Source organism: Prionailurus viverrinus, chromosome B3 (assembly GCF_022837055.1).
Source record: "Prionailurus viverrinus isolate Anna chromosome B3, UM_Priviv_1.0, whole genome shotgun sequence".
NCBI classification, from domain to species: Eukaryota; Metazoa; Chordata; class Mammalia; order Carnivora; family Felidae; genus Prionailurus; species Prionailurus viverrinus.
The window spans coordinates 9,919,156-9,991,244 of record NC_062566.1 but is presented as its reverse complement, the minus strand read 5'-3'; the positions used below and the strand labels follow the sequence as shown (position 1 = coordinate 9,991,244).

The 72,089-nt window shown below is 43.7% G+C and overlaps 1 long non-coding RNA gene across 1 annotated transcript; it reads left to right on the top strand.

The window, feature by feature from the left end:
* The first annotated feature begins 31,979 nt into the window (after positions 1-31,979).
* Positions 31,980-42,542, top strand: LOC125168558 (uncharacterized). Its single transcript, XR_007153200.1, has 4 exons — positions 31,980-32,127; positions 38,289-38,387; positions 39,213-39,353; positions 41,317-42,542. It is a non-coding gene; the product is annotated as an uncharacterized LOC125168558 (long non-coding RNA).
* The last annotated feature ends 29,547 nt before the right edge of the window (positions 42,543-72,089 follow it).

The following is a 72,089-nucleotide window of genomic DNA, read 5'->3' as shown; positions in this document are numbered from 1 at the left end:
CTCTCTCCCTCTAAAGAAAAATGATGGTAATTCTCCACGGATCTATTAGTTGTTGACTCTCAGAATTATTAATGAATGAATGAATGCATTAGTTTCTAATTGGAAACAATTTTCCTCACCCTGGAGGGAGAATCTTACAAGAGCTGCCACTTACCATTTTGCACTGGCCTATCTCCAATGTCACGGCCTGTGTTAGCTGCTTCAGTGAATGCCGAGCTGGAAATAACCAGCTTTCTTCTAATAATGTAGAAAGTCTCCCATGAGTCCAGGTGTCACTCCCCAGACTGAAATTAAGGATCAAGTGACTAATTACGGTGGGTCCTGGTGAGCCAGTGAAAGCCTGGACATGTCAGGCTACGGTGACTCACAGGACTTTACCAGAAAAGACCCCAGATTGTCACCAACAAGACCCAGACTCTTACAAACTAGTGGGAATACCGTATTCCAGACTAATGAATTTCCCGTTTCCCTAATACAGCTATACTCGGTATATCGTGTGCTCTTTGTAATCTAATTTCAGTTGAATTACTTTTGACAATCTGCTCAAAATGTGTTTATTACAGAGAATCATTATAGGAATAATTTCTTTTCCTCTTCAGCGTGCCTTCCCCCTCACCCTCCTTCTTTTTCTCTGTCCCTCCTTTGAAACGTGCTTCCCTCTGTTAAACATATCAAATGAGTTGAGCAGTCCAAACTTCTTCCCTGTTCCTTTTCTCATCTCCTTAATCTCTTTCTTTGCCCATCCTTTATCAAAGAAAGCAACGTCTTTTTCTTCAAGAGTTTTCCAAGAGGTTGACACACACGAGTTCAAGTTTTATGGACTTCGCCTTACATTACCCAGCCCCAAACTATTTCCTGAGGCTTTTCTATACCGGGTGCCTTCCTAGGCACGTGGCATGGAGAAATACAACTTGTGAGGGTCGCTACTCACAAGGAAATAAAATACGCAGTGCTAAAAATTTTAAGCTTATTTATTTATTTGGAGAAAGAGAGAGAGAGAGAGAGAGCATGAGTGGAGGAGGGGCAGAGAGAGGGAGCGAGAGAATCCCTCTGTGCTGTCAGCCTGATGCGGGGCTCCAACTCCTGAACCTTGAGATCATGACCTGAGCCGAAACCAAGAGTTGGACGCTTAACCAACTGAACCACCCAGGCGCCCCCACGGTGCTACAAATTTTAATAGGTCCGCATTTCAGTACGAATTCATTCATTCAATACTCGCTCAACTGTTTCTTTAATTTTTAATCGTGTTTAAAGAATAAGGCATTAAAGACACATGGGAAATTCCACAAAACAGCATCGGTAGTTCCCAGGTACCCACTTCCCCCCACAAAACATCGTGCGTAGTCATGACAGGTGTTCAAAACCAGGAAGTTGATGTCGGTACAAAACTGTTTACAGGCACTGTTTTGCGTGACACATTTGAAGTGCTTTGGACCTCAACAAAAGAGTGTTTCAAGGACTAGCTGCTCGACGGGGGCTGCTTTTGTCACCCAGGGGACATTTGGGCAATGTCCAGAGATGTTTTTGGTTATCACGAATGCAACTATTTCTAGGGCATCCAAGTAATGATGAAGAAGAGGACGGCAGACCAGGCGAGACTGTGGAGTCCTAGGGAGTGCATGCCTGTCCAAAAGAAACAGCACGTGGGAGTTTGCCTTGTGAACATAGAGGCCAACTTTGGGTGGTCATCAGATTTGTCCTTAGAAAGCAGCCATTTGGGTTTTGAAATGGAGGCTCCTCATTTGAAATTTCAAAAGCCAAATCCAGAGGCCCGCAGTGTTTGTGAGGATTGCTCGGGGCGATATTACTGCGAGAGCATTGTAAGGTTAAGGTTAAAGCTAAGGTTAAGGTTAAGGTTAAGCTCGGTTAAGACTCGAGGTCACTGGCTAACTGTGGAATTTCTCAAAGCCCTTTGAGTGCTTGTCTCTGAGCCTCAGTTTCTCCGAGGGTAAAATGGAAATGATTTAAACCTCAGAGGATTATTTTGAGAATTACCTAAGACAAAGTGTGTGTGACTAGCTTAGCATTCTGCTTTGGATCAGATAGATATCTAATAGTTGCGCCCTAATAGGACAAGGATGTTGGATATTTTTCTTTTTTCTCCGGCACCTTCTTCCCTGCTCATTGCTGACGAGCCACTGACACCTTCTCAGAGCCCTTCTCAGAGCCCTTCTCAGAGAGGAGAAGCTGATGGCTTATAATTACAAAAAACCAAACCAAATCAAACCAAACAAAACAGCAAGAAACTACCGTTTCCGTAGTAGTTTATTGACTGTACGTAAGTATGGCTTCCTTCCTTCGCAACAGAATCTCCCGATGCTCATTTAGACAAACACCCCATACTTCTTAGACTTTGTTGAAAGGTACATTTGACTCCGTGCAGGCATCACTAATTTAACCATTTTGATTGAATTGGACAGAAGTGTACGTGACTAGACTATGTCAAAACTGCTGAATTCATAGGTGTATTCACTTAAAATGGATGTGCAGGCCTATTTCACTAGTGGATCCCTTGGGTCACTTGTTAAATCTCTAAGTATTACATCTATTTTTGCTTTCCTCCAGAGGGGAACTGTCTGTGCTCCCCAGGTATTCCAGCTTAACTCAATATTCCCTGGGCTTATAATTTGTTGACTCAAGTGTGGCATAGCTTCTATCATTAGCCACATCCACTCTGCTCTATTTTCCACAAGTAAGACCGAGAAACATAGGATTGTTGCCTATCACCCAGACCCAGAGGGAATTTCTGACCCACATTGTCTTGGAATAACCAGGCTCTGGGAATTGGGGGCAATTTTAGAGCCAAAGTGTATAATCTGTGCCAAATGCTGCCAGCGAGCTTGGGCAATTCGTGTATATTCTTTATTTTAAAATCTTCAAATGTCCGATTGGACTTACGCTTTGGTACGTATTAGACACCTCTAATAAGGGAAGTTGTCGACAAGTGCCTGGGTGGGGAGAGTGGTGTTTGTTGCTAGATTATCTGCTCACAAGCAGTAAGCATGAGTTATTCACAATGGGCACAGAGTTTAAGGCACTTGGTTGAAGAACAAGTACCTCCCCGTGTCTCTTAATCCTTCATTGTAGTATCCTTCTCACTTCCGATGAACTTGGAGGTTGTGCCGGTAAGGATAAGCTAAGTAAGTCACACTATGCAACAGTCCCAGCGACTTAAAAACAATGAGCATTATTTCTCTCTCAAGCTTCCTGCTCAAGGAACATTGTTAGGGAGGGGAGGTTGCTTTTCTTATACCCTTGGGGGCCCGGTACATTGAGCCTCCTTCACCTGAGGACGGTATCATCTTAATTCCAGGCTTCAGGGGTCATGGTGGCAGGGGAAGAACATTTGGAGCATCAAACACTGCCTTTAAAAGCCTTCCCACTTAGAAGTGACGCACTTCAGCTCCCCTTTTGTTGACCAAAGCAATCGCATGGGGCATGTGCCATCCAGAAGAAGAGGAGAGCCAGAAACCTTGGTGAGTTCTAGTACTTTCTATAGAAAGTATCTCGGGGATCTCAATAACGGAAAGAGTGTACATATCATGGATGGACATAAAATAAGAAGCAAAGAGAAAACTCTTCAAAAACTGTATATATACATATACATATATAAAAGCTTATATGTATATATGTGTATATATATAAAAAACTATATATATATATACATGTACTATATAAAAACTATACATATATAAAAGCTTATATGTATATATAATTTATATTTCATATAGGAAAATATTACATATTATTACATATAATATATGTAAATAGAATATATATGTCCTATATAAATACATATATATGTTAAATCTGATACATTTTTATACATAGTGTTGCATGATTAAGTTAGCTTAGGAAATGGTCTGTAATCTATCACTTAAAGATTTATAGCGCACAGTGCTTATTTGCTCTGAAAAATAAGGCAGCAAACAAATTTAACCTCTATAATGCGATTTTTAAAATTTTTTTAATGTTTATTTATTTTTGATAGAGAGACAGACAGAGTTTGAACTGGTGAGGGGCAGAGAGAGAGAGGGAGACACAGAATCCGAAGCAGGCTCCAGGCTCCGAGCTGTCAGCACAGATTCTGACGCCGGGCTCGAACTCACGGACCGGAAGATCATGACCTGAGCCGAAGTTGGACGCTTAACCGACTGAGCCACCCCAATATAATGCCGTTTTTTTCTGGCAGCTTTATTAAGGCGTGGTTTATGTAATATAACATTCCCTAATTTTAAACAAAAAAATTCAGCGATTTTTAGTAGATTCACAAAGTTGTGCAGTGACCACCACAACCTACTATTAGAATGTTTCCATCACCCCAAAATGCCCCATATGCAATTAGTCAATCCCTGTTCCAACTCATAGAGCAGACAGCCAATAATCTGCTCTCTGTCTCGTCTCCATCGATGTGCCTTTCCTTGTCATTTAACATAAATCTTACTGTACAAAGTCTTTTGTGTATGTTTGGTTTCTTTTTACCCTGCAAAATGAGAATCAGAAACATTGCTGCAGGTATCAGTGGTTCCTTCCTTTTATTTCTGCATCGTATTCAGTTGTATAAATATTTTCTGCATCCATGCATCAACTGGTGAGGTTTCTAGTTTCTCTAAATCCTCACCCCAAATCGACATTGTCTGTCTTTCAATTATCACCATCCTGATGGGTGTGAGGTAGCATCTCATTGTAATTTTAATTTACTTTTTCCAGACAACTAATAATGTCGATCAATTTTCATACGCCTGTTAGCAATTCAGAGAGTTCTTTAGTGAAATGTTGTTTATAAGGATTGGTATTATTTCTTTCATTTTTTTAATGCTTATAGACAGAGTGTGAGCAGGGGAGGAGCAAAGAGAGAGACACAGAATCCGAAGCAGGCTCCAGGCTCTGAGCTGTCAGCACAGAGTCCGACACGGGGCTCGAACCCATGAACCCCTAGATGGTGACCTGAGCCGAAGTCAGACACTTAACCAACTGAGCCACCCTGGCGCCCTGTATTTCCTTAAATATTTAATAGGATTTGTTAGCCAAGCTCTCTGTACCTGAAATGTCTTTGTGTAAAAAATTTTAATTGCTTAATTTGTGTCTGTCTAGGAATTTATTTCATATCCATTTCACTTAAGTTGTCTAATTTTTTAGCAGAAGTTTTATGGGCATGCCCTTTAATCTTTTTAACTTTGATAGGGTTGTTAGTGATATCTCCTCTTTTATTCCTGATTTTTGATCATTTGTATTTTTGTTTTCCTTGTTTAGTCTAAATAAAAATTTGTCAGTTTTGTTGATCTTTTCAAATAAGAACTTTCTTTTTTTTTTCCTAATTTTGTTTTTGTTTTCTATAATTTAAACTTTATTATCTCCTTCCTTCTTTCGATTTGACTTCAGGATGATAGTATTTTTCCAGTTTTTTATAAAGTAAGCTTTGGTTTTGATTGGTAATCTTTCTTCTTTTCTAATATAGACATATATGTATACATAATTTTTTGATATAGTGTGTTTTCATTTTAATTCACTCAAAATATTTTCTAATTTTCTCTGTGTTTATTCTTTAAGACATACTTTTTTTTTTTTTTTAGAAAGTGTATGTTTAATTTCCAAATATTTGGGGATTCCTCAAATTTCTTTCTATTGTTAACTTTTATTTGAATTCCATTGTGGTCGGAGAATATGTTTTGTGTGATTTCAGTTCGTTTACATTTCTTGAGACTCGTTCCGTGCTTAGAGTGTAGTCTACTTTGGTGAATATTCCAAGGTAGAACTTAAAGACAGTGTACATTCTACTATAAGTGGGTATGGTGTTCAATAGGTATCAATTAGTTCAAGTTAGTTGAGAGTGTTGCTCAATTCTTGTATGTCCTTAATGATTTTTGGTCTAAGTGTTCCAGACCAACTCAGAGTATACTGTTACTGGGAGCATAGCAATGAAATCTCCAACTCTTATTATTGACATTGCCTATCTCCTTTCAGTTATGTTTGGTTTCGCTTCATATATCTTGGGACTCTTTAGTTGGATGTATAAGTGTTTATAATTTTTATATTTTCTTGATGAATTGGCCATACTGATCATTAGGAAATGTCCCTCTTTCATACTAATTTTTTTTTACAGTGTGTTTGGTCTGACACTTTTGTGTATTTTGTGTAACTCTCTTATGGGTAAAATTTGCATATTTTTTCCAAACTCTTACTTTCAATCTGTTTGTGTCTTTGAACTTCAAGTGTGTGTCTTTAAGACATGGAGTTTGAACTTGTTGCTAATCCAGTGTGGCAATCTCTGACTTTTTAATGGACTGTTTAAGTCACTTTTTTTTTAAGTCACACTGTTTTAAGTAACTTTTTTTCAGTTAATATAATCATTTATGTGGTTGAATTTGCTTGAAATTCAACCACATCAATTAAAAATAAATATGGGGCGCCTGGGTGGCTCAGTCGGTTAAGCGTCTGACTTCAGCTCAGGTCACGATCTCGCGGTCCGGGAGTTCGAGCCCCGCGTCAGGCTCTGGGCTGATGGCTCAGAGCCTGGAGCCTGCTTCCGATTCTGTGTCTCCCTCTCTCTCTGCCCCTCCCCCGTTCATGCTCTGTCTCTCTCTGTCCCAAAAATAAATAAACGTTAAAAAAAATTAAAAAAAAAATAAATGACAAATTTGTTTTCTGTGTCTTATATGTGACAAGTCATTTTTTTTTTCCTCTTGCGACTTTTAAGATTCTCTTTGCCTTTAAATTGACTATGGTATGTTTTCACTCTTATGTGGATCCTGAGAAACTTAACAGAAACCCATGGGGGAGGGGAAGGAAAAAAAAGAAGAAAGAGAGGTTAGAGTGGGAGAGAGCCAAAGCATAAGAGACTCTTAAAAACTGAGAACAAACTGAGCGTTGATGGGGGGTAGGAGGGAGGGGAGGGTAGGTGATGGGCATTGAAGAGGGCATCTTTTGGGATGAGCACCGGGTGTTGTGTGGAAACGAATTTGACAATAAATTTCATATAATAAAAAATATAAATTGACTATGGTATTTCTGTATATGGATCTGTATGCTTATCCTATGCTTTATAGTTTGTTGAGCTTCTCGGGTAGCTACCTCAATGTTATTCATTAAGTTGGGGAAGCTTTTCTTTTTAATGGAGTTGATTTTTAGGACAGTTTTAGGTTCACAGAAAAATTGAACAGAAAGTATGGAGTCCCTTCCCATGTACCCTCTCCCCTTATACCCTGTCAACATCCCACCCCGTAGTGCTACATTTGCTGCAATTGATGGACCTATGTTGCCACATTGTTATCACCTAAAGGCCATAGTTGACGTTAGAGTTTACTGGTGATCTAAGTGGCTCTGTCGCACAAAGGATAGCGCGTTGGACTTCAATTCGTGATGTCACACATTTTAAGGCTTTTGACAAGTATCTAATGGCAAGTATTCACTCTTACAGTATCATATAGGATAGTTTCTCTGCCTTAAAAATCCTCTTTTCACCAAATTTGGGAGGTTTTTACCCATAATTTCTTGACCTGTTTTTTTCTGCTGGTTCTCACTAATTTCTCATTCTGAGCTTTCCATTAAATGTATGTTGATGTGGTTCGTGATGGCCCATACTTCTCTGAGGCTTTGTTCATTTATCTTCATTCCGTGTTCTTTGGATGAAATAATTTCTATTGATCTATCTTTCATTTCACCGATTCTTTTATTTTCCAGACAAAGCTGCTCTTGAACTCCTCTGGTAAATTTCTTATTTCGGTTATTGCAACGTTTCAGCTACGGAATTTGCATTTCTGTTGTCCCTCCACCCAATATATATTCATACGCCTCCAAATAGATATTATGCATGTATTAATGTATGTGTTTACTACGTATAATATATAGATGTATCTTTTAGGAGTAATTTTTTCTGCTTATCGATACTTTCTCTTTGGTAAGTCCTTGTTGCCATGCTTTCTTTTAATTCTTTAAGCGTGATTGTCCTTAATTTTTTTGAGCATATTTTAAGTAATCACTTTGAAGTCTTTGTGTGTGAAGGTTAACATCTGGGTCTCCTCAGAGAATCTTTAGTGACTGCTTTCCTGTTGAATTGAGTCACGGTTTAACGTTTTCTCGCCTGTCTTATAAATTTTTGTAGAAAACCGGACTTGCTGGATAATGTATTTTAGCAATTCTGGATTCTGAAACCTCCCCCTACCCGCTCTTCTGCTGTTTGTTTGTTTAGTGTTTTGTGAGGCAGAATTACAGGGATTCCGTTTTCCAAACAGTCAAACAGTGCGTGGCAGCCGGGGACTCTAAATTTCCTGCTTTCAGGGCACCTGGGTCACTTGGTTCAGCATCGGACTCTTGATTTCAGCTTAGGTCATGATCTCACGGGTTCGTGAGTTCAAGCCCCGCGCCTGCCCCCATGCTGGCGGTGTGGAGCCTGCTTAGGATTCTCTCTCTCTCCCTTTCTCTTTGTCCCTCCCCGCACTGTCTCTCTCTCTCTCTGTCTCTCTCTCTCTCAGAATAAACTTAAATAAATAAATAAATAAATAGATAAATAAATTTCCTTCTTTCCTGTTTAAATTTTGTTTTTATTTTTAATCCAGGATTTCTAGAGGTTGTCCTGAATCCATAAATCTTTCTTGAGTTTGTGATTACCAGCCCGGCTGACGATTGGTCACGGGTTGCTCTCAAGCATTTCACAAGCCGGTAAGGCTTCCGTCCTTTGCCAATGGACCTGAATGTGAAGTTAGAAGTTTCATTCAGAGGTCAGTTCATTTCAAAGCCTTCTTCGGCTTTTATTTTCCCTGTTTTTGTTATGTGTGTACAAGACTTAACATTCAGCCAAAGATACAGTGGCAGTTGGGGCCCCCTCTGGTTTTCCTTGAGAGTGTGTGCGGCCTTGAACAGGTGTATAGGTTTCCAGACTGCCAGGGTTACGTGAGATCCAGACTGCCAGGGTTACGTGAGAACTTCTCAAGGCTTGCTGTGCCTGTCTTATTTTCCACGTCTGACGGGTAAATCCCTGGTTCCTAGCTTTTGGCTTTCCCCAACCAGAATGCGATCTCAATCTATGTGCAACACCGGTCGGTGAAATGTCTTTGTTCATTAGTCGAATCTCTACGCGTGAGATTTTTTTCATGTTTCACTCCAAGTCAGCCCTCTGTGTCGGTGAAGCTGTTGGTTTGCGTGGCCTACCCCACACCGATAGGGCTACGGAGCCCTCAGACTTGATGTGGAGGGGGTCCAAGCAGCCTCAGCTGGGAACACAGCTCTTCACTTGAGTTCCCGCCATTTTGCTTTAATAAATCCTCCTTGGCGTGTTAGGTGCCTTGGGTTGATTTTCCGAAATAAGTTGCGCTCGACAATTTTGTCCAGTTTCACAATTTTTCGCAGGAGGGTTTGCCGGGCTTCTCATGCTGTCCCTCCAAACTCCTATGTCCTTATTGCCATTTTCAGCAATGTTTCCAAGACTTATTTGACATTAGAAATTTTTTTTAAGCCACACCTGTTAGCCATTGGCGAACGTGGTCGTTCCTCCAGACACTTTGGGAAACACTGACGTAGATGAAATGGGCAAAGATTATTTCAGTCGAAATTACTTTTCATAGAGTCCACCATTCACACCTGAATCCATGCCGGTCAAAACGCTTTGAGCGATGGGGAGGGAGAGGGAACACAGAGCTCTAAATCAGATGGCAAACTGTAGACTAGAGCCGGTCTGAGTATATGGGTTGTGTAAGCTGTACCAAATCTCCGATATTTAGTCGGGAGATGATGCATAGAAATCCAGATTCAGATTTTTCCTTTCAGAAAAAAAATCTTACAGTACTATACCGTTCCTACACAGCAAAAATAAGTTACTGGTTAAACAATGAAACACACACCGTTCCTCCCTTCCGACCCAGAAATCATTTGAGTGTTTAGCATCAGCTCTCCATGAAGTATTCAGATTAATGAAGCCTATTTGCTCCTATGCTGTTATCTGTGGTCATGCCTCAGGCTCACCAGTCGCAGGATACTAGCTCGTAGCTTCTTGTTCAAAACCAGAACCATAGGGCCACATTCTCAAGCTTGATTTTCATCCAGACCGATGGCAGGAGTGTGCAAGATGGCTGGTCACTGTTAAGGGTGTCATCAGTAAAACTAGGTAGAGCTTTCTGGCTCTCTCGGCGATGGACCCCTCATTTTTTTTTTAATCTCTGGGCTCTGACATGGATATGTACATATATTTGGGTGGCTTTAAGTTACAATCAAGCAACTTTATAGATGAATACCATGGGTTGGAGAAGGAGCCAGGAGTTTAGGTAGGAAGCACTATCTCTGACCAGCAGTCAGGAAGCCCTTCTAAAGAGATGAGATTTCAAGAATCATTTCTAGAGTTAGGAAGGAAAGCTTGGAAGAATCAAGGAGTGGAGGGCAAAGAGGCACATAAGTGGCAGATGAAAAAGAAGGCTTAAGGGCGGTAAGTAAGCGAGAGACCCAAAAAGTTACTGAGAGAAGAGTCATAACAAAAGTAAATGGAGGGGCACCCAGGTGGCTCAGTCGAGTAAGCGTCTGACTCCTGATTTTGGCTCCGGTCATGATCTCACAGTTCGTGGGTTCGAGCCCTGCACCGGGCCCTGCGCTGACAGTGCGGGGCCTGCTCGGGATTTTCTCTCTCTCCTTCTCTCTCTGCCCCCCCCTGCTCACCCTCTCTCTCAAAAATGAATCCATATATATTTTTTTAGAAGTGAATGGCATAGGCATTAAGAAAAAAAAAATGCTAGTTTTTAAAAATTGTCCTGAATTCTTTATGATGAATGTTTGCAGCCTACTAGTCTCCAGGCACTTTTATCGGGACTCCTTCCTTCTTACGGTCCCCACGCTTCTGCACCCCAGGGTCCTCCAAAAAGCCTCCTCCCCTAATGCCGCCTAATTCAGGCGAATCCTCTCCTAATTCAGAAGAATCCCAAAGCCTTATGACTATTAGAAAAGGTGGCTGGCTCTCAGTAGGTCCATTGATTCCTCCCCCCACCATTTTTTTTCGTGAGTCGCCCGCTTGCTCACCTTTTAGTGACTTAGCGGAAATAGAAGTCATTTCTTTCCCCAGGTTCACTGTGGAGTTGAATGTTAGACTTTTGTGCCTTACAAAGTCACCGTCACCGAGCCGAAATCAATATTAATCATATACAGCTTGATACTGTAATTGAATAGTTTTTACACAGATGATATTAACTGATAAAATATGGCATCCTCATGAGAAAACATTACCTTGAAATATTAGCGTTATGATATGTTAATTTCTTTGGAGGATATGACTACAGATATATGAGCAGAGGTAAATTTTCCAGCACTTCGGCTGACAAATTCCATGTCAACATAACTCTCAAGAATTTGTATTACTACTCGGCGATGACTTATATGATGATGTATAACAACTTAAGGGGTTTTAAAATGCAGTATTTTGACTAATGTGGTTTGGTAAATAGCATTTGTGATTAGCTCCTTTTCTTTTTCTCCCCCCAATTTCTGCAATACTGACAAAAGCCTGTAATAATAATAAAAATCACCTCTCCAAATGGAAAATGCCCTACTCCATCACCAACCGTTCCTGGGAACGCTCCAAGTTCCGTGCAGAATGGAGATCTGGGAGCCCTGCAAAGTCAGTTACACGCTGTACTCATTGTCATATTAGTGCCTCTCATTTCTATCTGGGCGTTTGGCCTCAAACGATAGTTTCTATGAACTTTTGCCAGGGTGATTCATTCTACATAAACCATATGACACTGAGAGAGGCTTTGAGCCCCCTGTGCTGTCTCGGAGGAAAAGCTTAGGGTGAATCTGTCATTCTGATGCCCTTAAATACAGGGAGCGTGAACCGGTCCCCGGAGAGCTTGGTTCAGGAATGGGGCCTTCACTTCTTAACATTTGGCCTAGTTGCAGAGATTCTGTCTCTTTGAGAGACAACCGATGCAGACGTGGTGGTCATTTGTAGCCATTTTATTTGCCCCAGTGATAAATAGTCCCAGAATCCCCTTCTCCTGGAAAGTGAGAACAGGAGTGGCCTCTTGGGGTTTTCCTGGATACCTACCGTCTCTTGTCAAATGAGGCCAGTGTCCATCTCATGCTCATCTCCTGGCCCATGTCATTTGGAAGCTATTAACTCTCTACTAAGAACTGTCTCATAGAAATCTCTCCCCTTTTGCTGTTTCTCTGCCTCGGCCCAGCACTCTGATATTCTCCTCGGAGAACGATAAAAAGCCTTTATGCAGCAAAGGAAACAATCAACAAAACTAAAAGGCAACCAGCAGAATGGGGGAAGATATTTGCAAATGATGTATCGGATGAAGGGTTAGTATCCAAAATCTACACAGAACTTACCAAACTCAACACCTGAGAAACAAATAATCCAGGGAAGAGACGGGCAGAAGACATGAATACATACTTTGCCGAAGAAGACGTCCGGATGGCCAACAGAAGCGTGAAAAGATGCTCAACATCACTCCTCATCAGGGAAATACAAATCAAAACCACACTGAGATACCACCTCATGCCGGTCAGAGTGCCTAAAATGAGCAACTCAGGAAACAATGGATGTGGGCAAGGATGCGGAGAAAGGGGAACCCTCTTGCACTGCTGGTGGGAATGCAAACTGGTGCAGCCGCTCTGGAAAACAGTGTGGAGGTTCCTCAAAAAATTAAAAATAGAACCACCCCACAACCCAGCAACCCTTTGGAATTTACCCAAAGGAGACAGGAGTGCCGACTCACAGGGGCATGTGAACCTCACCAACGTTTATAGCAGCACTATCAACAACAGCCCAATTATGGAAAGAGCCCAAATGTCCATTGATTGATGAATGGATAAAGAAGAAGTGGCATATATATACACAATGGAATACTACTCGGCGGTGAAAAAGAATGAACTCTTGCCGTTTGTAACAACATGGATGGGACCCGAGGGTATTACGCTAAGTGAAATAAGTCAGGCAGAGAAAGATAGATATCATAGGTTTTCAATTATATGTGGAATTTAAGAAACTTAACGGAAGACCATGGGGGAAAGGAAGGAAAAAAAATAGAAACAGAGAGGGAGGTAAACCATAAGAGACTCTTAAATACAAATAACAACTGAGGGTTGATGGGGGGAGGGGGAGGGGTGTATCCGCGATGGCCGTTGAGGACGACACTTGTTGGGATGGACACTTGGTGTTGTATGTAAGCCATGAATCATGGGAATCCACTCCCGAAGCCAAGAGCTCACGGTATACACTGTATGTTGGCTCACTTGACGATAAATTATATATAGCACAACCCAAGTAGCATAGGGCCACCTTTTGTAGTCAATACAAAGTTGCCTGTAGACAATAAATGCATGTTTACTATGTTGGGGAAACAGAGCCTCCCAGCCCCTCCTGTCTGCTCTGGCGTGTTGAAGGTGATCCACACGAAGTACCACAGAGCTCACTCATAAATTATTTGCGAAGGAGATTTCCTACCGGGGCTCTTGAACACTTCACACGTGTTTGGCTGTAGCACTGCTGTTCCCACTCCCTAATCTCAAGTGGAACAACGAACCTGATATTAATCTGTCTTAAGGAGAAGCATCTGGAGGCTAGCTAATAAAATTTCAATTCAATGGAGGAAAAATGCTCTCAATCAAGCCCTGCTGACGTAGGCCCTTTAGAGCTGCTCACTGCCGTTTGCCGTGGTCCCAGGGTCTCCAGACCCCTGTCTGTTTGATGAGGGTGGTGAGCGGATCTCCTTCCGGGGGGCTCAAGTTTGGGACACAGTTCTTTTGACTACTGACAGTAAATACAACCCCAAATCTCTGCAAAACCTTCCCCTCTTTCCCAGGGTCTCCCCTCCTCCTGGACCCTTCCCTGTTCACTTTCCAGCTCCCTTTCCTTTCCCTTACCATCCTCTATTGGGCTCTGGCCAGATGTTTGGCCCCTTGGTGTGATGCTAAGTAGCCACCGCCCTTGATCTGGGCAGCCAGATGCTCCCCGTCACTACGCCTTTGACCTAGACCAGCTGAAGAGGCATGGAAATGCCAGAAAGCATAACAGCTCGCCCGCCTGACAGACCGACAGCACATATACCAGCTTCGGGGACTACGTTTCGGAACTTAGGAGACATTTCCTCTCCAGGAATGAGGCTACGAAGGAGAGTGGGCATTAGGCAACAGGAGATTTTCCCCATCCCCCAAATTGTCCCTGCGCTTTAAAACCAGTTTCTTCACTTTCGTTTTTAATATCGTTGGCTCGTTATTGAAATGAGGAAACAAAAACATGCATTCGTTTAATTAATGAACGTTATTTTTTAACGTCGAGGGATTTATTTTTGAGAAAGTGAGAGCACGAGCAGGGAGAGGGGCAGAGAGAGGGAGGCAGAGAATCCCAAGGAGGCTCCACACTGTCCGTGCAGGGGGTTGGATCCCAGAAACCATGAGACCATGACCTGAGCCGAAATCAAGAGCCAGACACTTAACCGACCGAGCCGCCCATGCGCCCCAATAATCTTTATTTTTAGGGTAGTTTTAGCTTCACAGCAAAATTGGGAGGAAAGCACAGAGATTCCCCACTTGGGCTCGGACAGGTGCAACCTTCCCCATTACCAACATCCCCCACTCTGGGGGGTTGATAATGAACCGATGAACCCACACTGACCCGTCATTATTACCATGTCCAAAGTTGACATTATGGTGCTCTTAGTATACATTCTATGGATTTGGAAAAATGTACAATGACATACATCCATCATTAAAATATCATACAGAATAATTTCACAGCCTTAAAATTCCCCTGTGCCTCTGCCCATTCATCCCTCCCCTCCTCATCCCTCGGTGATCGTTGATCTTTTTACTCTCTCCGTAGTTTTGCCTTTCCCAGAATGTCATATCTCTGGAATCATATGGGACATATCCTTTACAGACTGGTTCTTTCCCTTCATAATATGCATTTAAATTTCCTCCATGTCTTCTTATGACTCAGCGGCTCATTTCTTTTCAGCGCTGAATAATATTCCATTGTCTGGATGGGCCACAGTTTATTTATCCCCCCATTTACTGAAGGACATCTTGGTTGCTTCCAAATTTGGGCCCTTATGAGCTAAGTTGCTATAAATGTTGTTTGCAGACTTTTGGGTCGATAGAAGTTTTCGACTCATTTGGGTGGATACCGAGGATTGTTATTGCCGGTTCGTATGGTTCATATTCTCAACCATCCTGTGGCCTCTTCATGTCACGCTTTTATAGTCTGGTTGATTTTTCACAATATTGTTGGGCCAGGGGCACAGCCGGCTAAGCGTCAGACTCTTGGTTTCAGCTCAGGTCGTGATCTCACGGTTCATGAGTTCAAGCCCCGCATCGGACTCTATGCTGACAGTGCGGAGCCTGCTTGGGATTCTCTCTCCCCCCACCCCCTCTCGGGCTCTACCCCAATTTCTATCTCTCTCTCTTGACATGAATAAACTTAACAAAAAACAATATTGTTGGGCCATATTAATGAAGCATTTCTGAATTAAAAGCTACCTCTTTCCAGCACAAAATATGGCAGTCTTTTATTATTTTCTTAAGTGATAGGTATGCAAAATGAGAAAAATGAAGCCATTATGAGTATTTTAACTCAAATAAATTCTTTTTAGCATTCTTGTGAAATGGATGTGATACGTGGTCTCCAGTAGGCCTTTTGTATAGTTCAGGCTGCTTTTCCCTGAGTCAGGAATTATGTCAGTGAAAGTCCCTCCTACTAAAGGGGGCAGGTGAGCTCACCACCTACACAGCATATTGATGCATCATTTCAAAAGTGTGTCTATTGCTGGAATGAAAGACTGAGGCAAACCAACAATTTCTCTTGGGGATACGCCATTGATACGGTTGAACTTTTCTCGCTTTCTTCCTCAAGAGGGGCAATGATCGGCAGACAGGGACATATCTACTCCTAGCTCAGTAGATGGTTGGGAGCAGCGAGATTTCAGGATGGAAAGATCGCAGGTCTTAAAACCAGTGGGATACAGAGTTTGAATTTCAGCTTTGCTGCGGTCCAATTGTGCAACCTTGGAAAAATTATTTCTTGGAGTTGAATAACTTCTTAGTGTTTAAGATTTCCCTTCGGCAAATGGGTTTGATAATACCTATGCTACAGGTTTATTGGGGGAACTTATCTGAGATCATTAATGTAGAATGCTTGACCCATAAGTGTTTGGTGTTCGTGAACTTGGATGAGGCTTTGAAATTCACCGAGACCTTCGTGAAGGAAACGGGTCATTCTAAGATAAAGCAGGCATACAATAGCATATTTTAGGTTCTGACTTTTGATCGCCTCTTCGGTTTTGGGTTTAAACACTCTATTTTTATCCTAACTTTTCCTAAATTAAGTATGATTAATAAATGATCAGTGAAATGGAACTGCCATCCAGAACCAAACATTGGCCGACAGATTATTTTTTTTTCTTTATCCTAAATGTGTAAAATAAGACGAGAGGCAAAAGGAGGTAAAAATGTTACAGTCTGAAGGGACTGCTGGATCTGCATCGTTGCAGTCTGAAACCCATGAATGTCAATAAATGGGCAAAAGAGAATGTACCCACACACGCACGCGTGCGCACACACACTCACACCCAGACCTGAGAGTGAACGGTCACCTTGAGGTTTCCGTTACCGAAAAATTTTTGTGCTTCACACAAAACTAGGCGTTGGAACCACAATATTTTAGTTTTAGCGCAAATGCTCCATACGATGTCATTGTCCCATATCATCATCCCTTCCCAGAGTAACCCATGTAGAAGCGTTTTTGTCTTCTCTCTCTAAATCTGTTAGCATCCACATAAATGTCGCAACTCCAGATGTAGTCCCAGAATTAGAGTATCAGGATTGCATTCCAGCTGCCCCTCTAGAAGGCTATGAAGGCTCTTGCTCTCAGGGCCTCACGAGAGATGTGGCTTTTGGAAGGCAAGGCAGGAAGCTTGAAAAAGGCGTCATGCTCACTCTGGAGAAAAGTGATGATTACCACACAGGTCAGGATTGCTGAAAAGTTGCTAACTATGTCTGAACCCCACCTCAGCAACACACGTACGTGTGCTCATGTGCACACACACACGTGCGCCCAAAGTCATGGTTGGTTTTCAACTACTCTAGTTATGAAATGTTTGACATTTCTTCTCTTAACTCCGCATTCTTAAATTTTATAATATTTTTAGCCTCTTAAATCATAGTGTATCTCAACATTGAAACTATCTTAGATGTAACAAATATAATAATTCAGATATTTTATTATTTGGATATCGGTGATTCAGACACTAACGAAAATGATCCCATGTTGTTTCTTCTCGACGTTTCTCAAGATCCGGTGTCTCAACGGGGGACCCAGGACTTCAGGGTTTAACACTGTAGTTGGTTTCTTTAGAAAACATTATGATTTCACCAGATAAAAAAATCTTTATGACTTCCTAGGAGGGATTTATGAAAGACTTTGATTTATCAAGCACCTATTCAATTGTCCTTCATGACTGCAGGTGGCATTTTGTCTGTCTCTGTTACGCGGATTTCGATTGGCTGTGTCGTACTTGCCTGCATAAATTATCCAAGCTTCCCTTAAAAACAGTAATAATATGAAAGCCCTTCTTCCTGTCAAGCTCATTACTTACCTACCTTATCTCATTCTTTCCTTTACAGCCTTGGAAAATACATCTTACTGTTACGAGTTTACGGAGACCTCCCCCGTCCCTGGAGTATGAGGGAGGTTAAACGCACAGATACATGTAATGTGCTAGAGTAATGAGGTTGGATTGGAATCATGTCTGTCTGCACCCAAAATTCTCACTTGCTTTGCCTCACTGGTCTGTTTTTGTTTTCTTTTGCTTCTCCCATCTTTTTTTTTTTAATCTCAAATTTATTGTCAAATTGGTTTCCATACAACACCCAGTGCTCCTCCCACTCTTTTGAGGTCTGCATCCTTGGGCTCTGGATATAAATGCCTTTAGTCCACTGAGTCACCGATGGTGGGGTAACCAGTTTATTGCAGACATCTTCTCCCTGCCATATATCCCAGATGCCAACCATTCCTCAAAAGGTGTTACACAGCATTCCACTGACCCCGCCTCAGTGCATTTCATTCTGTCTGTCCTTTTTATCATCCCAGGAGCCTAACGGGGTATTTGTTGCGCTCCTGTGATCCGCGTTGAGCTACGTGCACAACCCAAGCATTCAACTTTGGAAGCTCACATCCCAAGGATGAGAAATGGGTAAGCCCTCTGTTTTTTTTTTTTTCCTACCTCTGAGTTCAGGAATATTCATTCACCTAAAAATATATATATATTCGACATTTACTTGATGCCTGCTAAGGTTCAGACCCTGTGGGAGGCAGTAACAAATCGGCTGTAGCTGTGGGCTCAGGTCTTTTCAGAGCTCTGAGTCTGGTGCAGAAGAGAAGTAAGCAGGCAATGAGATTTCCTGCGTGATCATAGTGGCAGGTGCACAGGTGGCCGAGAGGAGGTGCACATTGACGAGATTGGGAAATCGTAGAGGAAAGACTGGAGATGATGACGGTCAATCTCACTGCTGTGAGTTAGCAGTGAGAGTCATTCATGAGCTCTGATCCAGAAAGTTCTTCCCGCTGGAAAACCTGCATTACGATTCCGGTGTAGAGTCGCCAAGCTCTTTGCATTATCTGTGGTGGCCCCAAATCCGAAGCCCTGGTAGGATTGACATGGCTGCTTTGACTCCTATTTGGCTTGATTTAGATTGTGTTACTATTTTGACTTCACACTGGGTTATCCAGCCTCTCCAGGGAAGTGAGCTCTTTCCTTAAATAGCTTCATCCTTCAGAATACTCTTGCCAATGAATTGGAATATAAGCAGTCAGTTAACAAGTGTAGAGTTATAGCCCAAAAGGGATCTATACTTTCACAGACTCTCTGCCTGGATCAGTCAACACAACGTACAATTATCTCCATACATGAAGAGCACATCATGATTTCTAGGCTGAAAAACAAGTCAAACGTTTAGGCAAGGTTTCAGCAAAACTTTTGTTTCCTGTTTCCAAAGTCTGTGTTTGACTTTGGAGAAACTGGGGTCATTTGTTATGGATGTCTTTCACTTTTTCAAAAGCTTATCTAAAAATTCCTACTTTATGTGTAAAAAAATTGGAGGTCAGACAGTCGTTTTAAGCCAGCAGATGTATGTGCCAGAGTATGTAAGTAGGGGCCACAGTGTATGGTTGGTTCAGATTCGGAAATGATAAGGACACGGGCTTATCACTGTGTAATGTGGCCAGTGGCCAGTTGACTCTGGCCAAGACAACTGATGACCAAGGGAGAGCATTGGATTGCCTGTCCTTTTGACTGCCTTAAGTTGCAGCTGGGCCATGGTCCTCCTGGACAGAATAAGCTACCCGACCTTAATGTATTTTTAGGCTGCATGAATGAAAAATCCTCTTAAATATCCTTTTTCTCTGTGGTAGTTAACCCCCATCTGAAAAAAATTACGTCTACCTCCTTGAGAAGGATATTAGAAAATTGGGAGAACCACCCAGAGGAGAAGTGGAGTTTTGAAGGACTACTAGATATAGTCAAAGCCACCGGGGGTGTTAACCTGGTAAAATAGCCCATGCCTACCAATAGTTTGTTGGGTGTCACTTGAAAAAGAGAAGAGTAGAATCACACATTAGTATAGTGTGTGTGTGTGTGTGTGTGTGTGTGTGTGTGTGTAAGAGAGAGAGAGAGAGATCGATCAGGGGGATATATGCTGCCATATGCCCATTATGTATGTCACCATCCATAACTTATGCTATTCCACTTAATCCTTATCGACAACCTTGCAAGGTATGTTCTACTGTCCACATTTTATAGATGAAGAAACTGATGGCCAGAGAGCTTAAGTCATCTGTTCAGCTTTGCGCAGGTAAGTTTTATACCTGGAAATATTTTCATTGAAATTTCATGCTCTTTTTATAATACCACATGGCCAGTTTGAAGTCCCACAGAGATGTGTTTGGACAGTATAATACAGATTTTTTGAAAACGCGAGCTAGGAAAACGAAAAAAGAAGGAAGCAAAAATATGTCTTTAAGGGTAAAAACAGTGAACAAAATTTAGTGGTTTCCTAGAAGAACACCTTAAGTCCCTTTCCAGTGGAATTGTCCATGATAAGCTTGAATGGAGAAGATTCAGTGGGTAAATATGGATGATATTTAAGGACTACCGAATTCCGCTCTTCCATTCTTTTGTGGGTGTACTCCCACATAGGATGCCCCTTTTGATCCATGACTTTCCATTATCATGCATGGCCCTTTAATTTCAGTGAGACCACAGTGTTCCTTTGAAAGACGACCTTCCTAAGTAATTTCAGGGCTGATTTACATAAGGCTAAGACCTTTAGTCAATGAAAAAAATGATGCTGGAATCTTTTTTTCTGGCATTCATGGTTTATACCTGAAATCCCAGCAGTCTAGATCCTTAATTCACACTTAGGGAATGTTGACTCGATTCAGGGGACCCGTTTTCCCAGGCGTGAGTCCAATTTTCTTTTTTCTTTAGTTAGTCAAACCTTGTAGCAATGGAAATATCAACTTCAAGTATATTCTTTCTGCCTGAAATTTAGCTGATTCCAGGTTAGTTAAGTGTGGAATGGGAAGTGATCAAACGTGATGACCCACGCACCGCTCACTGGCAGGAAAGTTCTTGCACAGAAAGGTTGGCAGTTAACAGAGTCCCATTTAAAAGCACTTAACACAGGGGCGCCTGGGTGGCGCAGTCGGTTAAGCGTCCGACTTCAGCCAGGTCACGATCTCGCGGTCCGGGAGTTCGAGCCCCGCGTCAGGCTCTGGGCTGATGGCTCAGAGCCTGGAGCCTGTTTCCGATTCTGTGTCTCCCTCTCTCTCTGACCCTCCCCCGTTCATGCTCTCTCTCTCTCTGTCCCAAAAATAAATAAACGTTGAAAAAAAATAAAAAAAAATAATAAAAAAAAATAAAAGCACTTAACACAGTGGCAGTTCAGAGAGAAAGTTGGATCCGTGGTCACTCAGCCCTTCCACTAACCTGATTTTATGGCTTTGGACAATGCGTCCCTCACTCAGGACCGGCTTCCACAGTTTTCGTTTAGTCCTACAAAATGACAGATGTCAAGACCAGGGAACATCCCGTCTCCTTCCTGGAGGTTTACGAAACACGATCGAATGTTTAGATAAATGTATCTTCAGATTTCGTATTAAGGTTTCCCCTCTTTGTAAATTCCTTGGATTTTCTAGAGACAAAATAATAGAGAAAAAGGCAGGGACAAACCAAAGAAAGGGGAATACCAATTTGAAAAGAGGGAACAAAAGGGGCAGAAGACAGGCAGCACGGGGGTGGAAAGCGTTCAATATGCTGGGATGAGGGGTCACTGTCCTGGGGGTGGGGACGCCATCATATTCCAACAAGAGCAAAGGATTCAAAGTTCTTATGTAAATCCTTCCCTCCCCTGATACTGGGACACTTCTCAAGGTGACTCTTGTGTGTGGGCTCGCCACCTTTCCCCCGAAGACGGAACACTTGGAAAACTGGAACTGGGTCTTATTCAGGTCTGCCCCCCTTGTCGCGGGGAGCGCAAAGAAATGACACACGAAATCAGCGTGCAGCATGAAATCGAACTTCTCTGGCGAATGAAAATAAACGAGTCTCCTGTTGTTTCCTTCTGGGGCGGTTTGCTTTTTCCTCCACTCCAGAGGCCAGGGAAGTGGATGGCAGGAAGAGGTCCCACGGGTCACAGTTTTTTCTTCCATCTCTCTGTGCTTGGCAACAGGTCACCTGCGACTCGTGCAGGTGCACGAGTTCTGGAGCACTCAGGGGAGCACTCCGGGGACAAGCCTATCAGGCCGAGTGGCTTTTCTAACGCCATGCTTCCAGATCTCCCCGCCACACAGAGAATCAGACGGGAGGCTCCCTCAGTGGACTCCAAGGACAAAGGCTCTGACTGCCAGAATTCAAGTCAGCGTGGTCTCAGGATTTTGCACCATTGTCCCCACTTTGGGTCGAGAGGCTCGGTGACTGGAGGGAAGGCGGCCAAATCGAGGGCAAGTCTGTCTCCGTGCTTTGGAAGCAAGGACAGTTTGTTTCTTTCCGATGTTCTGGGACCTGGAATCATGCCTTCTCTCTGGTGATTCCAAACATCATCGGGTTGATACCTGTTGTATTACTCTAGAACATTCTGTCACTCGGCTGGTTAAAAAGGTAGGAGAGAAGGGTGGCAGGAGGGAGGAAGCTGTGCTTGATCCTTATGGAAGCCAGTTAAAATTAATTGGAAAAAGCTTTTAAAGACCCAAGATGCAGACCAAATGTATCTCCAACCCGCGGCCTCATCCCGCACGGAACACGAAGGTCACAGCGAAACTGCAGATTTATGCACAAGGGTTGGGTGATGGAAAATGAGACAAAAGCATTTGGATTTTATTATTCCATTTACTCTGACCCTGGGCCATAAAGGGTTTGGAGAGCCTGTTTTATGTGTTCAGCTGGTTGCCACACTGACAGGCATTTGGAGCCACTTAAATAAACCACTCCGGTCCCACAGCTGCAACAACACCATATCAAATATAGGTTAGGGTCGAAGTGGGGAGGCTGCAACACAGCATCTCCAGCAGGTGCACGGGGAAGATTCTTTGTTTGCTTTTCTGCGGTCCCTTATTTTTGGACTAGCTTCCTTATCTGTCAATTGATTTTGATTTCGAGCTAACTTGGACGCTGAAGTTTGCTTGGTTTCTGCACAAAGGGCGTGCACCTTTGGGGCTGATCCCTGTTTTCCAGGAATGCTCCGTGTTTTCACCGAGTTTGAGCTGGATTTCAGAGAAGCTGGCGAGCTTAGGTTTGGTTTTGAGATTTGTGCTGACCCGTGTACTTCTTTCATTTTTGTAAAGTTGTCTTCTCTTTGTTCACTGAATTCTTTGGAACTGGTTCGGCCGTCGAAGCTCCCGGTACGACTGAAAAGCAGACAAGGGGAAGAATTCAACATGGACGACTGTGGAACTGAATCCACAAGTGTGCCTTTGTGATGGACAAAACATATGTCCTGAGTTTTTTGTCGAGGTGTGGACACATGTGAACTAAACAGAGCAGAGAGAGAAACCTAGAATAGTAACACTTCGGTCCATACAGACAGACCCTCACAGGTTTCACTACGTTTCATAAGCAAACCTCAGCCTCGAACGAGATATTGTTTCCATGTTACAGATGTCAAAACGGAGGCTGGGAAAGGTCAGAAGAGTTGCCCAAGGGTCACATGACTTTCAGCGAGGTGGCATTGCCCACACACGTCCTTCTTTTTGTAACAAAGCCTTTGCTTGCTGGTTAGAGAGTTGCAATTGCCCAACAGAATCCAGGCGTCGGGATTCTGGAAACCAGAGACACCCAAATGTGTGGGGGTGCGCTGAGAGCTTGGGGCTTGAAACAGCCTTTGACCTTGAGACCGTACTCCTTCAGAACCCCAAAGAGAGTGTGGACAAGCTAATTGAGGAGATCTGTTTTGTTTCATACTGTACCTCCTGGGTCTGTTCTTCATAGAAAAGCCATCAGGACTTTGAACTATTAATCATTTGTCACAAAGACTGATTTTACCATTCTTCCCCTAACCTTCCCCATTCCAGACACTCACCCCAAAACAGCCTAAGAGTTCTACACTTCTGTTTTCATTATTTGATTTTTCTTCCCGTATCCGAGGATCAGAGAGGTACCAAAGAAAAGTCATCATCATTGAAATCACATGATTTATTGATTTTTATCCCAGATTTTGTGAACGAATGTTCATGAGTAGATCTCAATTAGGCTTCTGAACACAGCTTTCCATAAAAGGACTCAGATATCTGCACAAGAATAAGAGAGTCACATAATGCGTTTCGTGTTTTTAATTAATTTCTAAGTTTTGGGCTCCGAAAGACATACCTACGTTTATTTTCTGCTTTAATATGAAAACAAGCCTACTACATTGTTTTAAGTTTTAAAAAACGAAAACATGCCTCTGAAGAAAATATAAATAACATCGTGCTTTTTAGGGTCTGATATTAAACCAAGAACATTTTCAGCTCTATTTTTTTCATTGATACTTTTTTTTTTTCTGTTACTCTTGTAAAGGTGAGAATGGGTCTCATCTTTCCAGATGCAGAGGGTAAGAGCCGGGCACTTGACTTCCTCAGAGTTTCCCCAGATTCAACACAAATTTGCCACATCGGTCGGGGCGCCTGGGTGGCGCAGTCCGTTAAGCGTCCGACTTCAGCCAGGTCACGATCTCGCGGTCCGGGAGTTCGAGCCCCGCGTCAGGCTCTGGGCTGATGGCTCAGAGCCTGGAGCCTGTTTCCGATTCTGTGTCTCCCTCTCTCTCTGCCCCTCCCCCGTTCATGCTCTGTCTCTCTCTGTCCCAAAAATAAATAAACGTTGAAATCGATTACCCTGAATTTATAAAAAAAAAAAAAAAAGAAACAACAAATTTGCCACATCGGTGACAAGAGTGCTAAAGGCTACACGTGACCTGAGTGTTTCAGGGGAATCTTTTGGGGGTGTACCTACCTTTTCTCCATTTTATTTAATTTCTTTTTTAACGTTTATTTATTACTGAGAGACAGACACAGAGCGTGAGCAGGGGAGGGGTAGAGAGGGAGGGAGACACAGAATGCGAAGCAGGCTCCAGGCCCTGAGGCATCAGCACAGAGCCCGATGCAGGGCTTGAACTCACGAACTGTGAGATCATGACCTGAGCCGAAGTCGGTCACTCAACCAACTGAGCCACCCAGGCGCCCCACCTTTCCTCCTTTTCAGAGGAGTTACATGCATGTAACTCCCAGCCGAGTTACGTGCAGCCTACCCCATGCCCAATACTAGAAGAATCAGAGACAAACATCTTCACGTGCCAGGGTCGGACATTTGTCAAGCGCCGTGACAGGTTAGTGGCCCGGAGTGGGGTTGAACTTATGACTCTATGTGCTAAATTCCATGCGAACATTTGAAAATTAAAATGTTAATATGCCGGGACGCCTGGGTGCCTCAGTTGGTTGGGGTCTGACTCTTGATTTTGGCTCAGGTCATGGGCTCACCGTTCGTGAGTTGGAGCCCCGCCTCAAGCTCTGTGCTGACGACTCGGAGCCTGCTTGGGAAACTTGCTCCTCCCCCCTCCCCCGCCCCTCTCCCGTTGTGCTCCCTCGCTCTCTCTCTCTCTCCACATAAATAAATAAACTTACAAAACTGTTAACATGTTGATCACGTTTTTAATATTTGTTGCAAACTCCTTAATTACAAGAACGGATGCCTTAATCAGCAGAACAGTAGATGAGTTTCGATGGAACCAAATCCTGGGCAGAATTTCAGTGTAGAGAGAGGTAGCCCGAGGCATTTTTCCTACCTCCCCGGCTGCCCACCGTTGTCCCCTTGAGACACTTGAGGCATGCAAACCTTGTGTCGTTGCTCAGCCCCCACGCCTCCTGTTTCCTGAAGCAGTGTTCCCTCAAGTGAACATCCCCCCACCTCTGACCCCTGAGCTAAACTTCCTTGTCTCCAATGCTGTCCATCCCAATGGGTTGTTCTGCAAGCTAATTGTCTGGAAGTTACTCATGCCAAAATGTGAAGCAATGATCACATCAGAGCAAAACGGGCAGCCTTTTGGAGCGCCTGGGTGCCCCAGTCGGATAGGCATCCGACTCTTTGATTTCCGCCCGTGTCGTGAACTCACGGTCCGTGAGTTCGAGCCCCGCATCGGGCTCTGCCCTGACGGTGCTGAACCTGCTTGGGATTCTCTCCCTCCCTCTCTCTGTCTCTCTGCCCCTCCCCAATTTGTGCTCTCTGAGTCTCTCAAAATAAATAAACTTAAAGACATTTAATACAATAAAGGGCAGCCTTTTGGATTAAAAGGAGCACCAGTGACCATGGCCATCCACCTTGAACTCTAACTAGAAGTAACAGTTTCGACAGGGGGAAGACGTCTACAAGCTTCTTCCTGAAGGGCAGTCACTCCCTCTTTTCCTTCCTCCCAATTCCCGCGCTTTAGATGAATGTGGGTCAGATGCTTGGCCTTCCTCTTTTGCACGGTCTCTGATCTTTGCTCTCACTCACGCCAAAATAGGTTTAACGCATCTGTTTCACTGGATCGACCAGGTGTCTTGTTAGAACTGGCTGGTTCTCTGGGTATTTCATAGCGATGTCCAAGAGCATCGTGCGTAGCCTTTTTGACGGTGTGTTGTGTTTCTCTGTCTTCTGTTTGGCATAATCACTCCAAAGAGAGTTATGCCGTGGTCGTGGGTTCCATAGGACTCTGCCGCGTGCAAGGGTGCGTCAGCTCAAGATGACCTGAGATCTGCAACGAGGGTCTCAAAAAGCAGGGTGGAAAAAGTCACCTCTTCTTCCAATTTCTGAAAATTCTGTGACCCTTTCGCTACATCCTTGGCCGTGCTGCTGGGCGGATTAAAAAACCGCGTAAGCCTGTGCATTTTTTTTTTTTAATGCACATATAGTATAATAAAAGCTAATGGCGATCCTTGATGACTTTTGTTGAAACTGGGGCACCTGCAATTTAATTGGCATTTCCCTCCCCAAAGCGCAGCTTTGGAGCACCTATCCCAGCTTGCCTGCACGGGCTGGAAAACTCGCTGGATTCGTATTTAACTTCCCCAGCCGTCAGATAGCATTCATTTGCGGTGGCACAAGGGTGGCTTGTGAAACTCTGAGGGAAAAGAAATCTGCCAAACTAGGTGGGGATTTTATACTGTCTAAAGTTAGAAATGCTCTGAACTCGATACGCAGCCTCCCTCACCCTGTATTTTGGCATTTCTAGGAAATGTTACATAAAGAGGGCCCCCCAAAAAAAAAAGTTAGACTCGACATCACAACTCGGGCACATATATCTTTTATTGTGGTAAAACTACATGGAAACCATAAGCAGCCCAAATTACTACCATGTGAACGGAATTCTTGGTGGGTTAGCACCCTTTGTGCGGACAAAGAGAGACCAAAAAGTATGCAAATTTCAAGCAAAACAAATGCGCACTTTTCTTAAAGCCAAAAGCCTTCATGTAATTTGGAACAACCAGTCTGCCTGAGTACGTTCTTATATGTAAGTGGAAATCCTTTTTGATATTTACACTACTGATTTCTTTAATCTCCACTTTGGAATTAATAGGACAATAACATCGGATTTCTTCTTCGGCTGCCCCTGCACTTAAGCATATTTACCCAAGTGTCTAGAGTAGGGATTGTACACATATCTCTAATCCACCTGCCTGTGTTAGTTAAAAGCCCAGATAAAATCAGCAGCCCTTAGATCTTAACCTTTTAAGTCTGAAATGTTTTTAAAGTCTGGCCAAGGCAACTGAAGCTGGGCTGTGCACGGGGAGGGGAAGAGGAAATCGAGGAGGGGAAAACAGCGGGGGAATTGGTCCATAAAAATTTTCTCGGCTTGAACCACTGTCTCATTCAAATGCGCCAAACATATGATAATAATAGTGACAATATCCATAAGAACTGGGGAGGGTGAATCTCGGGAAACAGAAGTAGTCTACGTTAGGATGCGGTGGCGTGGTCCCGTGGCTGGCTGGCTAGCTGTTTATCCAAACAAGTTGAACTCACTTTCCACTTTCCCTATGTGTGCATGTTGGGGAATGGATGGTGGGAACAGGGTCCACAGTATTTTGTAGATACAGATATCCTAATGATAAATGTGGAACACACTAAAAATACTAAAAACACAGCACCCTTGTTCCAGTATTTAAGTCCCCAGAGCAATTGCTGACAACAATTTGCATGCCACGTTTTCCCAGAATTTAACTTGGAGATCTAAAAGAAAAGACCAAAACCAGATCAGAGATACTCTAAACTTTTATTGAACACAGCTCATATGCTCATAGATCGACTCTTTTTACCTTGGCATTTTCTTATAGTCCTTGGACCAACCTATCCCTCCAAATAAATTAAATGGTGGTTGATGTTATTTCCAAATTGGGAGGTTACATGTTTTTCTTTATCATTTATTTTATAGTCTTTAAGTCAAGAAAATAGAAGGATCAAATCCAAAAACCAAAGAGCAATCATAGTACCTTTAAAAATTTTTTTTTAATGTTTATTTACTTTATATAGAGAGAGACAGAAAGAGCATGAGCAGGGGAGGGGCAGAGAGAGAGGGAGACACAGAATCGTGAAGCAGGCTCCAGACTCGGAGCTGTCAGTACAGAGCCTGACGCAAGGATCGAACCCACGAACCGAGCGATCGTGACCTGAGCCCAAGTCGGACGCTTAACCCACTGAGCCACCCGGGCGTCCCCAGGAATAATGCCTTGATACTTCTTTTACGATACACAGAGTTAAAACACCGTATGTTTTCTAAGCCACAGATCCAAAGCAAAACTGGCAATTGCTCATGAAGACGATGATCAAAAGATTGTTTTCTGCAGCTGTTTGTTTCACATATGTAGATATGGGTTGACATCACCAATCTAGCATTTCTTTACTGAAAGATTTCTTCATGAAATGACCATTAAAAGTCAGCCTATTGCTGGACCTACGCCTCACAGGCAGCGATACACACGCTCATCTTTGCATTTTTTACCTCGTCTCCATTTCTCCTCCAGGGTATATTTTCTTTATCTCTATGCCACTAGCGTAGTGTGGATGCTCAGGACCTATTTATCACGTGACCCACTTGAATTACGGAATAGCAACAGCCAACAACTTCGGGTTAAAACGCTCCCCCCCCCCCCCGCCAAAAATCCCACCCCAAGTTTAGTGTTTGTTTGTTTGTTTGTTTTTGAGTGAGTTCATGCTTGCTGCTGCTTCCTGGTAACATAGGGCGGTGGGGTGAATCCTCCACTGGGTAGCTGGGCACAAGCAGTCATTCTATCCAGAATGCGTTGGTCTTAGTCTCGGGGTTGCCGTGCGCTTAGCCCGGAATTCTCCAGTTCCTTTTCTTTCCATGATGCCAGCTGTAATGACAGGTTGAATATGCAAGCCAGACGTCAACGTGCACTTGACTGTTCTATACCAGCCACGGTACCATTAGCTGTATGAACATTATCTCGCTTAATGCGCATATTGGTCATATTGTAAGACTTAGGGATGATAAGAAACGAACTAAGGCTCATCTAGCCTCTGAAGGACAGAGCAAGGACTCCATCCAGGTTAGTGTGTCATGACTCACAATGAAAACAGTCTCATTCGTGCTCCTGGCTACTTCTGTCCTACAGTGTTGGTCTTCTGGAGTGTTTATCACTGTTCCGTCAAAATGCATTAACTCAGCAATAAAAAGACAACTCAATCTTTAAAATGAGCGGATGACTCGAAAAGACATTTCTCCAAAAAGGTAAACAAACGCCCCACAAGCATAGAAAAGGACACTCAATGTGACTAGTCATTAGGGCAGTATAAATTGTAACTGTAAGAAGATACTGCCTTGTACCGACTAGGATGGGTTTTTTTTTTAAATGCTTATTTCTTTTTTTGTGTGGGGAGTAGGTGCAGAGAGAGAGAGAGAGGGGAACACAGTTTTCAAAGTGGGCTAACTGCTGACAAAGTGAGCTATGTGGGGCTTGAACTCGTGAACTGTGAGACCATGGCCTGAGCTGAAGTCAGACACTTAACCAACTGAGCCACCCAGGTGCCCCTAGGGATGGCTATTAAAAAAAAAAACAAAAAATGAGAAAATAACTAGAGCAGGCAAGGGTCTAGAGGAACTAGAACGCTGGTGGAAATGTAAAATGTTGCAGCCACCGTGGAAGCAATTTGGCAGTTTCTCGAAAACTTAAATTTTTTTTTTCAACGTTTATTTATTTTTGGGACAGAGAGAGACAGAGCATGAACGGGGGAGGGGCAGAGAGAGAGGGAGACACAGAATCGGAAACAGGCTCCAGGCTCTGAGCCGTCAGCCCAGAGCCCAACGCGGGGCTCGAACTCCCGGACCGCGAGATCGTGACCTGGCTGAAGTCGGACGCTCAACCGACTGCGCCACCCAGGTGCCCCTCGAAAATTTAAACATAGAATCACCACATGCATGACCCAGCAATTCCACTCCTTGGTGTTTATGTCCAAAAAGTGAAAATATATGTTAAACAAAAATTGGGACACGAATGTTCAAGCAGATAATTCATAGTAGCCAAAAAAAAAAATGGAAACAACCACACGTCCAAGAACTGATGGACAGAGAAGACAGAATACGGCAGCCCGAAAAAAGGAATGGGACTGTGATACATGCTACAATGTAGGTCAACCTTGAGAACATTATTCTAAATGAGAGAAACTGGACATGAAGGAAAACCTATTGTGTGATTCTTTTTCTGGAAATGTCTAGAGTAGGCATCACCATAGAGACAGAAAGCAGATTAGCCGTCATCAGGGCCCCTGGTTGGGGTGGGGGGGGGGCAGGGAGAAGAAAATGGGGAGTGCTCGATGGGTTTCTTTTCGGGGTGATAAGAATGTTCTGGAATTATATAGTGGTGGAGGTTGCACAGCACTGTGAACTAAAAGCCACTGGACTTTAAAAGGATTAAAGGGGGAGATTTTTAGATGGTGTGGATTTTACCAGGAGAAAGACTGCACTATAAAGATGAGACATGTCCAACACTCAATCACCTTAACTCACCCCTTCCTGACATTAAAGGGTCAAGAGGGTCCCCGCGGTGAACTTGCCACGTACCTCCCTGCCCATCATTGGATGGAGAGCTCGGTTGCTTTTGTGAAGCGAGCCAAGGCGGTTACCAAAGGTGGGATTCGTGACCACGTACCCAGGAATTTGTCTCCGATCTACATTACCAGACATCGGTGGCTGATAGAAACACAAACGAACGATTCTCCTTAGGGTCCAGGAATAAACCCTAAGAGAGTGGGTGGTGGGTGAACGGAACCCGTGACATGCGTCGAGAAACAAAGGCCTAAGTCACGGAGGCGGATTTTTGTTCTGAACAAGGGTTCTAAGACAGATCCTTAGAAATGGTGTGAACCGAGAGACTAAGTGTGAGAAGGGACTCGGTTTTGCATCTTAAACCTTGGGTTATTAGTCTAAGGATTAGTGAGCGACAGAGTGGCCCAACTCTCCTACATATTAATACATTTACCACCTCTCCAGATGTGTGTTATATGGCCGTTTTGTGGAAGAAAGTAAGCCCGAGGGCTGTGGAAAAAAATATCCTTTTTGACGGTGTGAGTGCATCTTTCTTATCCTCTTCTGACTTTCTCTCTCAATCTAGGCTCAACAAGGGTCCCCATAGACACAGAATAAAGCGGTATTGTTTGGTGGGGGATTTAATTTCACTCCATCACAAGCGACCATCCCAGCCCTGTCATGGCAATTTGTCACACTTTTTTGTGCGCTCTATCTTTCTGAAGTTCCTTCTCCTCTGCTGTCCACCGCATAATCTCCTTCTCTGGGACAAAGCTGCCCAACATAATGAAAGAGGTGCAATTCGGAACGGAAAGTCAATGGACACAGTTATCAATTTGGGCCCCACACCCCCTGACTCCTGGGATTCCGCCCCAGCAGCCAAAGAGACGCTAGTGGGGCCTGCTGGGTAGGAAAAAAACGGCACCGCTGCGACGTTTGCTGAGGCCAAAGGAAGAGCTGGTGGCCGCTGGGTGATGTAATCCAACGCCCCACTGAAGAGACCACCACATAGAGGAGAGCCAGCAGCCCCCCATCAGCTCGCTCCGATTCAGCAGTACGGTTCGTGAGGACGCAGCTGACATTTGGCGCGGCCCTCTAAATTCGTTCTAGAAGAAAAATCTGGGGAGGACATCCCAGCAAGCAATCAATAGGTTGCCAACCCTTGGTGTGAGATTCCAGCCAGGGCTTAGGGCTGCTAACGCGAGGCAGAATATATTTTGAGACGACTTCGGGAATACAAATACCTCTAAACCACACCACGCCATCTCTCATTTGTGGAAACTCGAGCTCCGATCTTTGAGCGCCGTGAGAAGGATCTCTTTAGCAGTCACTCCTTAGCAATGTAACAGGATTTATGTTAAGCATTTACGGGGCATGGCATGTGACCAGTCTTTGTTCATTTCCTGCTTCCATGATCGGGGCGGGACTTTCCTTTTTGCCACTGGTCCTGTCACGGTTCCAGACATTTCCAAAGGGTCACCATTGAAGGTGTTAGTGAGTCCCTAATTTCTAGCATGGGCGTATAAATATTCCCACATTCCACGCCACTTGTACCAAAGCGTCTGTCTTCCACGACCGTGGAAAAGGAAGTTGATATTGCAGGTAATAGCACTCTTCTATATTACGATGTTTGTGATCAAGAGCCTAAAGTTGAAATTACTGCAAACGCATGAATCTGTAATTCACCTATGAATCTACTTGGCAATTCACGGTCAGCTGTGCTCCTTTATTTATTTATTTTTCACGTAGCCCTCAGCTCTGCTAAAACCACAAGGAAACGACAATGTCCGGGAAGGAAAAGAACCCACTTGTTATTTTTTTTGAAGTAACTCTTGAGAACATAGTGGGTGGGAGCAAATGTGGATTTGACATTGGCTCTGTCGCTCATTAATTGTGCGATCTTGGGGAAATTACTTCACTTTCACGTTCAGGTTGGTCTCCTCATTGAAAGAAAAGGGAAATCATAATCTCCATCTTTTAGGGGGATCTTGAAATTCAATAAGGTAAGTTGCAAGCCGGAATGCTGCAACCTGTAATTATTCTTTTCAGAAGTCTAAAGATTATGATTTGCGTTATATATTAATATATAGAGATATATGTTATATCTCTATATATGTATTTTTATTGCATATATCTATGTATATCTACAGAGCTATATAACATAATATAGAGTTATATAATATATAGAGTTAAATAGTAATAGACTCTTTATATAATATAGATATCTATAGATATATATCTTATATATATATATATCAGATATATTTATCTGATATATGTTACAAGCCTGAATGCTAAAACTTGTAATATTATTATTTCCAGAGGTCTAATGATTCTGACTTTTATTGTATAAAATATCTATAGATCTCTATATATCACATATATATATATATATCAGCTACATATATATCTCTCTTATATATATATATATCGGTTATATGTATATTTGTGTGTGTGTGTGTGTGTGCACGTGCACGTGCACTTGTGTGTGTATGTGGTTGGGGCTGCTAGCTCGTTCCCCTTCTGCTACTATTTAAAATTATTTATATCCAATCTCATTTCCTACCTTAATTCCCATCATTCACATACTCTAGGACAGTGACCTCTTTTCTCTTTTTTAATTAAGGTGAGCCATTTGCCACCACGTGGACTTCTCACTTACTTTCCCCTTCTCTGCAATGTTATTAGCCCAATGCTTAACATAGCTAAATTCTTTTTACCTCTTCGGACTCAACTCAAAAGTTAACCTTCTCAAAGAGACTTCTCTGGACCATCATGCTTAGCCTAGCTCCACTCCTGTCACCCTTTATTGATCACAATGGCTACCATGTTATTACTGCGCTTATCATGACATAAAAATTATACTAAAAGTATTTATTATCTGGGGTGCCTGGGTGGCTCAGGCGGTTAAGCATCCGACTGTGGCTCAGGTCATGATCTCGCAGTTTGTGAGTTTGAGCCCCACGTCGGGCTCTGTGCTGACCATGTTCTTTGCAGAGCAGAATGTCATGTCCCGGGTTTCCAGGATGAACAGGAGACATCGTTCCATCTCAGGAGCTCATTTGGGAAGACAGACAGGTGGTCGGGACCAACATAGCAAGCGGGGAAGAAAACAAGGGCTTGGGGATTGTGCAAAGCTTCATGCAAGAATCACTCTCTGAGTTCAGCCTCGATTTTTTTTTTAATGTTGTATTTATTTTTGAGAGAGACAGAGTGTGAGCCAGAGAAGGGCAAAGAGAGAGAGGGAGACACAATCTGAAGCAGGCTGTGGGCTCCAAGCTGATAGCACAGAGCCCGACGCAGGTCTGGGACTCACGAACCATGAGATCATGACCTGAGCCGAAGGCGATGCTTAACCGACTGAGCCACCCAGGTGCCCCAGCCTTGGTCTTAAAGGATGATAGTAGCTAATGGCAAGAGAAGACATTTTTGAAGGAAAGGAAGCCTCTGAATGACTAATCACATGCTGCATGGAAAAGGGAGATGTGATATTGCGATAGTGATTTATCGGGTGTGGTTGGAATATGCGCTGTGGGGACAGGCAGAAGTAGAAGTTGAAGTATGTGAACAGATAGGCTGGGGTCAATCATGAAACACCTTGAATGCTAGACTAAGGAGGCATGCATTATGTCACGGGCGCTGGGAAGGCTTGGACCCTTGTTCCTGCTGACTAACTTGCCTTCTTTGGCTTTTTCTTCTCTGCCACAGATTGAGTCTTTGCTCTACTTTTTAAGGTTAATTATTTTGAGAAAGAGAGAGAGAGAGAGAGAGAGAGAGAGAGAGAGAGAGAGAATGAACAGGGGAGGGGCAGAGAGAGAGAGAGGGAGAGGGAGAACCCCAAGCAGGCTCCACGCTGTCAGCACAGAGCCCCACGCGGGGCTTGACCTCACGAGATTATGACTTGAGCTGAAATCCAGGGTCAGGTGCATAAGCAGCTGAGCCACCCTGGTGCCCGAAGCCTTCCCTCCCTTTAAAATTCACCCTTATCTTCCTTGATCTATAGCGGACATTGGATAAGGCCAAGAGACATTTTTGGTTGTTGCAGTTGGAAGGGGGTATACTGGCATCCGGGGGACAGAGCCCAGGAATGCTGCTAAACATCCCAGGATGCATTGGACAGTCCCCATCACAAAAAAATTATCCAGTCTAAAATGTCAATAGTGTCAAGGTTGAGCAACCCTGATCTATAGGAATTCACGCTCTGAATTTTGGTTCTATCTTGTCCTATGTAGTTGTTTAACAGGGGACTAGGGGCCATCCCTCTGAGTCCTCAGTTCAGAGGACTGTCCCTGAGACCTTGAGTAGAACATGCACTGAGGGCTCATAGACCAGGAGTGATAGAGCAACTGTTTCTGTGTCAGTGTGTCCTCTGAGGGTGGAAAACCTTCATATATGACTCATCATTAGCCTTCTAGAGGTCCTGGATGAGCAGTGACTGTATATTTGAATTTTTGTTTAAGATGTTTTAACTCCAGCCATACATTTGAAGAGCAGAGATGCTACTCTCAAGTATGTTGAGTCTTTGGAGTAGCATTTTCTTTCTTCTTTCTCTTTCTTTCTTTCTTTCTTTCTTTCTTTCTTTTACAGCTAGAGAGTCTCCTCTCTCCCCCTTGATGTTCTCACTCACAATAATGATAGCATGCCTTGGGTAGTCTTGGAAAGACACAAATCTCTGGTGGCCTCTAGAGATTCTGTTCAAAGCTTTGTTTGGGTAAAAAATAATGCGGGGAGACATGGTAGTCTGGTAGCTACAGGGTCAAGAAGTGGCCCTGAAAGTCACTGAGGAAACTCCAGTGTGGACACGTGCATCTGGGGAGGGGCTTCAGAGGGAGTGAGCTCCCCGTTGGCTGGGTTATGGCCGTCTCATAGGATACAGGTTTGCAAAGACTGTGACTTTGTCCTCCCGTAACTTGGAAATTCACTGAAACAGCCCCAAGAGAAAATTGTGGAAGTCTTTCTTTCCGATCCAACATGGACCCCAGGTGGGGGAGGGGAACAGTCATCAGCACGCAAGCTACAGAGAGACACAATCCTGCTGAGCCAAGAAGCATCTGGATTCTCAGTTGGTTTGGAATTGTCCTGCTTGATCAGCTAAAGAGTTAGGTGATGGAAAAGGGGAGAGCTCATGGGCATCAGAGGCAGGGCGACATAAGAGGGGTAGAACACTGAGAAAAGCCCACTGTGAGCAGTTCGCTCCCAGAGAAGTTTCTGGATGGAGAGGTAAGCATTGTCTGTTTTTGTTTTGTTTTGTTTTGTTTTTTACTTTTATTTTTAAGTTTATTTATTTATTTTTGAGAGAGACAGAGAGAGAGAGAGAGAGAGAAAATGCCGAAGGGGCAGAGAGAAGGAGACAAAGAATCTCAAGCAGATTCCACGCCACCGGTGCAGAGCCCTATGTGGGGCTCCAACTCACAAACTGTGAGATCATGACCTGAGCCCAAGTTAAGAGTGCAACGCTTAACCAACTGAGACACCCAAGCGCCCCAAACATTGTCTGTCTTAAAAGAGTCTCTTTGGGGGCTGCTGAGACAATGGGTGTTCGTTACATAATGAAAGGCTGCCAGAAACTTACTATGCTGTAGTTGACATCACGGGTTTTTCGTAGGAATTAGAGTAATGGGGAGCATTTCCCCAGGCAAAGCTCTGGGTGGTCTTGTCCTGAGCAGAGAGAAAAGCAGATAGCAGGAGGCTTTCCAGATTCCTCTTCCGAGCATCAGTCTTCAAAGGAAAATGATCCACCTGGGAGAACAAGATGTTTCCAACAGACAGAGGAGAGACAGAAGCCTGAGGTCAGGCGAGCCCAGAATGGAGGCAGACTTGCCTCATAACAGCTGTGCTGCTGAGCCGGCTTCCACTTTGGGCCAGAAAGATATTTTTTTTTTTGTATGTTAATTCTTTTGTATTTCTTCCACATGCAACCTATCAACGCAACAAGAGGAAAAAAAAATCATTGTGTCTAAAACGCCAACCTCTTGCAGTTTGAAGCCCTGAATCACGTACGATTGTTAGCTTTTAAAACTTGTTTTCATTTTCTTGTTTTTAAATTTTTTTCTTTAACATTTATTTATTATTGAGAGACAGAGAGATACAGAGCGTGAGCAGGGGAGGGGTAGAGAGAGGGGGAGACACAGAATCCGAAGCAGGCTCCAGGCTCTGAGCTGTCGACACAGAGTCCGACGCGGGGCTCGAACTCACAAACCGCGAGATCATGACCTGAGCCGAGGTCGGTCGCTTAACCGACTGAGCCACCCAGGTGCCCCAAAACTTGTTTTCATTTTCTTTTTTTTTTTTTTTAATTTTTTTTTTCAACGTTTATTTATTTTTTGGGACAGAGAGAGACAGAGCATGAACGGGGGAGGGGCAGAGAGAGAGGGAGACACAGAATCGGAAACAGGCTCCAGGCTCTGAGCCATCAGCCCAGAGCCTGACGCGGGGCTCGAACTCCCGGACCGCGAGATCGTGACCTGGCTGAAGTCGGACGCTTAACCGACTGCGCCACCCAGGCGCCCCTGTTTTCATTTTCAAAAGTATTGTTGGTCTGATATCAGATGAGAGATGCTAACTTTGTGAACTGTTTGATCCGGAGAAAGCTTTCAAAATCTCTTTGGGCTTTTCGAATATGGAGCCACAAACCACCCCCAATAAGACAATTGTGATCATCTTTGTACTGCATCAAATGGTCTGTCAGTCCCTCTACCTTGAGGAGTTCCTACATTCACTTTCGAAATATAGAGTATTCATAGCCTCTTCCTAGGGTTCAGGACCATTAATATGGAAGGAGTCAATGTGTTAGTGCTGGTGTAGGGTGACAGTCTCACTCACCAGTCATGAGTTCTACTCACCAGTCATGGAACACTGGTTATGTCGGGCACCACGCCGCATAGCTGGTAACTACCGCGGACCGACTTTCCCAACTCCTTTCACAACCTCTCCTGCGGAGACACGTGGGGATAGGAAGAGAGGGTAACGATTACATTGACAATAGAACAGGATTCTTTAATAGCTTTTGTTCTCATTTACGGATATTCCCAACATACAGGTCAATATAAAATCCGCTTTGTTTATTTGTTTTAAGTTTATGTATTTACTTTGAGAGAGGTAGAGAGAGGACGAGTTGGGGAAGGGCAGAGAGAAAGGGGGAGAGAGAGAGAGAGAGAGAGAGAGAGAGAGAGAGAGAGAATCCCAAGCAGGCTCCACGCTTTGCACACAGAGCTGGACACGCAGCTCAAATTCACAAAACCAAGCAATCACGACCTGAGCTGAATCCAAGAGTGACATGCTTAATGGACTGAGCCACCCAGGGCTCCCCAAATCCCTTCAATTTAAAAGAAGCCTGAAGGAGAGTGGGTTGGTGACTGGCTTAAGGTCCCGTCCTTGGGCAGAGAGAACATTCAAATCATTAACTCCAACTTCAATCTCGTGCCCCATGTCTAGACTTCTCGGACTCAGTGCTAGTCTTTACCTGCCTCTGCGACTCAATCTTGGAGGAAACGGCCCTGAGATTTTCTTGGCTGCTGGCTTCGAACGTCGACCGTCACTCGTATCCTGAGACTTTTATGCCCACGAGACCCTGGTTGTCGTGGTGGGAGGCCACGTTGGTGCTGGTGATGTAGGGCATGTCGGTGAACGTGACGAATAAGTTGGAAAAAAAAAAGACTTCCAATAAAATTATTGGCGGGGTTGAATTGAGGTAAAATGCTCAGCACGATGTCTGACAGGTAGTATATTCCACAATCGGTACCTATTATTATTTATGAACACAGGTCCGGAGCTCTAGATATTTAAGAATCAAGACATTCTTCTGCGTGTAATTATTGTAAGCGACTGGGGGAAAGAAGGCTGCTCAAGACAAACCGTGAAAGGTAATGATGCTGGGTGAGGGCAGACATTGGGAAAGAGAAAATATAAGCAGCCGGAGACCTTCTCAAGGCTTGAGGTGATAATCACAGTTCACCTTGAGGAGGACGGTGTCTCCGGCTGTAGATTGACATCCAGTCCAAGTGTCACTCAGCGTGTCATTTAGCTCTTCAGGAGGAGTTTACTCTTGGAGGAAAATGAGGGCGACAAGCAGAGGTAGCTGGTCTTGTGAAGGCTCTAGAAATGATGGGTCTCCAGCTCACACCAAGTGTCAAAATGACCGCAGAGTGTGCCCAGCTCTCGGTCCCCTGGCCAGGTGACTTATGGAATGATGCCACCGGACGGTTACAGAGAGAAAGAAAGGGGGGGAAAAAAAGGTCATCCTCTAAAAAAGATGGTGGCATCTTGTTCAACAAATGCCCTTTGTGGGAATCAGCTGGCTGTAAACAGTTCCTCAGCAGTGTCCTTCGTGAGAGACACTGGGACGTTTTCAACCAACCTGGCTTTAATTCGGGGAGCAGGGGGCTACGCTGATCCACGTTTTTAAGAACATCTTCTTCAAGGTCAGTGAAAGATGCTAATTCTGGGTTCCGATCCAGACCGTCAACGAATGACAACGTGTCTTGTTTCTTCTAATTACTTGGATGGCAACTTTCCCTTCCCCCCACGCCTATCCAAACTGAACTGCCTCAGGATGGTGTGGGTTAGGTAGTAAAGTTCGAGAAGTGTTTCTAGTGAGCATTGACCGTGGGTAGTGACTACTGCTATGTTATTCATAAGTGACTACGTTCTTAATTCCATACGGGGTTCTCTTTGTCTACTACTTGTAGGGTCCTGTGATGGGCATAAAATGGACTACGCCAGGGGTGCTGTCCATATTCTGGGAAGCCACAGTCTAGGAAAAGGAGGGTGAAGCAATGCACTGCATTGTTTTCAATGCGATGCAGAACGGGCTAAAGAATTCAAGAAAGGTAAGTGCAAAGTGCTGAGGGAGTGAAGAGGAAAAAAGAAGTCCCTGAATAGGCTTCCCTGACCCAACCCATTACAGTGAACCTTGCTGGTCCCGAAATCTTCAGGCACCACGCACTAGACACAGCTCTCGGCATTTGGGAATCATCAGGAAACAAAATAGGCAAAGATTTTCTGCTCTCCTGGTGCTTAAATTCCTGTGGGAGGTGGGGGTGGGGTGGGGACAGACAATGACCAACCCTCGTAGTAAATTATTTCTCAACTTGCTTAAGTCTTGCCGGGAAGAAAAGAAAAGAAAGAAAAAAGAAAAGAAAAGGAAAGGAAAGGAAAGGAAAGGAAAGGAAAGAAAAGAAAAGAAAAGCTCCCTCCCAAAGTAACTCCACATGGCCTGGAATCATATGCCTGCCTGCCAAGCAAGGATTATTCTGCCCTTGCCACACTCTTTGCTATATTAGGGCCAGAAATGAAAACTATTCATGGAATAAACTGATAGGTGATTAAAGGATGTTATTTGAAGTTATGGCTATATGGATGGATGGTAAGGCTGTACCATTTGTGCATTGCGAATGCAGAAACCATTAATTGGCCGAGATCCTCACAGATATATGCATACATGAACGTATGTATAATCACGACGCCTCTGCTTCTAGATTCAGGAAAACGAGACACTAAGTGTGTTAACAAGGTGTAGAGAGGAATACTAATAAGGGTGTAGATCCTGACTTTCTCCAATCAGGAAAGCTGGTTTGGCAATTTTTATGAAATCGACCAGCGGGTTCGGTCTAACACCTGTTCGATGCAGTCAAAAATGTCAAAAATTCTGTGACTGCATTGACAGGTGTGAAGCTGACCGACCGGTCGATTCCATCAAAGCAGTGGAACCATTTGTGCTCGTAGATACATTTCAGACCCAATATAGAAAAAGAGAATTTGGGGACTTAGTGAGTAATCTCCTTGAGGGCCATTTTGACTCAGAGGATGGGTAGTTAAGTCAGCATCTTGCAAAATCATTCGACGCCAGCGGGGAATTTAAGCTTCCGCATTACCTGAAGAGCAGCCCATAACCTTTGCTGGAAATAAGTCAACGTTGTTGACGGTACCTGCCCTGATCTTCTTGCACAGTCGACCACTATGATTTCATCTGCACTTTCCTTTGAAAGCCTGGCTATTCAGGGCGCCCGTTTCAATGCTCTTATTTTCCTGAGAAGGAATTCTTATGAGGGTGCTACGGAGGAGTACAAGTGGAATAAATCTACATTTTTGTTATCATGGCCTATCAGTCTCATGGAGTGAGTGGAAAAATGTCCACTTTCAATATCTATAACTCAGCAGTTTTTCTCACAAGGGTGATTTCTTAGCGACAGGAAGGAGGCTCTGAGAGTAAACGCGTGGGACTCAAAAGGAGCTAAATATGTTTAAGTTTGTCCAATTGCGTACATTTTCTCTGAAGATGGATGAATATAGAGGACAACCCCTGCCCCCCTCTCCCAATTCAGTGTTAGTGCTTGTTTGTTGTTGTTGTTGTTGTTGTTGGCCAATGGGGACAAGTATGAATTTTAAGAAACCACCATCATGGCCCGGAGAATCCTCCTTTGGACCCCTGTGTTCAGGGACAGGCTCATCTGCATAAAGTCTACCACATTAGAGACCAAAAGGACTGGCCAGCCTCTCCCACGGTCTGAAGTGAACGCTTGCCTTTGTGCAGCCCACTCCTCTCTGAACTTGAAATCCAATTGGCCAACAATTAAAGCCAATTAGCACGTGAGGAAAATAAACCGAAGGCTCTCCCCCTTGTGTTTTCCATGGCGGATAGAAAGCTAGTTAGCTCAAGGCATTAGCATAGCTGTGTATCGGGCCGGCGTATGACGGAGACTAGTTGGCTTAAAGTATTAGGAGACCAGTGTAGCGGCTGGCGCGGCAGGACCGTGTTATTCTGAGCTAACAGCTGCCAAACATTCTTGACAGGAGATGAGGCAGATGTCCAAGGACAATCAAAGGGAGAAGAAAGTTTAAGCCAACGTTTGCCTATCTCATATTCTCTGCTTGATCCTCAGCCTCGACAGTGCACAGCTGTTACATTTCAAGGTCCAGAGGCTGCCCCCCGCCTCCCCCACACCCCCTTGCTTATTCTCCGAGAGCGACCGCTCAGCGTTCCTGGCCGGCCCCCCTTACAGGTCCCCTCACTGGGAAGGCTGGCCCTTCCCGGTGCCTTTACAGTTTTCTCAACACTCTGAATGTTTGGGGCGGAATTCCATAGGGTGTGATAATCACAGGATTCGGGACTGAAAAACCTCTACAGGTCAACCCTAAACAGGCCAGCCGATCGGGAGACAAGATATGCTCTGGCCAAAGCGGTGTGTTCGTGGAGGTAAGAAATCAAGTACACAGTGAAGACAAGAGGGGCAATCCACGTGAAATCTGAACGTTGTGGGGTTCCTCGGAGAGCTGTCGACATTCCCTCGCGTTGTTTAAATAAATATAAGGAATGCGGGAGTAACGATTGGAGTACAAAGGCCCGTTATGGATAAACAGATAATACGCAAGGGGACTGAGGTCCCTAGCACATTGGCGTGTTGTGTGTGTCTTGCGGGGGGAAGCGAGGGGGCTTCTTGTCTCGCCATCGCTAAGACCCTTCAAGTCCCCCCGCGCAACCCTACGCTTACTCGCTAAAACCCTTTATTGTCCTACTTGACACGGCACATAGAGAAAACGGACAATCCTTTCACGTTGCTAACCAGCCTCGGAAGCGAATTAAACGGTAGAATCTTCTCGAAGGAGGAGCCTGGGTGATTGCCCAAACTGTTATACGTGCCGTCCCTCCGCTGATGAAGAGCAACACAAATGTTCATGTTAAAGAAAAAAAAAAAAAAAAGAAAAGAAAGGAAATTCAAGATTTTCCCTCGGAAGACCTTCCCGGGAAAACTTAAGCACTGCTTGGTATTTTGTGTGGACCCTCACCTCTGATAAGTGATACGCACTCGTCCTACCGAATTCTAATGATTTGATGAAAACAACCCTAGCGCCGGTCCGTGCCCAGAAGCCTCTGGAAAGATGTGCTGTGCTCTCTTACGGGCCTCGGTACGTCTGGAGCCAGGATATAGTATGTGCTCAGTGTGTTTATCGATCAAATAAATGAAAGGAAGACATGAACGAAGGCAATGAGTACTTAATTGCATGCCAAACCCATTGAAAATACATACGAAAAAAAGAGAGAGGGAGAGAGCCAAACCATACGAGGCTCTTAAAAACTGAGAACCAACTGAGCGTTGATGGGGGGTGGGGGGTGGGGGGTGGGAGGGAGGGGAAAGTGGGTGATGGGCATCGAGGAGGGCACCTGTTGGGATGAGCACTGGGTGCTGCATGGAAACCAATTGGACAATGAATTTCATATTAAAAAAAAAAAAGAAAAAGAAAATACATACGAGTAATGAACACTCCCGTGGGTTTCACAGAGAAATCGCCGAAAGCCATATTTCCAGCCGATTACCTGCAAAGAACTCAATATGAAATAGTTTCTTTTAAAAACACTAACTGGTCTGGAGTTCTTGTATTTCAACAAAAAAATATCTATTTAAAAAAAAAAACACAACTATTGGAATTAGAAAGGGGTTTTAAAACTCCATCTATTTCTACCCCGGCAACTAATTACAGGGATAACGTTCACACATACTAGCATTGCAGGTGCAAATATTTAATTGTATGTGCAAGCCAGGTGGTGAAATGCCTCCTTTACTACGTGTTCAATTGTGTCTGCTCTCGCTGCCCCTTCAATTAGCTGTGGGTGCAAAAAACAGAGACCTAGCCGAGGCCCTATTAAAACGAGGCCTATATATTCGCCAGCCTTTTATCTGTGAGGGGGAAGGGGTTGTGCATTTTGCATTTCAGTTTAGTTGCTCCTGGCTGGGGCCCGGGGGAGTCACTTGGGCAAGCTAGTTAGCCAAGAGCAGCTGAACTTTGCCTGATAAGAATTGCACACAGTTGCAGAGCTAGCCGTCTGCTCCCCTCCACGAGCTGGGGCATTAAACCGGGATCTCTATTTAGAGCTACGTGGCTTGCTTAATTCCGAAGGTACTTGAAAAATCAGGTGGAGTTTTTCCCTGCGAGATCGGAACAGGAAGGTTGGATCGAAACATGTGAAACAGGCAGGCCCTCCTTAACCGAAAGTCTTACTTAACTTTAGCTGAGTCCTATTTCCCTTCGAGAGCCGAGGGGTCCGTTTGAAGGACAGGGACACATTGTGAGGTCTCGATCTTTTCTTTCGAACGTAACCAATTCAACAAGCTATTTGGGGAGCTAAAACCCAATTATACGTCATCTTGTCTGAGAATGTACGCGGTTAAAATTTGACCGAGGCCGAGATTAGACGATAATCAACGTAGTGGTGAGTCCTGTACGTTTGGGAAGGGATCGGAATGATCTTCATAACGGCAGGAGTTTGGACTCAGTGGCTCCGAGTTCCAGTTTTCCTCCCCTAGCTGTGTGACTTCAGACACGGTATTTCACATCTCTGATCCTCAGTTTCCTCTCCTGTCAGATGGGGCCGCTCACGTCTACCTCACTGGGCTATATGAGCGCCAAAGCAGATGTACTTGAAGTACCCCTGGGTGGTTCTCGGAAGCCATGACGGGGCTCTGTTGAGGGGAACTACTTTGCCTCTCCCAGAGGAAAAGAATGTTGAGGAAATTTCTATTCGCCTACCGGCCGGGGAGCCCAGGCGAGGGACCCACTAGACATCCTGGACATATATCCAATTTTTACCCTTCAAGAGTTGATGACCGTGTTCACGTCTGCAGTGATGCATTATTGGATTTTTAGCGGGAGCAATAAATCACAGCCTTCTGAATCTTAATGTTTACATTTTTCGGGAACTTAAATACGTTTCAATAATCTGGCATCATTCTATCTTAAAAGTTTTCCTCTGTCATCTTGGGCTGCTCATATTTTTAGGGGACTATCGATTTAGACACAGGGGATCTAAATTTTTGTTTCTAATTCTTATGCTCCTGCCTAGTTTTGAATCTTATCATTTATTCACAGTTCGTGACTTTTTATGGTGCTCATAGGGTGCCATGTATTAAAGGTGATTTGAAGTTGTGTCTTCAAGTCCAGGGTCCCCAGTCATCTCTCTCTCTCTCTCTCTTTCTCACACACACACACACACACACACACACACCAAGGCTTTCCTGGGATTTTCAATAATTCATTGTGATATCTTAGATGCACGAATGTGGAACCTGCTGGAGAGAAAATGCTTGGCCTGGGCACAGAGATTGTGGGAATGCTAACACTAGGTGGCCAAAAGAACGCTTCATCATTAATCATGATGCCCTCCACTCACTTCGAACACTCACCGCTCACCAAAGAACACCTGGGCTTCGTCAATGGCTCCCACCCATGGTCCCGGTTGCTTTTCTTTGGAGTTTGAGAACCAGTTCCTCCTGGGTGCTCAGGGGTGACAAGAGGTAAGCCCACTTAGGAAAACTCTGGGAGCTTGTAATAGGGCTCACAGGGATGGGAAAAGGTAATTGGCTTCAACAAGACTATTTTTCGATGGTAATTGTGTGTAACTGCCAGAACTTCCTCCTGATAAAGACAGACGCTGGAAAACCGTTTGGCCCTTTTTTCCTTAAGTTCGTTTATTTATTTACTTTTGAGAGGGAGGGAGACAGAGGCAGGGAGAGAGGGAGATCAGCCGAGGGCAGAGCCTGACGGGGAGCCTGAACTCAAGAACCCCGTGAGATCATGACGAAGCAGAAATCAAGATTCAGGTACTTAACCAACTGAGCCACCCAGGCGCCCCAACCTTTTGTCACTTTGAATGCAAAAGCATCGTATAATAAGTGACGATGACAATAATATTAACCATTTATTATGGGGTCACCACAGGCTAGGCACCACATGAATTGCTTTGCATATATTACATATGTTCATTTACGTGGTAATTAAGACTCATCTTCTTGAAAAACTTAAGTTAGGGGCGCCTGGGTGGCGCAGTCGGTTAAGCGTCCGACTTCAACCAGGTCACGATCTCGAGGTCCGTGAGTTCGAGCCCGCGTCGGGCTCTGGGCTGATGGCTCAGAGCCTGGAGCCTGTTTCCGATTCTGTGTCTCCCTCTCTCTCTGCCCCTCCCCCGTTCATGCTCTGTCTCTCTCTGTCCCAAAAATAAATAAACGTTGAAAAAAAAAAGAAAAACTTACATTAAATTGGACCCAAACCTCCATTTTACTTACGGTGGAAAGTCTGGTGTCTCGCCCCCAATACCTCAGAGACTCCTCTGATTATGTTCTTTTTTATTTTTTAAATTTATTTTTGAGAGAGAGAAAGAGAGAGAGGCCAAGCCGGGGAGGGGCAGAGAAAGAGAGAGAGAGAGAGAGAGAGAGAGAGAGAGAGAAAGAATCCCAAGCAAGCTCCGAGCTGTCAGCAAAGAGCATGACGCGGGACTCGAACTCACAAACTGCGAGATCATGAGCTGAGCCGAAACCAAGAGTCAGACGTCTAACCGACGGAGCCACCCAGGCACGCCTCCTCTGAGTATTTCTAGTCATTTCTGCCCTGGTTTGTTTTTGACTTCTCTTGAGTGTTCACCCGATAGCATCTCACCTCCTCTGGCTCCTCCCTCTGCACCCCAGGGACACAGGCAAGAACCATCTCTTTGCAATGACTTCTCCAAAGAAACAAAACACAACAAAACAAAATACAGGGTGGTAAGCAGCTGTGTGCACAACAAACTTTAATAAGTTGGAAGAAAAGGGTTACTTTACAGCAAAACAGACCACTGGAAGCTTAATGTTGGACATTCTTACCTACGAGGGTCTCTGGCCACTCCCGCTGCCTAATTTCTCCCCTCACATCTCACCTTTGAGGCAGAGCAGTTCTCCTGTCCAGATGACGCAAGGTGTGATGGTAAATGTCCTTTCTGGCTTCAAATACGCTCAGAGTAGAAATGAGTGTAAGATGGAATCTGAAGGACTCACGAAGTTGGAGGCTATGAAAGGAGAAGTGGCATAAACAAGCAGAAATGTCCTTTATCGGATAGGCTAAGCCTAATACAGGGAAAACTAAACCAGTCTGTGTCTCTCTAGAGACGTGCCATAGAGCATGGTGCTTATAGTGAACGATTCTGTACCGTATACTTAAAACTCTGTTCCGAGGGCAGATCTCAAGTTATGTGTTCTTAGTATAATCAAAACAAAACAAAACACAACCCTGATTTTCTCTAGTCAGTGCGACCAAAAGGAAACAGCGACATAATTGCGTTAAGAACAAAGCCAAAACAACCTGTTTGTTGCTGGACTCATCGAAAGAGTTCAAAGCCAATCTTCTGACTGTTCCCCAGTGTAGTGTAGTCACGTGTTGTTACTATTACTGTTTGATCAAAACAGTCATAGACAAGTGGGTATCTGAGCCATAACCTTTTCTTCATAGGCGATCCATTAGCTTCCGTGTAGGTAAGGAAATGATTCCAAACCCTATTTCTTGTTACACAACATTTTCCCTTTTCCTGCATCGATTCTTCCCAATGCACCAATAGCCAAACACGATGTGCTTGGCAGAGGGACAGGCCGTCATGGCACAGTTAGCAGAGGAGAGACAGAGACAGACGGAGCGAAGCTGAAACCTGTTTTAAATAGCCTGATCACTTTGTTATCCAAACTCCGGATTGGAAACATGGACTGGGAAACCAGAATAATGGTGGGTGGAAACAAGCTCCTCCTTGCTCAACGAAACATTGGGAGCATTAACCCTGGTATTTATTGCTTATTTTAACGACGGTGCCGAGCAAGCACTTTCTTAGCCTACCTTGCAAAAATATATAATTCATATGCCTAATATTTCGCCCCAGTTCCCCTTGCATATTTTACAGTTTGAGACTGTTTGTGTGTTTGCTATATATCAGCTGACACCTTTGTAAAATCTTTATATCGAATGCCTTTGGCAACTATGTGCCACATAATAGCATTACCATTTGTAATTTTTGTAGTGCTGATTTTCTTGTAAGCTTTGCTCTATGCATTATAAGAAGGAAGGATTTTAAAAACCTTATCGATACTTCTTCCTAAATGACCTTCTTTGGTGTTGTGAGAAGGCATAACTACTCCACCTTGACTTTCCTGTTGTCTTCCATTAAAAACTTGAATCAATTAAATATTTTTTTTTTTTTTTGGAGATGCTGTTACCAACAATACAATCCTTCACCAGGATTCTCTTTGTAATTGACGTTTGGAGGTTTTAGACACTGTGTGCTGCTCTCCATAGTGTCCAAAAATCATGATTTATTTTTATTTCAGAGCCTTCCTGCTTCCCTAGAAAAGAATTTGAGGTTGTTTATACCAAAGACAATTAAATGATGAATTAGATGGAATTACACAGAAAGCGAGACCCAAAGCTCACTAACATTATTCCTAAAATGTAGGTAGCTGTAATTCTATAAATCATCTAGAACACAAACTCCACAAGAGCAGGGACTTTGGTCACCACCAAATGTGGAGTTAAGTGTCTAGACGTCAGTATGTGCCCCCATATATTTATTTGTTGAATCAACATTAAATTCAGTTTGGGTTTTCCCAGAAGCTGATGCATGAAGGGGAATGTGATGGAATGTATGTGTCATTGTAGAGACGTGTATATTTATTTATCTATTTGTTTGGCTTTTTGTTTATATTTTAGAGAGGGAGAGCATGAGTGGGGAGAGTGGCACAGGTGGGGGAGAGAGAGAGAGAGAGAGAGAGAGAGAGAGAGAGAATCCCAAGTAGGTTCTACGCTCAGTATAGACCCTTATGCAGGGCTTGATCCCACAACCCTGGGATTATGACCTGAGCCTAAATCAAGAGTCAGACACTCAATTGACTGAGCCACCCGGAGGCCCCTGAGGATTGTACATTTGAAGGAACTCAGAGCTCTGCTGGTAAAGACCTCATTTTGCAGATGAGAAAACAGGGAGCTGAAAAGGGAATGCAGAAGAGAATTCTAGAGTTCATACCTTCTGGTCCCTGGTCAGGGAGTGTTCTCCTGCGTCAGTACCGGAGCATCTAACCACCTTCATTCTATGGAGAACAAGCTACTGATACGGGTTCTCTGAGTGGGCCACAGAGTATGTTGGTGTGTCCGTGAAGGAAAATCCTTCTGTCTCAATTTATCTATTTCTGCACCCTCTGCCAGAAGTGACTCCATTACATGGTTGTAATGGGGTACAGGACATCTTGCGATTGTCTTTCCCCATGTCCTGTGGCCCAAGAACAAACACGGGGAAGCGACCTGCTATAAAGAGAGATCAAGCTTGAAGAATATTCAAATGCCACCATTTTGAAATATGGGTGACCATTTTGTGGGCAAAATTCAATCCCCTTCTTCTAAAAAAAAGTAATGTAATTTATCACCTGATATATCAAGAAGTTGTGAATCTAAATGTTATGAAAAATATAAACAAATAACATTCAATATTAATTATTATATTATTCAACTGTCGGGGGGGTACATACACGTGTGCATAGGATCTATTTTGTCTTCTTCAGAGAACCCTCTCTTTCCCTTTGGGAAATCAACTCTCTCCACTCTCAGGCTATGTGGTTATGGTAGGACAGCCCCTCTCCTACCTCATTCAATATGCATACACTACAATTCCGGGCTATAACCCAAATCAGGCCAATGAGACACAAGGCCCTCATCAATTCAGTTCAATTCAATCTCTCCTACACGTTGAGTGTCTCTTACTATGGTCCTTTAAATCTTTATTTACAACAATGATCTTTAGAATGGTAATTCAGAGGCATCGTGGAAAAGTTTATATATATATATATATTTTAACATTTATTTATTATTGAGAGACAGAGAGACAGAGCACGAGCAGGGGAGGGTCAGAGAGAGAGGGAGACACAGAATCTGAGGCAGGCTCCAGGCTCTGAGCTGTCAGCACAGAGCCCGAGGCAGGGCTCGAACTCACAAACCGCGAGATCATGACCTGAGCCAAAGTGGGACGCTCAACTGACTGAGCCACCTGGAAAAGTTGAAATGATAGAAGAAAACTCAGTTATGATCAGGAGCAATCCATAATAATCTACAAAAACATGCCTATACATTTAAGAAAAGTTTTCGATAGTAAGTTGAAACAAAAAGGCTTTCCCGTGTAATTAAAAAATTAAACTGACCGGCATTTCAGTCCCTGAGGAGAGCAATTCATTTGAGTTTGATTGTAGACATTTTGGAAGGATTTTACCTTCTGGAAACAAAAATTTGCTTAACACAAGTTATTCCACGAACGAAGTTACAGAATGTGGTTTTAAAAACAAACTGCCCCGAAGTGGCAAATTTACATGTAGGTCAAGGAAGTAAGCGTTTGTCAGCTTTAAGATTCCATAGTGCTAATTCACCAGTTGATTAATTAAGCAAACAAACGATTTTTAAATATTTTTTCCTAGACAGTTATTCTAATTGTTTATGTTGGCTATACTCTTTTTCCGGTTACGGCATTTTCTAGTGTGCTATACAGAAACATAACAACCACTGCCATAGAGTAGATTGCGCGATCTAATAATTTTGAAATAAACTCGATTAACGCATCCAGGTTGGGCTTCCCATTCAGAACTTCGCAGTGTGAATGTGCACAGCAGTTTTGCGATACTTGGTGCTACATGCAAAGTTTTCTAAATGTATTTGGTTTTAATATGTATATATACATATATTTGAAGCACATCTCTCAAGGCTGGTGTTCTAAGAAGTGTATTTTAGAAAACCGCTCTAAAAGTTAGTAGTTTTGAACCCTTCCCACCATCTTGCCACCTATTAGCCTTGTACCTTCTACGTATTTGCTGTGCGTTATACAGTAAAGCAATTATTTGCACTACGGGTCCTCTCCCCACCCAAAACAAACAAACAAACAAACAAACAAACAAACAAAACCCATGAATTAATTTACTTTTGAGTGACTCACGCTACCCTAATAAGAGTTCTGCAAACCCAGGGCTGAGTCTAAAGCATAGGGAAATGTGATGCCCTTCCTTTCCGAACATTGCCATTAGATTTTCTGCTCAACCGCCCTCTGGTAAAAGGGGAAAGTGGCCAACAATAGGAGAAAGAAAATAACGAAGAATACGCTGTATTCAACAGAGAAGCCTCAGAGAAACCTGTGGAGTTACATATACCTGTAATTTTTACTTTAGAAAATGCCCAGGGGCCCCCCGGGTGGCTCAGTCGGTTAAACGTCCGACTTGGGCTCAGGTCATGATCCCACAGTCTGTGAGTTTGAGCCCTGCATCGGGCTCTGTGCTGACAGCTCGGAGCCTGGAGCCTGCTTCGGATTCTGTGTCTCCCTCTCTCTCTGCCCCTCCCCTGCTCGTGCTCTGTCTCTCTCAAAAATAAATACACATAAAAAAAAAAAAAAAGAAAGAAAATGCCCAATGGCCCATGAGAAAAATTTCCTGACATGGCCAATATATTTGTATTAACTGACAAAATGCCCGTTTAGATCTCTGCTTTCAGATGGCAATTGCGTGAGAACTCATATGAGTGAGGCTTGGGGCGGGGGCGGGGGTGCATGTTATATTATGCATTATAATGTGATCATTTCAGTATTCAAACTCCAGATTAGGAATTTGACATTTTAAAAATTCCACCGAAATTGGACTACAAAATATAATAGGTTTAGGCACCTGCTCTAATAAGATTGCATAAAAATATCCCAACAGCCTTACCATAAACATATTTTACAATATCAGAGTCAAATTTTATTACATCATTATGAGAATGTTCCACTGGGCCACATGATTGGCTATTGAAACAGAGCGGGATGCTGATATTGTGGCACAAACATGCCATCACACTTCCCTAATAAAAGTTTTATTGTATCCCCACGCACATTAAAAACAACACTAACTGCATTAATACATTGTAATTTACTTTTTTGTTATAGAACAAATAACAAACTGGGTGCTAATGAGATCATATTTTCCATTATCCCAAAGCAACCCGCTGGTCTATCCAGCCTTCTGAGGTTTTGCCTAAAAAATGAAGTCCCCTCGTATTACTCAACTGTGTGCACTTGTCTAGAATGTTTTTATTTCTTACCCTACTGGTAGACATCACATCACGTTCTAAACATCTGTGTTTGTTTAAATGATACAGTTACAACATTTATTACTTGATTGCCATGGTATTATACTTTTCTTCGAAAGGGCAAATACAAGATACTTTTATTAAAATTGTCTTTCACTTTTGATAGCTTTTCACGTCCCAATAAACACAGGTGTATTTGCAGCTAACATACAGATACGATTGCTTATTATCACCCCTTCTCCCTTTTGCTGCCGTCTGAGCAGGTATAAGGTTTTTAGCACAAAGTTCTGATTTGGCATGTATGAAGTACCAGAAAGCACCAATTTCTTAAAAAAAAGCTTTTTTAACGTTTATTTATTATTGAGAGACAGAGGGAGACAGAGTGTGAGCAGGGGAGGGGCAGAGAGAGGAGGAGACAGAATCTGAAGCAGGCTCCAGGCTCCGAGCTGTCAGCACAGAGCCCGACGCGGGGCACGAACCCACGAACCATGAGATCATGACCAGAGCTGAAGTCAGACATTAACCGACTGAGCCACCCAGGCGCCCCTGAGAAAGCACCAATTTCTTGTAAGACATGGATAATCGTTTCTAGAACATCTTCTGGTTGTTGTTACAATGAAGCTGTGAAATGATGAAGCTTTTTTTTTTTTTTTTTTAACTTTTATAAATTACATCGCTAACCAGGGGCCTTGTAACTTGCTCGGTTTTATTCAGCTTAGCCTGAAGGAACTTATCACCCAGCTTCTCACCAATGCAAACATTCTTGTACTATCAAAGTTCCCGGGAGTTTGTTTGGAACAGGGGTGATGGTGTTGGTGGTGGGGGGAAGGAGCAAAGTGCAGATTCCACGTGAGGGGGAGAGATTTCAGAAATCTGAGAAGAAAAATAGGAGTACCCCCAGAGACCCTGCTTATCCAGAGATAGTAGGATGCTTCTCTATTGTAAACTTTGCACTGTGGTTATCTCGGGCCGTTTTTGTTTGTGTGGGTGTCTCTTTTGCTCTCTGACTGTGCGGGCTGCACTCTGTGCGTGGTGGGGAGTCCACATGCTGGGGGATAAGATAGGGGAGAGCATTTCTACACGTATGATCTCAAAGACTGCTCTCCATAAAATCTCCTGGTGCTTCCATATGTGACTATTACTGTCTGCTTTTTCAATATCAGGCAATTCAAGATTGTCTACACTGCACACACACACACACACACACACGCACTGATCCCTGTTGGATACTCAGATTTAGGGGCTCATGATGATGTTGAATAAGCGGTTTCTTGAGTTTTACTTTCCAACAAGATGTAGATACTGCCAAAGCCTATGAGATGTAGTCATGGCAAAATCGTTCCCGATTCAACATGCGATCATCTTTACGATGCAATCTTGACAAATACAGAAATCATGATTTTTACATGCAAACTATACTGTGGCTAGCGATGTTTGGAAATCTAGGTGTAACTGACATAACCTCAGAATAATCATGTGTGTCGCCAAAGCTTGAATTAAAAAAATTTTTTTTTTCTTAACGTTTATTCATTTTTGAGAGACAGAGAGAACAGAGCGTGAGCAGAGGAGGGGCAGAGAGAGAGAGAGACAGAATCTGAAGCAGGCTCCAGGCTCTGACCTGTCAGCACAGAGCCCGACGTGGGGCTGGAACTCACTGACCGCGAGATCATGACCGGAGCCAGAGTCCGACACTCAACGGGCTGAGCCACCCAGGCGCCTCCCCCACAAAGCTTGAATTTTTAAGGTGAATCATAGTCCATTTGGGTAGTTCTCTGTTCTTACATTTTGGGGGACATATGTGGGACCACACTACTCAACCCGGAGAATCCCTATGGAACTTCTCTACATTTATGAAATAGCACACATACACATGCACATATAACTCATAAGGGAAAAAAATAACAGTGATGATAATTAAGAACATTCATTGAACACCTATTGTGTGCCACGTACGATCTAGAAGGGTTCGGATTTATTAATTCGTGGATCTGCAACAAACCAACAGAAGTCCTCTGGGATAGTAACTGTGACTCCTCTTTTGCAAATGATAAAACCGAGGCACAGAGAAGTTCAGTAACTTATTTGGCTGATGTCACAGAGCTGGGAAGCTGAGATTCAGACTGGAACCATCAGCCTCCTAAGCCCTTGCTCTTGCCTTCTACAAAGCATCCAGTTAAAGTGCTCACCTGTGGTCCGACTTTGACATATTATGGCTTTGGGGTACACGGACAAATTGGTGGTTTCAGGGAGTACAGACTCTCTCACGCCCACCAGTTACTTTGGCCCCGTGAATCTCTCCTGTCTCCCCATAATAATCTGGGAGCCTCATCTGGAGGCTGGACAATAGTGAAATGACTACAGGCTTGACCAGACTTACGGTCTACTGAACAGAGAGAGACGTTTTGTCAGGCTGGTAAATCAGTATTTTAGACTACTAATTCATCTCTCCATTCATCCATCAATCCATTCATCCATTCTTCTAACTTTCCTTGAGTTATACACCTTCTCTTATTTTTACCTACCCTTTCTGCGTGATAAAGACACTAGACAATTTTGATTCTAGGCCCCACATTTGAATCTGAATCACAATCCAGTCACCTGATGTTTCTTGGACTTGAGTAAGTCCACTTTTTCATCTGTGAAAAGGATGTGTTAATAGCTGCCTTATTTTGGGGGGTGGGGGAGCAGGGAGCATTAAATGAGATAATATATACGCATCCCCATTCAGGACATAGTATTAGGTTCTAAGTCAATATTCTCCTTAAAAGGAAAACTAAACCCAAGTACTGTTGAATTAAAATCATAAATAATTAGGAGAAAATATAAACGAATATACTCTATCTTTTCCTAAGTGTAAATACAAAGCAAGGAATTCTGAAAACAGACATTTAACTAAGTAACCTAAAAATTTCTGCAAGATCAAGGAAATTAAATTGAAAAAAGTTGGAATCTGTAATGAGTCCTTAAAAACCAAGTAGATGGAAAAAGATAAATACTGATAACTCTGAAAATTAATGCAAGTAGTCAATGCAAACATGAAATGTTTTCACTGACCCTGGCAAAGAAAAATTATTTTTATTTGGAGAAGAAAATTAAAGTTTCACAGAGACTTTCTTTTTTTTTTAATTTTTTTTTAACATTCATTTCTTATTGAGAGACAGAAGAGACAGAGCATGAGCAGGGGAGAGGCAGAGACAGGAGGAGACACAGAATGGGAAGCAGGCTCCAGGCTCTGAGCTGTCAGCACAGAGCCTGATGTAGGGCTAGAACTCACAAACCAGGAGATCATGAGTCGAGCCAAAATCGGAGGCTCAACCGACCGAGCCACCCAGGCGCCCCCGCAGAGACTTTCTTGACGTAGGAAATTGGTCATTTTTTATTGGCCAACACACACACAAAACCGTAGTCATATTCTTATCAGAGTGTAAATTTGCCCTCCTTTCAGAAGAGCATTTGGCAGTATTTACAGAAAGCCATGAAAATGTGCATATGCCTTTACTCAGTGATTTTTAGGGCAATTCTGAGAGACAAAACACAAAAGGCACTCAGTGATTCGTGCATCAGGGTTACACGGCAGCATTATTCAAAATGACAACATTTTAAAATGAATTAAATGTGCCACGATAAGAGAATCATTAAATTAATTAGAGTGAAACTGTCAGAAACAAAACGTATATTGTTATTTAAAGGATATTAGCTGACAGGGGAAATACCCAGGATGCAATGTTAAATTTTAAAAGTATTCTAGAGAATGAACGTTATAGAGAGTGGCGCTCTAATTTTGTAACACGTTTGTAACTAGTATGTGTGCACGTGTGTGTAATGAGTCCTCACCTGTCTTAGTTATTATGCTGTTGGCCTCAGTGGTTTCTATACAATTTTGTCTTCCACTGAATCGTCCCGTCCACTGTGCGTTGAATGCCTCATTGCAGATGAAGACAGAAGACAAGGAAAGTAAAGTACTCAATGCTATGGTCTGAATGTCTGCGTCCCCCCAAAATTTATGTGTCGAAATCCTAACCCCCAAAGGCGATGCTATTAGGAGGTGGAAACTCTGGGAGGTATTTAGGTGATGAGTGTGGAGCCCTCATGAATGGGATTAGTTCTCTTCTAAAAGAGGTCACATAGGGGCGCCTGGGTGGCTCAGTCGGTTGCGCGTCCGACATCGGCTCGGGTCATGATCTCACGGTCCGTGAGCTCGAGCCCCGCGTCGGGCTCTGTGCTGACAGCTTGGAGCCCGGAGCCTGCTTCGGATTCTGTGTCTCCCTCTCTCTCTGCCTCTCCCCCCTTCATGCTCTGTCTCTCTCTGTCTCAAAAACAAAATAAGATAAACATTAAGAAAAATTAAATAAAAGAGATCGCACAGAGCTAACCTCACCCCTTCTACCATATGAAGACACAGAAAGAAGTCAGCCGTCCGGAAGGTCCTCACATCCCCAGTCTGGCGCCGTGATTTTCCAGCCTCCAGAACTGGAAACAATAACGTTCTGGTGTTTCCGAGCCACCCATTCTGTGCTTTTTGTTATAGCCGCCCGACCGGATTATGATACTCAAAAGTCCTATCTCTTAATGAATGAATGGCGAGACTAGGATTTTACCATTTACCTGTTTGACATAAAACTCACGTTAGTAAACCAGCATGGCTCAAATCTCCGCCCTGATCAACTGCACTTTAGAAGGAAAGATCCCCTCAACCCAGTTGATAACAGTGGCCGTGTTGGTTTTAATTTTCCTCTTTATAAATTAACTGCGTGCCTCTTGTCTGTCTACCTATGGCAGGTAGGGATAAAAAAAAAATCCCCTTAAGAGAAAGACAGATCTATGTTCAAGTGTTCACTTTCTCACTTCATCAGTCTGTGGTCTTGGGTAAGTTACTTATTTCACAAAATCGTTATGCAGATTAAACTGCATATGCCTGCAAGGCACGAGGCTTTACAAGGATCTTGCAAGTAATAAGTGCTCAATAAATGGTAGGAAATAGATGTGTACGTTTTTTGCCAAAAGTTCTTTAATGAACGCATGACTCTTCTACTCAGAAAAAGTGCAATAAATATTATCGTCAAAAATGAAGTAAACCCATGACCTGATGTCAGTCTCCAGAAGCTGTTAAAAACAGAAAAAGCAAAAAAAAAAAAAAAAAAAAGAAAAGAAGTAAAGCCACCTTTGTCTGGATGCCGTATCCCAATTGTGGCCGCTAACCACAGGTGGGTATGGAAGCCAGAGGGAAACCAATTATGTGCAAATCCTTTGACTTAATGAAAAATAAAATTAAGCGGACTAATACCCAGCAGGTACTTAAACATCACCTAATATTATGAAAGCCAGTGTTTCTTAAAGACGAAAAACGTCCCTGGAGAAACTGGCAAAAGAAGTCCTTGACCCAGGAAGAAATTTCCTATGCGTAGGACTTTTTTTTTTCTTTCTTTTTTTTTTTCCACAGCCTGCCTGCAAATTACCAAGTGGTTCCTCCTGTCTGCTGAGGCAAAGCTTTACTCAGACCTCAAAACAAATGCTTTTGTCCAGTGACTGTCGGTACTTAAATTCAGGTCCTGATTGGCTCTGTAGGGCACTGACAACTAGCATTCATTGAGGAAAAACTGCATTTCTTTTTTTTCACGGGGGAAGCCACTGTCTTTCGTATCTTATCTGTGTCCACTCACCTAATTTTTGCAGTAACCCAGAGGGGAAAACGTTAGCATTTCTCACATTTCACAGATCCGTAGAGGTTGGTGATACAGCTGAACCAGAGACCGTGACTTTTCTACTCAGATGATGCTGGAGGAAGGAAATCCGTGTCATTTACAAAGAAAAGGTGTAGAGGCCGGGCCAATTCGGGCCAATTTGATCACCCTTTCTGGGTGATCGAGGTGTCCTATTAATTATAGAGAAAACCACCCCTTAAACCTCACTGTCCTATGTTTTTTTTTTTTTTTTCAACGTTTTTTTTTTTATTTATTTTTGGGACAGAGAGAGACAGAGCATGAACAGGAGAGGGGCAGAGAGAGAGGGAGACACAGAATCGGAAGTAGGCTCCAGGCTCCGAGCCATCAGCCCAGAGCCTGACGCGGGGCTCGAACTCACGGAGCGCGAGATCGTGACCTGGCTGAAGTCGGACGCTTAACCGACTGCGCCACCCAGGCGCCCCAGTCACTGTCCTATGTTTTAACCAAGTTAGCCAGGCAGGGTTGGGAGACACGGGACAGGGGAAGGCAGACTGGGAAGACCTAGGGAAGCCCGTGTCACCATGTCATGGTGGGTTGTGCTGGCGTCCGGGATGAGAGAATTCTCCTGCTCCCCACAAACCTGACTCTAGCTGCTCGTGCTCTCGGACTCGCTCCCTGGTGGGTCTGCAACACCCTGGGCACTGGCCCTTAAGTCATTTCAACACCAGCAAATCCAATGGTTCCTCTGGGGGCTCCACACTGGGGTTCCCCAGATACCTCATCTCAATCGCTTCTTGCTCCTTTGTGTTTGGCGACTGGTTTCCAGAACTTCCCTTTCATGGCATTGTAAGACCGTTCTCAGATGGCAAGTCACACATGGGCCACTTTGCAGTGGCTGGGAAAGTAATCCGAGCCACTTCTTCTGGAATGTTTTTGCACGCAAGCAAAGTGGAGAGGAGAGCAAAGTGGTTTGTCACGTTGTGTTTACCAGTTGCTGGGTCAAACATTTCCTCCAGCACCCTCGCTCTTTTTCACTCCCACTCGGTCTCTGTCTGCTTCTCTCTTGTCACCTTCTTGCCCTTTCTCTGCCTCTCTCTCTCTCTCTCTCTCTCTGTGTCTCTGTCTCCGACTGTCTCTGTTCTGGGGTCCCACTCCCCACGCTGTGGGTGACCTGGCGCGGAGGATGAGGAGGGCTGGCCTCCTGGAAGCGATGGCATTTCTCACCCAGTCCGGTGGCTTGCAGTTTTGGAACTGTAACTACACGAGCCACACCGCTTTCAAAGATCTCCGTGGAGCTTTTCATGTAAGATGTAGTTATTAACTCCCCTTCGATGTTTAAAGACCCAGCCAGTGGGAGTGAAACGCGGCCCATCCGCTAAAGAGCTGATGAAATCGGCCTGATCCGTTATCTCTCAATGCTTTAAAGGTCTTCAGCTGGGAGATTAGAACAAGGTTACAGTGACAATTTGTTTACACGCAGGGAGAGATTAAGATCTCGTTGAAAAGGAATAAAAATAACATCATCTTGAGCTGTCACAGCATGAGCCCCATTGTAATCAACACTGGTCTGATTTCAGGGATAATTTAAGACCAATTTATTATCTTAATTAAAAAAAAAAAGAGAGAAGAGAGAATTCAACGTTTCAGATGCCAGTCAGATCTTTGGACTAGGACGCCCCAGGAGATACCACATAGAAAATCCAACCCTCGCCAAGATTCCAGGTTGGAATTTCCGGGGGTGACTTAAAAAAAAACAAAAAAACAAAACAAAAAAAAACCACAAAAAAACAAACAGAACACGACACTTTTCCTTTTTCTTTACTTGATAGTCTTTACTTTTTTTTTTTTTGAGATCTGGCGTCACTGGCAGACTAAAAGGCAACACGATAACGTTGGGGATTGACCTTTTTTAAAAGACAAATGAGGAGAGGGGTTAGAAAGGCACTCCCCAGCCACCTTTTTGTTTCAACTCCCTGGGGTTTAAGGTGAAAGTCTCCCATTCTATTTTTCTCCCCTTTCTTCCTTAACGAACTCGCAGGGCTTCCTTCCACCTGTGCATCAGCGGCAGGAACCACAGGGACAGGCCGGCCCCAGACGGGGAGGCAGAGTGGGCAGCGGGAACAGTGTGATCTGCGACCACATCCCCCACGGGCCTGGCCCTTCCAAAGTTCTCGTGCCCAGGGGCGCCTGGGGGGCTCAGTCGGTGAAGCGGCCGACTTCGGCTCGGGTCACGATCTCGCGGTCCGTGGGTTCGAGCCCCCGCGTCGGGCTCTGTGCTGACCGCTCGGAGCCTGGAGCCTGGAGCCTGTTTCGGATTCTGTGTCTCCCTCTCTCTCTGACCCTCCCCTGTTCATGCTCTCTCTCTCTCTCTCTCTCTCTGTCTGTCTCAAAAATAAATAAATGTTAAAAAAAAATTTACAAAGTTCTCGTGCCCAGCGTAAACCTCACTCCTGGCTCTCTCTACAAAAGCGACCACGTAAGAGCGCCCAACCCACAGAATGAATTAGGCCACAAAGAGCCCTTTGAGAGCCAGAAAGGAAATGCCCCACTGGGAAGCCAGGTGGACGGCCAACGTTCCCTTTCCATTACAAATGAGTTCGGGGACGGGGCCACCCCCGGTGGGACTCCCCGGCTCCACCAAGAGTCAAACCCAACTAGCCCAGTCATTTGAAAAGCCAACGTGTTTCCTTCTGCTGCCCCCTCCCCCCCCCTCCCTGTTTACCAACACGTTTACAAGCGCTTGATAGGTGACCTTATTTACTTAGTAACCTGTGGATTCATTTATCTTGAAATTAGTAGGTAATGAAGTGGAAAACCTCAACAGCCCTCCCACTAATTAACATGATAATAAGATTGTTTTGCTACAGAGGTACAATTAGCATGTATGAGAGAAAGGGGGAGAAAGATCAATAAAATGTCTGAAGGGTACTGCTCCCAGGTCTGCGGAAGAGAACAAAGAAAAGAAAACCCACAGATTTTAAGATTCCATCCATTTCAACATATCTCCCTGGAAGATGGGCCCCTCCGGAAATGATCTGACGCCTCCTGGAGGAAGAGGTAAGGGGGGGGGGGCGGGGATGCAAAGGAATTAATTATAAAGCGACCTTTTTTTTTTTTTTTTTTTTTTTTCGGTGCAAGATGCTTTGAAAAGAAAAGGGAAAAATTGTGGAAAGTTTCAGGCGCTGATCTTGAATACGTTTTGGTGGGGGCGTTGCTGGGGGGGGGTGGGGGGGCCGTGAAGAATGTGAGCAGATAATGACACCCATAAAAATGGTTCCACTTGCTCCTTTTCTACCCCCCAAAGTCAAACGGCTTAGATATAAAACTTAGAAGAGTTTCTTCTTGCACATCCAGGGTCCCCATACATTTTCATGAGGTGCTTTAACGCACAGAATGCACAGCTCAAATGTTTATTTATTCCACAGACCGAGGTGTGTAGAGTAAATAAATATGACTTTAAAAATTGCCTCAATATGTATTTACCCAGTAGGCTCATTTCTTGGGTAAATTACATGGATTTGGTAACCTTCCATGACATTTTCCCTTGATTCTAAACATACACAAACAAAGAATTTAAATGTCCGAAGTGTCTAAATAACCTAATTGAACTCGTGACACACACCAGGGAGAGCGGAAGACTGGATTGTGGAGGAAAAAGGCTAGGGTTGTTTGAGGGGGAAAGTGAGGAGAACGGTTCGAAGCTCAGGGGCAAACCACGCTGACTGAGCATCACCAGCACTTGATAGGAGACTCTTGTTTTTACCTAAAGTGTTCTCTGAAAATAGAAAAATGATATTTATTACGTCTCACCATCCATGCCCCTCTGTCCCCTCTCAGAAACGGACTTCCCCCCAAACTTCCACATGGCCCCCCAAAGCCAATGCTCCCATTTGCATGTCCTTTCGACAGTCATAATTCTAAGATCCCCAGTCACTGCCCATTCTCCTTAAAATTGAGGGTCTGAGCATATCAAAAAAGAGTTTTTATCACTGACAGAGAAATGTCCTCACCACATTTTCAGATGGGAACTCTGAGAACCAGTCAGAGTAAGGGATGATCCTTGGTGGATTTTTCAATCCAACCAAGTTAGTGATGTTTTCATTTTGGAAATCATTTAAAATGACGGAGAGATGTTTATTTATTATTATTATTATTATTATTATTATTTGCTTATGCTATTCAAGGAGACCTTTGGAGCCAAGTAGCTTGGTGTTTCTCTCCTTTTCTTTTCTTTAAGAAAAAAATTGTTTTTAATGTTTATTTATTTTTGAGAGAGAGTGTGTGAGCAGGCAAGGGTCAGAGAGAGAGGGAGTCACAGAATTGAAGCAGGCTCCAGGCTCTGAGCTGTCAGCACAGAGCCTGACATGGGGCTCGAACTCATGGACCGCGACATCATGACCCGAGCCAATGTCAGACGCTCAACCGACTGAGCCACCCGGGCACCCCGTCTCTCCTCTCCTCTCCTCTCCTCTCCTCTTTTTTCTCTTTTCTTTTCTCTTTTCTTTACAACAACTACAAGTTCTGAAAAAGTTGTCCTCAACACCTCTATGCTGTGTATTGACTTTAATTTTAGGTAGGTTACCATTTCTTCAGAGTAACTTATTTAGAGAAGGGGGGAGAACCCATTCTCATTTCTGAACGGCATTTGCATGATTCTTTTATTTTTATTTTTTAACTTTTTAAAAAAGTTTGTTGATGTATTTTGAGAGAGAGAGTGTGCACAAGTGAGTGTAAGCAGGGAAGGACAGAAAGAGGGAGAGACCCAATCTTTTGGGCCTTTGGGACCCCATTTCTTTCTACATTCCATTACATCGTCGCCCAACCAAATAGGTCCATATAGGGTAAACGCTAATCCCAAAACCCAGGGGAGTTTACTCTTTAAAAAAAATTATTTGAGAATAACTTGAAGATTTCTCAATATCCCTAGAGATCATTTGAGATACACCGGGGTGCCCTGCAATGTCTCCTGAGTACAGCTGTCCTAGGAAAAAAAATAAAAAACAAAAACAAAAGGATTTTTAATAACTGGAGCCAATGCTTCCTGGGAAGAATTCCCTTTGGGTTCTATAGTTTAGCTTCAAATCCAAATTCCTCATCTGTGAACAGTTAGAACAATATGATTCATCCCAGGAGACTTAGAACTTGAATTCATTTCAAAGAAATGTACGGTTTAGAGTAGTGAAAACTATCCCACATTTGTACTAGGTAAATATCCCAGGAATAAAACAATCGTCTTCATTTTTTAGGTGCAACCCCCCCCCCCATCTTCATAATCACAACCTAAAGTCAAAGTTGATGTCCCCGTCTTACAGATGGCAAAACCAAGGCTTAGAGACCCACATAACCGTCTCAAGGTCAACAGGCTAGTAGGGGAAGAGATGGGATTTGAACTCAAATTCTTCTGATTCTAGCACAAGCTCATACTGATGTCTTATCTTCTGTCCTGGAAAGAACCACCACCTTGCTAGAGGTCTTCCCAAGAACAGGGTGGAAATTGCTTTGGAGGCCCCGAGTTCTGTCTCCAGAAAGCATCTATTCGTGGAGGACACACTCAGTCGGCAGAGTTTTGTTAGTAATGTTTAAGACCACCGTCTGTTGTGAGGTGCTAAACATTTCCTCTCCTGGCTAAGACTTCTCTTCCAGGCTGTACGTCAAGTTCCCATAATTTAACAGCGAGCCTCCTTCACTGGGTTCTAATGACTTTGTCAAATAAATACCTCCGGTTGTTCCTAAAAAATAAAATAAAATAAAATAAAATAAATTGTTTCACTGGGAGAATATGGGAGATATACATTTAACGGAATATGATTCCCTCCCTCCTTGTTAAGGGGGAAACATGTGATTAGAAATTTTTGGAAGGGCTCCGATGAGCGGATCGGTGGGTTGTCATGAGTAGCCTTTGGGGCCTAGATTTGCATCTTTCCTGAGAACAGGAGCAATTTTAGAGATTCTTCCCCGACTTTTTTTCCTTCTTTGCACATCCACTGTACAATTGGGAGCTTGTCTTTGCTTGTGAAGCCCTCGCAAAGTTATAAAATCCTGCCGCCTGCCTCGTATCGTCGGAACGTACCTGACGTGAACAAGAACGAACGTACGGACAGCTCACGAGATTACAATTGCCTCTCTTGTCACTCGGCCGTGTGAGCTCGGGCCATTTTGGCGTGACTCCGTTGTTTGGACAGCCCCGTGGAGGTGCGGGCTGCTGAGCATTGTATTTCATCCACCCATTTTCCCAGCAAGGTTGCTCTCTCATTTGAAAGGCAAGCAGGGTGGCCCAGGTCTCACATTTTCCCAGCAGGGCTCCACCTCTCTCCCAGGAGCTTCGGGCTTGGAAATGTGTGGGGCCAGCAGCACACTTTGGGCTGCACAGGCCCAGGGAGGGTGGGGTTTGGGGGCCATCACTGCTCTCTGGTAAGGATGGAGACCCAGGGCTGGCTACGACCTGGCTCCAATGAGAAGTGGCTCAGAGGAAGGGCTTGCAGGGGTGGGAGCAGCTGGGGCACGTGTGACCACCCAGTCTCGGCAAGGAGGACAGCGTTGGGTTTCTATCATCTCAGAGTTCCGGGAGATTTTAGAGGAAGCGCTTCCAGAGGCTTCTATGGATCAAGGTTCTCATGTGTTCGCGCTCTACATCCTGGTAGGTGACTGCAGGGCACTGTTCACACTCCCCGTTTGCACACTCACAAACACAGGTGAAGGAGCCCATGGGATGTCTGCCTACTGACCTATCAGCATCCTAAGACCCGCCACGTTGGGGCGGCCTTGACACAGCTCTGGGCTATTCGCCAGCCATTTTGAAAGGGACCATCTACTCTTGTCTTCCCGTAATTGGGTGAATGATGGTAGCATATTATCTCAAATGAAGCGTTAGTGATTTTTACTGGGTTATTTTCAAATGATGAGTCTCACGAACTTGTTCCACAACGTCTGTTGTGTATGTCTCGCATTCACGTGCTCGTTAGTGTTGGGGGCCTTCTGTTCGGAATGCCGACTATGGCGCACGATGGGGGCAGGGCACGGGATTTCGAGTTGGACGTCTTCCCAAGTTTTGTCCTCAGTGAGCCTCTCTGTTCTCCTCAACAGAATGGGGGTGAGGGTTTTTTAGGAGAACCTGAAAAGTGTATGTCATAATCCAGGCACGTGGGGCCCTCCAGCAAGAGTGAGCCTCTGAGTTTCTTGTCATACATGCTTTTGAAACAGGACTGTCCGTAGAAGGCACCTAGCAGGGCGGTAAAGCCAAAGAAAGCATCAAAATGCTTGTCCTTAGAGATCCCTTTAGAGAAGAGAGAATACAGTTCCTTAACCTTTGTGCAGAACAGAAAGTCCTTGGATTTGCCCTTAGGGCTTTGTCAAAGGAGGAGTTCGGCCTCCTTGCTGCCGTCCCAAGTCACAGAACCCCCCGTAGCTGTGGTTGTTCCCTCTGCAACACCCCCATAGACAGCTGAATAAAGCATTAGTCTCCAGAAACTCCATCTCGAGGCATGACTTTGCCAGAAGCCATGCATGCATTCACTCATTCATTCGGGCACTGCGCCGGGCCGTGGGAACGTGACGGCCGGCCAGACAGACAGGATGCCTGCACTGGGTGGGAGAGATGGGAAGGAATGAGATGTAAAACAAATAAAATAAACAATGTACTTGGATTCTGTTGGCGGCTGAGAACAAAACCTAGTAGAGGATAATGCGATGGCTGGATGAGAGAAAGGAAAAAACTGGCTTCAGATGAGGAGGCCAAATTCGGCTTTGCTGTAGAGGGGACACTGAAGTTGCCAGCTGGAGGGTGTCAAGGTCCCCGCAGATCTGTGTGAGGGGAAAGAGCATTCCAGACGGCGGGAACAGCACCGGTAAAGACCCTGAGGAGGAGACGAGCTAGCTTCTTCTTGGGACCGAAAGAGAGGAACAGCGGGGCTTGAATTGAGAGCCGGGTTGGTTTTGTGGGTTGCTGTTCCAGCTGAGCAAATAAACTAGACGGAGGACGTATTTCCCCTTCCTTGTTCTGGGTGGTGAGTTAGACTTAGAAAAATAAGGGCATGTTCTGCCTCCTTGTTTTATGCTTCATCTCCACACAAGCTTTTTTTTTTTTTTTTTGAAAGTTTCCTTTTTTACAATTTTTTAAAATTAAAAAAAAATTAATGTTTATTTATTTTTCAGAGAGAGAGAGCGAGTGAACAGGGGGAGGGAGACACAGAATCCGAAGCAGGCTCCAGGCTCTATCTGAGCTGTCAGCACGGAGCCCGACGCGGGGCTCGAACCCATGAGCCGTGAGATAGTGACCTAAGCCAAAATCAGAAGCTTAACTGACTGAGCCACCCCGGCACCCCTACAATTTTTAAAAAATGAATTTGTTATAAAGAGAGTCACCACAGATGCTGCCTATTATAAAAAGAGTTTGAATCGGTGAGAATGGGTTAGTCTGAAGGCAAGCTGGCCCGGATCTGAACACCGACTTAGCCACTTGCTAGATGTGTGTTCTCAGTTAAGGTATGACACCTCTCCGGGCCTCCATTTCTTCTTGAAAACAGACTCAAGACTTAAATACCAAGGTGAAGATTGCGGTGCCTTCAAGGATCTACCGATTTGGAAGGACTAAGCACACTGTTCAAGTCCATGTGACCATACCACCATATCGAAGACCCTCCCGGCCAATGTCGGCCGCCCACTGCAGCGATCACATTCAGTGAAAAGCGTGTCTAATGAGATTGGGAGGGAAGCACTTGTTCCAAGAAGAGGAAAAGTAAAAGTTAAACAAAACAGAGACATTGACTGAAAAACCGTCTGAAGTGGACGGAACCTTCCCCGAAAGGATATGGCCTTACTGCCAGGATCAACTTCTCACGTGGGGACCATGATAAGAGTTGTGTCTGTGCCATGACAGACATTGAATTTCACACCGGATTACCATAATTTTCCTCTGAGATACGTCACCACCGGTACTGACCCGCGAACTTGTTTCAAAACATAGCTAATGCTTCAACGTGCCTTCTCTTGAGTTTCGTCTTTGCATCGAAATGGCGATGTGATAGAAAGAAGTTCCTAAGCACGTGATGATGCCACAGTTTCAGCGGAAGGTATGTTGAGCTCTTGGAAGCACCATCAGTCTCAGGAGATGGAGGAAGTAGTTGGAAAGAGGAATATAGTCAGAAGGATCGTGGTTCATGCTTCTGGACCATGTTCTCTGTAGATGGGACACCTACGTGTATCTCATTACGATGCTTGCCTTACGATGGGAGCAAACTTCCCTTATACACATGTGAAACTATGAAAAAATTCTCTGAATTACAGCTGTACAGTTCGAACTCTGCTTTTTCTTTCCCTCTGACTGCCCAAGTACATATGGATCCTAAACACACGGCGGGTTCGGGTTCCAAATACTGGGCATTTAGAAGATAGGTAAATGGAGGCACACACCCGTCTGTGCGCATAAGAAACACCTAAGTCGCTACTCCTCTTACCAAGGGGGAAGCAGGTTCCTCCACAAGTCATTCTTCTCCCTCTTCTATTTGATAAACCCTTGGCTCTTTTGTCAGGTCAGACCATCTCTAGCCGCCTCCTGACTGAAAAAGCCTTACAAATGGATTTTCAGTCACCGCTCCACGAAGCTGGTTGACAGGGCTCCACGAAATCCTTCTGGAGGGAGGCAGGCTTTTAACTTGATTGATGAAATTATATCTAAATCTAGTAGATTTGGGACTTCAAAGGCATTTTTCCCTACTTAGGGCATCCCGGATGAAGGAAGTATGCTGTTTGTACCGAACTCACAGGCTCAAGTGGTTCGCAAATTGACCCCTTTGTAATAGGTTAAAGGTTTCTTGCTAGATAACGGGGGTTCATTTTGATTAATTATGTCAGGGAATTAATGTATGATTACTAACTTTTAGCAGACCCTGCTCCTTCTGACCCCGGGCTGCTCGTTTGTGTGGCTGGTTGTAATTTTCGACCGATGGGTTAGGAGGGGGTCACTGTGTGGTCAGCATATTTTAAACAAAGGGAGAAAAAGAGAAACAGAGGCTTCCAAATGGAGTGGACACTGCAGTTCAAGGCCTTGACAGAGGAGAGCTGCTCAGTGTTTTAACAGTAAGCTTTTATATATTTACTCTTGCTAATAAAACATGGCTCGCCAGAGTGGAGAGTAACCTCGACTGATTTGGAGAATCATTTAACAGCTAAATGTTAGCCCGTAAATTTCACTTCGTACCAGTTCCAACGGCCCAGGACCTCGCTGAAGATTAAAACTGGCAAAGTGTTGACTTTCGGCTTTTGATAGGTCAAGAGAGTCAGAATGAAGGAACGTTGTTAACAGTGAGGTTTTCTGGTAGCCGGTGTGTGGTTGAAACAGTTATTCTCAGACTGAATGCTAGATACTTCAAAGAAACGTAATGGAGAATCAGCCGATGATACCTCACATCAAATTAATTTTATACCGTTTGGTCTCCATCACTTATGTGATGCAGCTTCTCCTAATTGGAATGATTACATTCTTTGATGTGAACTGAGAACCTCATGGCTCATGTTCAACTCCAAACGATCAGTTCAAAATGGCCAGTGACCTCTGAGATGAGACTAGTTGTTTTCTTTCTTTCTTTCTTTCTTTCTTTCTTTCTTTCTTTCTTTCTTTTTCCTGGCATTTTGTCTCCCTGAAAGGAAGCATATTTACCAGGAGAATCAGGTCCTTGGGATTTTGAGAAAGATGAGAACTCTCCATTCGTCTACTTGGCATTCAACTTTGAGGGTTCTGTCTACAACATGCTATGGATGTTATGTTGTCAATTGTTTTCCAACCGCGACCTTGTGGAAACATAATTATTAGGCTCAGAGGGGGAAAAAAAAAGGCAGGCCAAGGAGAAAGAGGAGACCTTTAGAGGAGAAGCAGGGGTGCCCAGGGGGATATTATCAAGACAATGCGGGAAGCGTAATTACAAACAAGGGTTGGGCACAGCATCGGGATGAGGAAGGAGGACCAGGCTCTTTGGTTTTGGAGCAAACGCTGTGTATTAAAGGACTTAACAACAGAGATGTAAAGGAAAAAAAAAAGATCGGGAAAAAAAAAAGAGAAATTGTTACAAATGGAAGGTGTTACTTAGATACTGGATTAAACTTTTGAACATTATGAAACACCCTTTCTGTAAGGTTATTCAGCAATAAATGTTGCTTTAGCGTTCAGATTTAGTTAGCTCTGTTCAGAAGGATCTTGGAAAGGCCCTGGAAATGCTTACAATTGCTGATCACCCGTAGTCTTTATGGACAACATAATCACAATTACTGTATTTCAAACAAGGCCCTTTCAAAAATTAGAGGTGTTGATGACTTTAATGGGGACATAGACCATTTGTCTCTTCCATTATTGCAATTACTGTCTGGCTTGGTATCTTCTCCCTGACAGTGGCTAATGCTGTATACTTCAAAGGAAGATATAAACCCCCAATAATGCACGTATGGGCCTGTTCACATCTAGCTATTCATCTCCCCACTCTGTTTCCTCACCTCCCTGACACAGGCACATTTGCACCATTCTGAGCACGGGGCTCTAGTGAGGAAGGGTGAGTGCGTACTTGTGTTCCAGGGAAGGAAATGGACAGCAGCACAGGGACAGAGGGAAGAGGCCATAGGAGCAAGGGGTGTAGGGCTGGAGGGATGTAGAAAGGGTACCTCACCCAGTTTGCCCACTGACACAGAGATGCCCTCATAACATTTAGAGATCTAGGGAAAAAATATTCCTTGGATACACCTTGTAGTATTTTGGGGGGGGGGGCTTTGAAACACAAATCTATTTAAATAACTATCTTTTAATCTCTCACATTCCCTTTCTTGTTGTTGTACACAGAGTTGGAAATATTGATCACATATATTATATGATATATATCTGTATCTCCAAATATCTTCACACTCGATATATACATAAGTATAGATATATGTAGATATATGCATCTCGTAAATATCCTAAATGTATATATGATATATAAATCTATCTCCTGTGTTTCTAAATCTCCAAATGGTTTTCTTCTTGAGTCCCAGATCACATGACTTTGAACTAAGTTGACTTTGATTGTACTGTAGAAGCTATAATGGTTTTAATCCTATATCAATTTTAAGGAATGAAACTTAGAACGAACTAGTTTATTCACACATGATCAAAAAGATAGTGCTATCTAAGGTAAGGACTCTGTAAGACCAAGTGTCTGTAAAACTTTGTGCCCATTTTCATTCTGGTTTTCTGGAGAAGATAAGTGTTGAGCCCCAAGTGCAGACTGTCAGGAGCCTGCCTACTCATAGCCTTTCTTTTCCCCAGATCAGTCCTGTTACAGCTAGATTTTAACATAATGTTGTTTCCCCGATGGTCTGAGGTCCTCATGCAGGATCCAGGGTTTCACAGTGAAAAGCAAAAGTGGAACAGGAAGAAAAAAACATTAGAAAGGAAAGAGAACTAATAATGAGCATAAAAGATTTAAAATGCTTTTTTAGCCAGGTTAACTGATTTCGTCATTGTGAAATTCACAAAAGGGAACAATTTATGTATGTATGTATTTATTTATGTTTATTTATTTTTGAGAGAGACAGAGATAGAATGCGAGTGGGTTAGGGGCAGAGAGAAGGACACAGGATCCAAAGCAGGCTCCAGGCTCTGAGCTGTCAGCACAGAGCCCAACGCGGGGCTCGGACTCACAAGCTGTGAGATCATGACCTGAGCTGAAGTCGGACACCCAACCGACTGAGCCACCCAGGCGCCCCTAAAGTGAACAATTTAACGTTGATGTCCGCTTCAACAGCGTGAGCTGGAGTCGATTCATGTTCCCTCTGATGAACAAGCTGATGAATTTATTGTTTAGATTTTGGTTAATGTCTCCATCCATTAGCCCTCAAGGCGAGATTTATGTTATACAGGTACCCTCGAGTAACCCAAAGAAAAAGGATCCAGTTAGATCCGGGAGCTACATAGTGTAACTCATCATCTCAGTTGGCCTGGGTCTGAGGGGGTTCTTGGAAGAGGGGGCTTTCTGTTTTAAAACCGGTTAAGACCCAGGCAAACCGGATCACATCAAGTCACCCTCAATGGATAGGGGAGTGCCTTTTCAGGAACCAATTCCTTCCCCACCCCCCCACATTTTATTTAAATTCTAGTCGGTTAACATATAGTGTAATATTGGTGTATTGGTAGCAGGAGTAGAAGTTAGCGATTCATCCTTTACATATAACAAACACCCAGTGTTCATCACAAGTGCCCTCCTTAATACCGGCCACCCATTGTGCCCATGCCCCCACCCACCTCCCACTATCAACCCTCAGTTTGTTCTCTATCGATAACAGTCTCTTATGCTTTGTTTCCCCTCTCTTTTTTTTCCCTTCTCTTATTTTCATGTGTTTTGTTTCTTAACTTCCACAGATGAGTGAAATCATATGGTATTTGTTTTTCTCTGACTTATTTCACTCTGCACAATACATTCTAGCCCCATCCACATCATTGCAAATGGCAAGATTTCATTCTTTTTGACAGCTGAGTAATATTCCATTGTGTGTGTGTGCATGTGTGTATACACTGTGTGTGTGTGTGTATATATACATATATATACATATATATACATATATATACATATATACATATATATACATATATATACATATATATACATATATACATATACATATATATACATATATACATATACATATATATATACATATACATATATATACATACACACTGTTGATAATGCTGCTATAAACATTGGGGTGCATGTACCCCTTTGAATCTATATTTGTGTATCCTTTGGGTAAATACCTAGTAGTACAATGATTGGGTCATAGGGTAGTTCTATTTTTACTTTTCCAGGAACTTCCTCTGTTCTCCAGAATGGCTGCACCAGTTTGCATCCCCACCAACAGTGTAGGAGGGTTCCTGCAGGTGCCAGTTCCTAATGCTATGGAAGTTGGGTCCTTACGTTGAAAGGCCTGAAATGATTGTCATAGATTAGATATATTCTACCTTCAAAGTAGCTTCCAAATATTAAAGGTGATATGGAACCAGGCACGTCATAGATAATGTTCATTTACTCTGCTGTCTTATATCCTATGGTTGGGCAAACAAAAACAAATTACTTACCTATTAGTTGAACTATTTTATTTAATTTTTTAAACCCGAGATGGCTCAATAAACTGTAATAATTCTCACAACCAAAATTAAACGATGTATCCCATGTTATGAACCATTTGCAAACCTATTCTTTAGCTTGGCTTCTCAGATGGTTTTCATCTCTCGGAACAGTCACAAACAAGGCAACCTTTTAAAACGTAAAGTACGATATAGGTCTGCAATGAAATTTAAAAGAGACTTTTCAATATCCAATATTTTGGATCTTTTTTTTTAAGTTCAGAGGTGACTTTCAACAGAACTTCAAAACCAAATGGGAGAACAATGACCATAGAACTGTTCTTTTTCATCATGAGCAAAATCTATCACACATGTTCTTTCAAGTAAAGTTTATTAGAAAGAAACAGCTACTAGAGAACCACATGTTAACTCTGACTTGGCAAGGTCAGGCCAGGGCAATAAACCCTTGAACCTTACAAATATGCAAAGCTGACATAAATAACAAATTAAACCCAGCCAGGTATAACACTTTGGCCAGTTGGATGTGAGGCAGATACCAATTCCCAGGAACAAGAGCCTGTTGATTGGTAAGGAAAACCCGGTCTTACCCTCTTTGTTCGCTGCCCATTAGTTTTGCATCTGGGGGTCACTCTGCTCCTTCCTGCTGAGGTAAAACCTAATAAAAATGATTCTGCTATGTTTTCTGCCAGCAGCTCCATGTTCCAGCTCATGGCTTGTTGGTATGGTACATTGGACGAACAACGTAGCATGTTTTTATGAAGGAACAGAGGGTCTTGGGTGGGATTGACATGGCGCTTCGGAATTTTCAAATCATTTCTACATGATGGCGTCGGGGATGTTCTCCAGGAAGAAAGTGAGCGCTGTGGTAACTGCAGAATCAGCACCATGGTTGAAGGGATGCTCTTTGATTTAACCCGGTCTAG